Here is a 71,351-nt window from a genome sequence, read left to right as displayed (position 1 = left end):
CCCCCCAGCAAGCTGGGGACTCATTTTACCAACCTCAGAAGGCTGGAAGGCTGAGTCAACCTCGAACTGGCTACCTGAACCCAGCTTCCGCTTGGATCAAGCTCAGGTCGTGAGCAGAGCTTAGGACTGCAGTACTGCAGCTTTAACACTCTGCGCCACGGGGCTCTTATAAATCCTGAGGTAGCAGTCCTCTATGCAACACGTGCGGCTACACCATCCCAGGTTTAATCCGCGTTTCGTTTGCCATTTCCACTGGCCGCGAATTCTTTATGCAGGAACCCGTGCTAAGGCAACCATTCACATTGCCTTGCTTAATGTTGCAAGTTCTCTCAGAGCTGTTCTGCTCAGGTGTAGTGCTGGGAGCACTCTCTCTCAGCCCCACCTGCCTCACAGTGTCTGCTGTGGGGAGGGAAAGGAGATAAGCTGCTCTGAAATTACTTTGCGGAATGAAGGATGCTTATTCTTCTCCTCCTTCTCTTCCTCCTTCTTCTCCTCTTCCTCCTTCTCCTCCTCCTCCTGCTCCTTCTTCTCCTTCTCCTCCTCCTCCTTCTCCTCCTTTTCCTCCTCCTCCTCCTTCTTCTCCTCTTCCTCCTCCTTCTTTTCCTCCTTCTCCTCCTCTTCCTCCTCCTTCTTCTCTTCTCCTCCTTCTTCTCCTCTGCCTCCTTCTCCTCCTCTTTCTTCTCCTTTTCCTCCTCCTGCTTCTCCTTCTCCTCTTCCTCCTTCTCCTCCTCCTCCTGCTCCGTCTTCTCCTTCTCCTCCTCCTCCTCCTTTTCCTCCTTCTTCTCCTCTTCCTCCTCCTTCTTCTCTTTCTCCTCCTCCTTCTTCTCCTCTTCCTCCTTCTCCTCCTCCTCCTCCTTTTCCTCCTTCTCCTCCTCTTCCTCCTTCTCCTCTTCCTCCTCCTTCTTCTCTGCCTTCTTTTCCTCCTCCTCCTTCTTCTCTTCCTTCTCCTCCTTTTTCTCCTTCTCCTCCTCCTCCTTCTTCTACTTCTCCTCCTCCTCCTTCTCCTTCTCCTCCTCCTTTCCCTCCTCCTCCTCCTCTCCTTCCTTCCTTGTTTTGCCCAGTCTTAGAAGCATGATAGTGCAATAAATAAATATTGCAACAAAGGTAAGCACACATTTATTCAAGTAGATCCAGTTCACCCTCAGGTTGCAGCGGAAAGGAGAGAAAGAAGCCTCGCCCTAAAGCATCCTTTCCCTACCACAAGTGGCCAGCTTGCCCTGCATCATGTGTGGGCGTGTGAGGGCATTGTCTCTAGAGGAGGGGCTTGCAGAGGTGTGTTGTCTCCATGGAAGGCCATGTGCAGGCTGAGAGGACAGAGGGAGAGAGGGGAGAGGTCAGAGGGCAGCTCCCAGGTTAAGACGGAAGCATCCTATTCAAGGAGATAACACCTGTATGCCCATAGCGAAGGGGGGGCCAAACTGTGGCTTGGGAGCCACATGTGGCCAGCTTGGAGAAGGCATCAGCCAGTGGCTTGGAGAATGCATTTAAAGTTAAAGTTGCTTTCTTTATACATTCCCCTCCTTCCCCCATCTTCCTTCCTTCCTTCCTTCCTTCCTTCCTTCCTTCCTTCCTTCCTTCCTTCCTTCCTTCCTTCCTTCCTTCCTTCCTTCCTTCCTATGTTCATGTCTTGTGGCTCTCAAACATCTCACATTTAATCTACATGGCTCTTATATTGAGCAAGTTTGACTGCCCCTGCCATAGACCGATGGGGCATAGAGTGTCCAGGCATGCTGAATCGCTCCCTCCGACACTTCCCCTCCCCAAGCCCCACCCTCCCTGGGCTCCAGACCCCCAATCTCCAGATTGTCCAAAACAGAGTTGGCATCACTGCTAGAGTGGCTCCCACACGAAGAAGATGTCACTCCTTTGCAGTGGGCTCGAGGAAAGTTCCACAGTGAGTCTTAAAACTCTGTTCGGGAAACAAGCGGTGCTCTGAGCAAACGGACCCAGCTCAGCCAAACGGCAGGGCGCTTCTAAATCCATCGGGAAATCAGCAGGGGCTCTCTTGCGACAACAATTAGCAGCCGCAGGAACATCTTTTTGGTGCAACTGAGACGCCCATTACCTCCCCGCTAAGAGCAAAGGATCATTAGTCATCGAAGAACGAAGCAGGGAGGGAAACCAACAAGCATAATCAGATGGTAACCATGACTGCTGTTCAGAATTGTGCATATGTCGAATGCAGGAAGGAGGGTACAGGAACATATTAAGCTGCCTTATACTGAATCAGACCCTCAGTCCATCAAAGTCAGTCTTGTCTCCTCAGACTGGCAACGGCTCTCCAGGGTCTCAAGCAGAGGTTCTTCACAACTATTTGCCTGGACCTTTTTTAGTTGGAGATGCTGGGAATTGAACCTGGGACCTTCTGAGCCACTGTCCCTCCTCTATCTATCTATCTATCTATCTATCTATCTATCTATCTATCTATCTATCTGTCTGTCTGTCTGTCTGTCTGTCTGTCTGTCATGAGCATATGAAGCTGCCTTCTACTGAACCAGACCCTTGGTCCATCAGAGTCAGTCTTGTCCTACTCAGACCGGCAGCGGCTCTCCAAGGTCTCAAGCAGAGGTTCTTCACAACTATTTGCCTGGACCTTTTTTAGTTGGAGATGCTGGGAATTGAACCTGGGACCTTCTGAGCCACCGTCCCTCCTCTATCTATCTGTCTGTCTGTCTGTCTGTCAATCATATGAGCATATGAAGCTGCCTTCTACTGAACCAGACCCTTGGTCCATCAGAGTCAGTCTTGTCTACTCAGACCGGCAGCGGCTCTCCAGGGTCTCAAGCTGAGGTTCTTCACAACTATTTGCCTGGACCCTTTTTAGTTGGAAATGCCGGGGAGTGAACCTGGGACCTTCTGGTTACCAAGCAGATGCTCTACCACTGAGCCACAATCCCTCCCCTCAAAACCCCAAGACATATCAGGTTCCCCTGGGAAGGAAGGCTTTTCAGCCTGTACTATAATTCCACACTGTGGCAGAATTCCAAAGTTGCCCACAGGCTGAAAAAGTTTGGGGACCCTGTTGAACAGTGTGCCTGCACACAAAAGGATGAACTTGAGAGGCTAGAGAACTGGGCTGAAACCAATAAAATAAATTTTCACAGGGATAAATGGAAAGTTCTACATTTAGGTAGGAAAAATCAATGCGTGGTTATACGTTGAGGGAGACTTGTCTTGGCAGTAGTCTGTGCAAAAAGAATCTAGGGGTCTTAGTGGACTCTACGCTGAACATGAGTCAACATTGTGATGGGGTGGCTAAAAAGGCAAATGCAGTTTTGGGCTGTATCAACAGAAATATAGTGTCCAGATCGCTTTACTCTGCTCTGGTAAGACCTCACCTGGAGTATTGTGTTCGGTTTTGGGCACCACATTTTAAGAAGGATGTAGGCAAACTGGAACGGGTCTAGAGGAGGGTGACAAAGATGATGAGGGGTTTGGACACCGAGTTCTATGAAGAAAAGTTGAAGGAGCTGGGCATCTTTAGCCTGGAGAGGAGACAGCTGAGAGGTGATAGGATCACCATCTTCAAGTACTTGAAGGGCTGTCATAGAGAGGATGGCGTGGAATTGTTTTCTGTGGCCCCAGAAGGTAGGAACCAGAAATCAGAAGAGTTTCTGGCTCAACATTAGGAAGAACTTCCTGACCGTTAGAGTGGTTCCTCAGTGGAACAGGCTTCCTCGGGAGGTGATGGTCTCTCCTTCCTTGGAGGTTTTTAACAGAGGCTAGATGGTTATCTGACAGCAACGAAGAGCCTGTGAATTTAGGGGGAGGTATTTGTGGGTTTCCTGCATTGTGCAAGGGGTTGGACTAGATGACCCTGCAGGTCCCTTCCAGCTCTATGATTCTATGAAAGCACATACCAAGAATAAAAACTTTGTCAGTCTTAAAAGGGAGAACAAAGCAATAGACAAGTTCACCTTTAAGACCAACTATGTTTTATTCAGAATGTCAGCTTTCGTATGCTCTTAAGCAGACTTTATCAGACAAAATGGGAATGGAAGCAGCAATTTAAGTGGGCAGTGCAGAATCGTGGGAGTGTTTTTAGCAGATTAAGAGAATCACAAATAGGGATCTGTGTTTGTTAGTGTTAGGACGAAGCAGGGCTGAAAAAACACTGAAGGGTTCTCAGCTGCTAGGACATTGTATGCGCAGCTGTGGAAACAGGGAAAAATACCAGAGAAATGGGATTGGATTGTGAAAGTTTTATCGTGGAGTGAGATGGACAAATTAACTAAAACTTTAAGAGACTATGATTTAGATATATTCAAAAAGGAGTGGAAGAAATTTAAAGGATATATGGAGAAAGAGTGGAATGTAAAAAGACATTGGACAATCTTTTAGTATTAATGAGAAAAGAAACGTATTGAACTTTGATTGGTTAGCGGTACCTTTATAATTGAATTTAAATTTATAACTTCGGGGAAGTCAAATATGGGAGGGAGGGGGGGGTTGAAATATCATATGGGTTAGTATAGAAAAGAGACAATTAAATATTGTAACCATATGTTATTAATAAATTGTTAAAACAAAAAAAGAAAAAATACTGAAGGGTGATAAAAAAAAAGCAGACTGCTGTTGTAGGTGCGAAGTGCCATAAATCTAGGTAACATTCTGGTACCAGTGTTGCTTCAGCCCAGCTTCGTCCTAACACTAACAAACACAGATCCCTATTTGTGATTCTTTTAATCTGCTAAAAACATTCCCAGGATTCTACACAGCCCGCTTATATTAAGAACTGCTGCTTCCATTCCCATTTTGTCTGATGAAGTCTGCTGAAGAGCGCATGAAAGCTGACATTCTGAATAAAACTTCGTTGGTCTTAAAGGTGCCCTTGTCTACTGCCTTCTTCCGTTGCTTCAGACTGAGGTCTTAAAAGGTGCCACTGGAGTCAAACTTTGTTCTGCTGCTTCACCAACAGGGGTAACCCATCTGAATCTATACACATTTTGTGTCATTACTGGGTCTCCGATGGTTAGGTCTTTTCCCTACCCAGCTGCTAATAACTGGACTCGACCTGGGACTTTATTCATGTCAAGTAAGTCCACCCACCCACCCCCCGCCCCGAATCACTCCAGAGCTTGGTGCTGGTGCTGAGAGAGCCCGGGCTACAGCCCGGAATCGAATATTGAATAGCACACCATTCTTCTGTACCAAGAAACCCTTTCCCACCACCCCCAGTTCTCTCCAGCATCTGAGTTGGGCGTGGGTGGGAAATTATTTCTTCAAATTCTGTAGCAAAGGTGGGTGAGGAAGCGCTTATGAAGTCATTTGCAGTGTGTGTGTGTGGGGGGGGCGTTTTGCATAGGCTAAGCACTGTGTTTATTTCTGTCTCCTGCTCTCCAAGATCGTCAAGAAAGCCTCAAAAAAGAAACAGGCCATGTTAAGAAAAGCTGGAAATGGAAGGCTGTTTTCTGAGGAATCTGGCTTGGAACCCTCAAAAGTGGCAGGGGTCTTTGCATTAAGAACATAAGAGAAGCCACGTTGGATCAGGCCAATGGCCCATCCAGTCCAACACTCTGTATCACATAAGAACATAAAAGAAGCCATGTTGGATCAGGCCAATGGCCCCTCCAGTCCAACACTCTGTGTCATACAGTGGCCAAAATAAAATAAGGTGCCATCAGGAGGTTCACCAGTGGGGCCAGGATACTAGAAGCCCTCCCACTGTGCCCCCCCCGCAAGCACCAAGAATACACAGCATCTCTGCCCCAGACATAAGAACATCAGAGAAGCCATGTTGGATCAGGCCAATGGCCCATCCAGTCCAACACTGTGTCATACAGTGGCCAAAACCCAGGGGCCATCAGGAGGTCCACCAACAGGGCTAGAACTCCAGCAGTGGGGCAAGAAATCCAACCACCCTCCCACTCTTGCCCCAGAAGCATCCTTTTCCCAGGCAGAAGAACATAAGAGAGAAGCCATGTTGGATCAGGCCAATGGCCCATCCAGTCCAACACTCTGAGTCACACAGTGGCCAACAAAACCCAGGTGCCATCAGGAGGTCCACCACTGGGGCCAGGATACTAGAAGCCCTCCCACTGTGCCCCCCCCACAAGCACCAAGAATACAAAGCATCACTGCCCCAGACTGAGAGTTCCAACAATAAGCTGTGGCTAACAGCCACTGATGGACCTCTGCTCCATATGCTTATCCAATCCCCTCTTGAAGCTGACTATGCTTGTAGCCTCTACCACCTCCTGTGGCAGTGAATTCCATGGGTTAATCACCCTTTGGGTGAAGAAGGACTTCCTTTTATCCGTTCTAACCCAACTGATCAGCAATTTCATTGAATGCCCACGAGTTCTTGTATTGTGAGAAAAGGAGAAAAGGACTTCTTTCTCTTTCTCCATCCCATGCATAATCTTGTAAACCTCTATCATGTCACCCCGCAGGCGACGTTTCTCCAAGCTAAAGAGCCCCAAGCGTTTTAACCTTTCTTCATAGGGAAAGTGTTCCAGCCCTTTAATAATTCTAGTTGTCCTTTTCTTCACTTTTTCTAATCAAGATACTCTTCCACCAGAAGTCCTACAATAGCTGCTTGGTTGAGGGATGGGTAGGAGCTCAAATTAGGGTTGCCAGTCTCCAGGTGGGGCTTGGAGATCTCTGGCTTTTACCACTGATCTCCAGCTGGCAGAGATCAGCTCCCCTGGAGAAAATGGCTCCTTGGATGGGTGGACTTTACGGCAGCGTACCATGCTGAGGTCCATCCCCAAACCCTGCCCTCTCCCGCTACCCACCTGGGGATTGGCAACCCTATTGGTTGTCCTCTTCTGCATTTGGCGAGGAACCATCATTTTGTCCAGCCTTCAGCTACTCAGTGCTATTTTTGTAGCAGGAACTCCATAAGGACACAAGAGAAGCCATGTTGGATCAGGCAAATGGCCCTTCCAGTCCAACACTCTGTGTCACATAAGAGAAGCCCTGTCGGATCAGACCAATGGCTCATCCAGTCCAATACTCTGTGTCACATAAGAGTCATGGAGTAAAAGGACAGGTCCTCTTGTGGATCAAAAACTAGCTGAGTAATAGGAAACATAGAGTGAGTATAAATGGGCAGTCTTCGCAGTGGAGGACGGTAAGCAGTGGGGTGCCGCAGGGCTCGGTACTGGGTCCCATGCTCTTTAACTTGTTCATAAATGATTTGGAGTTGGGAGTGAGCAGTGAAGTGGCCAAGTTTGAGGATGACACTAAATTGTTCAGGGTGGTGAGAACCAGAGAGGATTGTGAGGAACTCCAAAGGGATCTGTTGAGGCTGGGTGAGTGGGTGTCAACGTGGCAGATGCAGTTCAATGTGTCCAAGTGCAAAGTAATGCACATTAGGGCCAAGAATCCCAGCTAGAAATACAAGGGTGATTAAAAATATGGAGCACAGGTCCATCAGTGGCTATTAGCCACAGTGTGTGTGTATATATACATTTTTTTGCCACTGTGTGACACAGAGTGTTGGACTGGATGGGCCATTGGCCTGATCCAACATGGCTTCTCTTATGTTCTTAAGAAGGGCAGATATATACCCCGCCCTTCTCTCTGAATCAGAGTCTCAGAGCGGCTCACAATCTACTTTCTCTTCCTTCCCCACAACAGACACCCTGTGAGGTGGGTGGGGCTGAGAGGGCTCTCACAGCAGCTGCCCTTTCAAGGACAACTCCCACGAGAGCTATGGCCGACCCAAGGCCATTCCAGCAGCTGCAAGTGAAGGAGTGGGGAATCAAACCTGGTTCTCCCAGATAAGAGTCCGCCCACTTATCCGCTACACCAAACTGGAGGGATGTTGCAAAGAAGGAACTCAGGATGCAAAGCTGCAATGCACATATTAATTGGCTTAATTAGATTTATTTATAGTACAGCAGAGTTACACACAGGAAGCATATAATGATAAAAAATATGGGACCATGTTGACGCAACGGGTATGCAGACCGGTTGGGCAATTCCCTTAAATACTAGTGCCTAATTTTTTAATCCACTAAATCACAGCTGGGGGCAATTGTTTAAAGAAATTAAACAGTCAATTTGTAAATGGAAAGCTTTAATGTTAAAAATGGCAGACAGAATAGACCCGATTCGTAGTTTCATTTTACGCCCCCCCCCCCCAAAAAAACCGGACACTAAACTTCGGTTGATACAGCCCCAAATTGCATTTGCCGTTTTAGCCACCGCATCACACTGTTGACTCATGCTCACAACCATTCGTCCCCTAGATCGAAATGTTGCCATTGCAGGATTTGTGCAGAGATTCAATTTAATTAGAGCAGAGAAGAAATGCTTGGGGCAGAAAATTAGCATCTGCAGTGAGATAAGCATCTAATGTCCCTGTTCAGCCTCGGGGAGGGGCGTCCATTATTCTGAACTTGTGAATTATTCTGAACCAGTTTGCGTTCTGTTCATGGGTCCTGAACACATAACAGATTTCTCCCCCCCGCCCCCGCCAGGGACTGGCTTGACAGTTTGTGGGTGTTTGTGGGTGTTCAAGCAGGAGGCTTGATTGTAATCCTTCCTTCCGTGCAATACAGGGCAACCGGCTTTTCATGCCTGCGGATTCTCCCCAAGCCAGACTGAGTTCTACAGGCCTTCCCTAGTCCTTGCTGTATAACTGCTCTGCTCAAGAGGCAAGGAAGTAACTATTAGATCAGGGATGTCAAATTAGGCGTGTACAGCCACCACTCTAGGCGTTTCCGGGAAAACTCTGATTTTCCCGGACGCTCTAGCATTTTGGGAGGGAAAGCTCTATGGTACAATGGGTACCATAGAGTTTTCCCCTCCCAAATGCCTAGAGCGTCTGCATGCGACATCGCCAGTGTGATGACATCGCTTCTGGATGACGTCATTGCGTTGCGTGTGAGAAAGTTCCCCACTCCAGAATGCTGGGGGCTTGGCAACCCTGTGTTGAACCCATTTGTTATGAGAGCCAGATCTGACATAAATGAGACCTTGTCGGGCCGGGCTATCAAGCAGACGGATTCAATGACGAGTCGAAGTTGATACAAAGACTGCATTTATTGATAGACCGTTACTTAGGCTCAAGCCTTGGCTTGAGAAGAATGAAACACGCGACAGACTATAAATTGCAGAAATTCACAGAACAATCAGCACAGTCAACAACCATCTTCCTTTTCTTCACACCCCTTCCAACCCTCCCAGCAATTAACACAAAACAATGGTCACATTCAACAGCCAGTTTCCTTATCACTACCCTTCCAGGAAGCCCCACCAAACAATGGGCACATCCACAAACCTATTGCCCTTTTACCACACCCCCTCCAGCCTAGAAATAGCAGCTCTCCAGCAGCCCTGGCCTCACTCAATGCACAGCAGCCAAGAAGGTCAGAGCGCCTGCTCCGGCTGCAACGCCACTGAGGATGTTCTCTGCAGCTGAGAACAAAACGTCTGGAAGAAAAACTTTCTCCAGTAGAACACGGCACTTGAGCCCGAAAGATTCTACAAACCCTAATGAAACCAATACATTGATACATAAGTTTTAAGGTACACTTCAAAGGGAATCCTACGGGGAGGGGAAGCAGGGGAGCATTCACACATAAGTATCAAAACTTCATACATTCCCAGGGCATTATCAGGCATTCGGCCTTGTATCACCCAGATGGCACTTCCTCCCGCAAGAGGATTCATGGAAAGGTGCAGATTGCTTTGGTCTCAGTAATTAACAGCCATAAAACAAAGAGGGGCCAGGAAAGGATAATAAACAAGCAGCATTTGGTTCAGTGTGATCTTACCCAGGCCTGCTTGTGGCAGACCAGGAACCCATCAGTCATTGATCAGAATTAGTCGTGCTTGACACGGGCCACCTGTGTCATAAAGTGTAATGTCAGGTACCAGAGATATAAACTTTATAAAGGACACAAACACAATTAAATATATTTTTTTTAAAAATAAAACATGTCTGTTGTAGATTTTCCAGGCTGTGTGGCTGTGGTCTTGGCATTGTGAGAGCTGACGTTTCACCAGCAACTGTGACTGGCATCCTCAGAGGTGGAGCCCAGAAAACTGGAGTTCTCCCTGGGCCAAATTGAGAAGAAGATGGTAGGCAGGTAACTTGTATCTACTCAGACAGGTGGGGTAGGGCTGAATCATTGTCTTGTAGAAGCTTCCTGGGCCTACCCCTCCCCTCCCAAATGGCTATAGCCACCGTCTTAGATCCTTCACAAATCATCTCCATCAGACATCGATATAAGCTTTTCTACCATTTGTGGCTTGCAGTCCTCGTTGGGTGCCAGGCCAGCTCCGTGGGCTTCTCTGGCATCTGTCCTGGTACATCCTTCCCATGACAGACAAGAAGATTCTCCGCCGCGGAGACCTCTGCTCCGGAGCGCTGCAATTGGGAAGCTGCAGCGGGTACAGAATGTCACCGCTCGTCTTCTGGCAAAGACGGCGAGGTGAGAACATATTCATGGCACTTCCACTGGCTTCTGGTTGGCTCAAGACGCCGGGTACTTTCTGTTTTTATGAACATTTCTGATGGCATTGAAAAGCCCCCTTCCTTGACAATTTTCCAAGCGATTCGTCCCCCCGCCCCCCCCCCAAAAAAAGCTTTCCTTTTTTAGCTCCTCAGAATATAATTCATTTGTTCTTTATCACTGCAGGCAACTCAACAAGAGGAGCTGCCTTAGGCCATTGTCTAGGGTTGCCAACAGGGGTGGGATTCTAGCAGGAGCTCCTTTGCATATTTGCATAATGCCCCTGTATAAATCGATGGTGCGGTCTCATTTGGAGTACTGTGTGCAGTTCTGGTCGCCGCACCTCAAAAAGGATATTATAGCATTGGAGAAAGTTCAGAAAAGGGCAACTAGAATGATTAAAGGGCTGGAACACCTTCCTTATGAAGAAAGGTTGAAACGCTTAGGGCTCTTTAGCTTGGAGAAACGTCGACTGCGGGGTGACATGATAGAGGTTTACAAGATAATGCATGGGATGGAGAAAGTAGAGAAAGAAGTACTTTTCTCCCTTTCTCACAATACGAGAACTCGTGGGCATTCGATGAAATTGCTGAGCAGACAGGTTAAAACGGATAAAAGGAAGTACTTCTTCACCCAAAGGGTGATTAACATGTGGAATTCACTGCCACAGGAGGTGGTGGCGGCCACAAGCATGGCCACCTTCAAGAGGGGGTTAGATAAAAATATGGAGCAGAGGTCCATCAGTGGCTATTAGCCACAGTGTGTATGTGTGTGTGTATATATATATATATATATATATATATATATATATATATATATATATATATATATATATATATATATATATATATTTGGCCGCTGTGTGACACAGAATGTTGGACTGGATGGGCCATTGGCCTGATCTAACATGGCTTCTCTTATGTTCTTATGTTCTTATTAGGCCACACACCCCTGATTTGGCGAATCCTCCAAGAGTTTACAAAAAAGAGCCTTATAAGCTGCTGGAGGATTGGCTACATGAGGGGGTGTGTGGCCTAATATGCAAAGGAGCTCCTGCTAGAATTCCACCCCTGGTTGCGAACCTCAGCTTGAGACCATGGAGAGCCGCTGCCAGTCTGAGAAGACAATACTGACTTTGATGGACCAAGGGTCTGATTCAGTATAAGGCAGCTTCATATGTTCTTATGAGAAACACCATTTTAGGCCTGTGCTTGTCTGGGAGTTGGTTAGAGGAGTCTTAAACTCTAGGCAAGGCGATGTCATCGCACCGCACATGCATAGCGTGCACAGAAAAAGTCCCGTGGAGGCCGTGGGGGACTTGAGAACCCTATGTTGGCCCTGTTCTAAAAGCCCTGTAAGCTCTTGGAGGATTGGCTGTATCAGGGGGTGTGACCTAATATGCAAAGGAGCTCTTGCTACCAAAAAAGACCTATGAATGGAAACCGGTGAATGGGGAAAGAAGCCCGATGAACGGAAACTTAATTGTGTGTAAATCCTATGGAACCCTGCCGTGTTCTGCTAAGTTCAACAAAAAGCTAGTCAAAGCTTTATCGAAACAGCGGAAGCTAACGTACTACCTCGTTGCTGCGTTTGCTGTGCTTTGGAATATTCCATGGAAGAATCATTTTATGAAGCGAAACCTACATGTTCATTGGAGTTTCTCGGAAGCAAGACAGAGGATCCTTTGGAAGTAGAAGGCCTTTTTTTTTTCTTTACTGATTCAGACTGTTTGTTGTAAGTCCCTACATAGGTCCTTCTGTTACACTCATGATTGGTGTTTTTGTATCCGGGTATGATGGTTAAAAGTTTATTTCTAGAAAAGCCAGTTTGGTGTAGTGGTTAAGTGTGTGGACTCTTATCTGGGAGAACCGGGTTTGATTCTCCACTCCTCCACTTGCACCTGCTGGAATGGCCTTGGGTCAGCCAGAGCTCTCTTATCTGGGAGAACCGGGTTTGATTCCCCACTCCTCCACTTGCACCTGCAGGAATGGCCTTGGGTCAGCCAGAGCTCTCATAGGAGTTGTCGGACTCTTATCTGGGAGAACCAGGTTTGATTCCCCACTCCTCCACTTGCACCTGCTGGAATGGCCTTGGGTCAGCCAGAGCTCTGGCAGAGGTTGTCCTTGAAAGGGCAGCTGCTGGGAGAGCCCTCTCAGCCCCACCCACCTCACAGGGTGTCTGTTGTGAGGGGAGAAGACATAGGAGATTGTAAGCCGCTCTGAGTCTCTGATTCAGGGAGAAGGGCGGGATATAAATCTGCAATTCTTCTTCTTCTTCTTGTCCTTGAAAGGGCAGCTGCTGTAAGAGCCCTCTCAGCCCCACCCATGGAATATTCCAAAGCACAGGGTGTCTGTTGTAGGGGGGAGAAGACATAGGAGATTGTAAGCCACTCTGAGTCTCTGATTCAGAGAGAAGGGCAGGGTATAAATCTGCAATTCTTCTTCTCTTGGAGAACCGGGTTTGATTTCTCACTTCTCCACTTTCAGCTGCTCGAATGGCCTTAGGTTAGCCATAGCTCTGGCAGATGTTGTCCGTGAAAGGGCAGTTGCTGTGAGAGCCCTCTCAGCCACCCACCTCACAGGGTGTCTGTTGTAGGAGGGAGAAGATATAGGAGATTGTAAGCCACTCTGAGTCTCTGATTCAGAGAGAAGAGCAGGGTATAAATCTGCAATTCTTCTTCTATTTATATGAGAGTGTTTATAAGAAAGTATTGAATTTTCTCAGTGCTGTTCCTTGTGTGATCACTGAGGCTGGTTTACGTGTAACCCTTTGGGTTTCCTCCTAAAAAAAGCCCCGGCAAACCACGTGTGGGTCTTTGGGGGGCATCTGAGTGACAAATAAGGAGCTGGACTCAGTATCTTCTTAAAATGATCCAGCAGAACGCTCCTACCAGATTTCGAAGTCATTAAAACTGGGGTGTTTCTTCCCCCCTCACCCTGTCTCTGATCCTCCATTTGGTTTGTTCAAACAAGATGTTTCAGGGCCCACGACCATCTGCCTCCCTACCGTTTAGCGGCTGCGTGCGCGGCTGCTGGAGCTGACTTCTGCCTTGCGAATTAATTGCCTGTTTACCTGCATTTCCAAATGCAGGAAGGAGGAGGAAGGATGAAACAACAACAATCCCCCCCCCCCCCGGCAGCAGAGATGCATCTCTGAGCAAAACTCACCTGAGCCAGTAATAAAAGGGAAAGCTTCATTGCTTTTCTCTGTCCCCTTGCATCCCCAACGGCACCAGATTAGGGTCACCAAGTCCAATTCAAGAAATATTTGGGGACTTTGAGGGTGGAGCCAGGAGACTTTGGGAGTGGAGCTAGGAGCAAGGGTGTGACAAGCACAATTGAACTCTGAAGGGAGTTCTGGCCGTCACATCTAAAGGGACTGCACAGCTTTTAAAGGCCTTCCCTCCATTGGAAATAATGAAGGATAGGTGCGCCTTCATTTGGGACTCATAGAATTGGACCCCGTGGTCCAATCTTTTTGAATCTTGGAGGGTGTTTTGAGGAGAGGCATTAGATGCTATGCTGAAAATTAGTTGCCTCTGTCCCAGAGCCCCAGATACGCGTGGATCATTTCTCTATTATACCCTATGAGAATTGGTTTACAAGATTATGCCTAGGACGGAGAAAGTAGGGATAGAAGTCCTTTTCTCCCTTTTGCACAATACAAGAACTTGTGGGCATTCAATGAAATGGCTGAGCAGTTGGGTTAAAACGGATAAAAGAAAGTCCTTCTTCACCCGAAGGGGGATTAACATGTGGAATTCACTGCCCTAGGAGGTGGTGGCAGCTACAAGCGTAGCCACCTTCAAGAGGGGATTGGATAAGCATATGGAGCAGAGGTCCATCAGTGGGTATTAGCCACAGTATATATATGTGTGTGTGTGTGTGTGTGTCTGTGTTTATACACACGAACACATATATTGGCCACTGTGTGACACAGAGTGTTAAACTGGATGGACCATTGGCCTGATCCAACATGGCTTCTCTTCTGTTCTTATGTGACACAGAGTGTTGAACTGGATGGGCCATTGGCCTGATCCAGCATGGCTTCTCTTATGTTCTTATGTGTGACACAGAGTGTTGAACTGGATGGACATTGGCCTGATCCAACATGGCTTCTCTTCTGTTCTTATATGACACAGAGTGTTGAGCTGGAGGGGCCATTGGCCTGATCCAACATGGCTTCTCTTATGTTCTTATGTGACACAGAGCGTTGGACTGGATGGGCCATTGGCCTGATCCAGCATGGCTTCTCTTAGGTTCTTATGTGACACAGAGTGTTGAACTGGATGGACATTGGCCTGATCCAACATGGCTTCTCTTCTGTTCTTATGTGATACAGAGTGTTGGACTGGAGGGGCCATTGGCCTAATCCAACATGGCTTCTCTTATGTGACACAGACTGTTGACCTGGATGGACATTGGCCTGATCCAACATGGCTTCTGTTCTTATGTGACACAGAGTGTTGGACAGGAGGGGCCATTGTCCTGATCCAACATGGCTTCTCTTATGTTCGTATGTGTGACACAGAGTGTTGACCTGGATGGACATTGGCCTGATCCAACATGGCTTCTCTTCTGTTCTTATATAACACAGAGTGTTGGACTGGAGGGGCCATTGGCCTGATCCAACATGGCTTCTCTTATGTTCTTATGTGACACAGAGTGTTGGACTGGATGGGCCATTGGCCTGATCCAGCATGGCTTCTCTTATGTTCTTATGTGACACAGAGTGTTGAACTGGATGGACATTGGCCTGATCCAACATGGCTTCTCTTCTGTTCTTATATGACACAGATTGTTGGACTGGATGGGCCATTGGCCTGATCCAACAGGGCTTCTCTTATGTTCTTATGTTACACAGATTGTTGGACTAGATGGGCCATTGGCCTAATCCAACATGGCTTCTCTTATGTTCTTATGTGACACAGAGTGTTGAACTGGATGCGCCATTGGCCTGATCCAGCATGGCTTCTCTTATGTTCTTATGTGTGACACAGAGTGTTGAACTGGAGGGGCCATTGGCCTGATCCAACATGGCTTCTCTTATGTTCTTATGTGACACAGAGTGTTGGACTGGATGGGCCATTGGCCTGATCCAGCATGGCTTCTCTTATGTTCTTATGTGACACAGAGTGTTGAACTGGATGGACATTGGCCTGATCCAACATGGCTTCTCTTCTGTTCTTATATGACACAGATTGTTGGACTGGATGGGCCATTGGCCTGATCCAACAGGGCTTCTCTTCTGTTCCTATGGTACACAGATTGTTGGACTGGATGCGCCATTGGCCTAATCCAACATGGCTTCTCTTATGTTCTTATGTGACACAGTGTGTTGAACTGGATAGGCCATTGGCCTGATCCAGCATGGCTTCTCTTATGTTCTTATGTGTGACACAGAGTGTTGAACTGGATGGACATTGGCCTGATCCAACATGGCTTCTCTTCTGTTCTTATATGACACAGAGTGTTGGACTGGAGGGGCCATTGGCCTGATCCAACATGGCTTCTCTTATGTTCTTATGTGACACAGAGTGTTGGACTGGATGGGCCATTGGCCTGATCCAGCATGGCTTCTCTTATGTTCTTATATGACACAGATTGTTGGACTGGATGGGCCATTGGCCTGATCCAACAGGGCTTCTCTTATGTTACACAGATTGTTGGACTGGATGCGCCATTGGCCTAATCCAACATGGCTTCTCTTATGTTCTTATGTGACACAGTGTGTTGAACTGGATGGACATTGGCCTGATCCAACATGGCTTCTCTTCTGTTCTTATGTGACACAGAGTGTTGGACTGGAGGGGCCATTGGCCTGATCCAACATGGCTTCTCTTATGTTCTTATGTGACACAGAGTGTTGAACTGGATGGACCATTGGCCTGATCCAACATGGCTTCTCCTATGTTCTTATGTTTCCATAGAGAATAATGGAGTGCCCAGCAGATGTTCCCCTCCTCCATCCTCACTTTCTGATGACCCTGAAGTGGGGGGAGGGCCTCCAAACCAGGCGATCTCCTTCCCTCAGCTGGGGATTGGCAACCCTACACCAGATGCATGTACTGTATGCAGGGCTTTTTCTTGTAGCAGTAACTCCTTTGCATATTAGGCCGCACCCACCTGATGTGGCCAATCCTCCAAGAGCTTACAAGGGTCTTCTTACAGGGCCTCCTAAAAGCTCCAAGAGAATTGGCTGCATCAGGGGTGTGTGGCCTAATATGCAAAGGAGCCAGGAATTTTGGAATACTGTGTACATTTGGAATATTGTGTACAATTCTGGTCGCCGCACCTCAAAAAGGATATTATAGCATTGGAAAAAGCGCAGAAAAGGGCAACTAGAATGATTAAAGGTTTGGAACACTTTCCCTCTGAAGAAAGGTTGAAACGCTTGGGGCTCTTTAGCTTGGAGAAACGTTGACTGCGGGATGACATGATAGAGGTTTACGAAATTATGCAATGGATGGAGAAAGTAGAGACCCCTAGATCCTTTCCGCACATACACAAGTCTCCCCCATCCTATAACCATGCATTGGATCTTTCCTGCCTAAATGCAGAACTTTACATTTATCCCTGTTAAAAACGTCAACTGCGGGGTGACATGATAGAAGTTTACCAGATTATGCATGGAAAGGAGAAAGTAGAGAAAGAAGTCCTTTTCTCCCTTTCTCACAATACAATAAGTCATGGGCATTCAATGAAATTGCTGAGCAGTTCAGTTAAAACGGATAAAAGGAAGTCCTTCACCCAAAGGATGATTAACATGTGGAATTCACTGCCACAGGAAGTGGTGGCGGCTACAAGCATAGCCAGCTTTAAGAGGGGATTGGATAAAAATAAGGAGCAGAGGTCCATCAATGGCTATTAGCCATGGTGTGTGTGTGTGTGTGTGTGTGTGTATATGTATGTGTGTGTGTACACACACATATATTGTCCACTGTGTGACACGGAGTGTTGGACTGCAGGGGCCATTGGCCTGATCCAACAAGGCTTCTCTTATGTTCTTATGTGGCACAGTGTTGGACTGGATGGGCCATTGGCCTGATACAACATGGCTTCTCTTATGTTCTTATGTGACCCAGAGTGTTGGACTGGATGGGCCATTGGCCTGATCCAACAGAGCTTCTCTTATGTTAGAACATAAGAACATAAGAGAAGCCATGTTGGATCAGGCCAATGGCCCATCCAGTCCAACACTCTGTGTCACACAGTAGCCAAAAAATTATATGGCCATGCTTCTGGCCGCCACCACCTCCTGTGGCAGTGAATTCCACATGTTAATCACTCTTTGGGTGAAGAAGTACTTTCTTTTATCCGTTTTAACCTGTCTGCTTAGCAATTTCATCGAATGCCCACGAGTTCTTGTATTGTGAGAAAGGGAGAAAAGTACCTCTTTCTCTACTTTCTCCATCCCATGCATTATCTTGTCAACCTCTATCATGTCACCCCACAGTCGACGTTTTCAATTCCCTTCCTAATCTCTCATCTCAGAGAGGCCTGAGAGGAGCAGAACAGAGCAGAGCAGCTCTGATAAGCTGAGACAGCTGGAGAAGTTGCTGAGAATTTCTGAGTTTTGAAAGACTTCATTCTGAGGTTGGTGTGACTGCTTAAAAGGCTGAGTTGTGATAGCTGGGGAACTGCTGTATGTTTGGGTGAGTGGGCTAAAGGTGAAGTGATTGAGAGTGATTGTTGATGATTGCTTAGGAGTGGTCTGCTCCACCCTCTTTGCATTTTAAGCTGCGCCTTGCCAAAGCTGAAGGGCTCTTGGCATGTGGCTCTTTGGCTAGGGGCTCCCTAAGGACCAGGAACCCAGATCCCTGATTTCCTTGTTCTCCCAATAAGGTAAGTTGACCTTTTATTATTATTATTATTATTATTATTATTATTAACATTAATTTCATTTATATCCCGCCCTCCCCCACCTTGGCAGGCTCAGGGCGGCTCACAACATTCCATAAAACATACAGTAATAAATAAAACCTTAAATTTACAATATAGAACAATAAGACATTAAAATATTAAATTAAAACCAATCCAGTAAATACAGTTATGGTGCGGTATAGATCTTTAAACCACATTGGCGGACCTTTGATTACCGTTTTTCTTAGCAGTCCGAATATGATAATTTAAAAAGGGTGGTCTTGCAGGCCCTGCGGAACTGTTCAAGGTTCCGCAGGGCCCGCACCTCCTCGGGGAGTCGGTTCCATAGGGTAGGGGCCGCGATCGAAAAGGCCCATGCTCTGGTACTCTGATATTTAATTTCCTTTGGCCCAGGGATAGTCATTAGGTTTTTCCCCGTTGACCTCAGTGCTCTCTGGGGTTCATATGGGGAAAGACGGTCCCTCAGGTAGGCAGGTCCTCGGCCATATAAGGCTTTAAAGGTAACGACCAACACTTTGTACTGGACCCGGTATATAATCGGCAGCCAGTGCAGTTCACGTAGCCCCGGCCGTATATGTTCCCGTTTCGGGAGTCCCAACAACAGCCTGGCCGCCGCGTTCTGCACTAGCTGCAATCTCCGGGTCCGGCACAGAGGTAGCCCCAAGTAGAGGGCATTACAGTAGTCTAGTCTTGAGGTGACCGTTGCGTGGATCACTGTTGCGAGGTCCCGGTGCTCAAGGAAAGGGGCCAACTGCCTTGCCCGCTTCAGATGGAAGAACGCTGACTTGGCAGTGGCTGCTATCTGGGCCTCCATCGATAGTGAAGGCTCCAGTAAAACACCCAGGCTCTTCCAGAAGGGGTGCCACTTAAACAAACAACATTTAAAGAGGACTGTATATATAATGAAGGTAGAATGCCAGCAGGGGGGTGGGGGCTTTCCAATGTTTTGCACTGAGTGTCACATGTATGACTATCTGCCCATAGGACAGAAGCCTTGGGTGTGTGCTCGATGTAAGGAGCTCCTGGTCCTCAGGGAACGAGTTCGTACCCTTGAGGCCGAGGTGACTGCCCTGGAGAAGCAGAGACGGTCAGTTAGGCAATTGGGGAAGACTCTCGGGGGCGTATTAGATGACCCCCGCTCTGAACGTGGTAGCCCTGTTGCCAGAGAGCGCGAGGGTCAGGGAACAGAGCACCTTACTGAGGATAAGGGGAATGCGCCCTCAGAAGGGACCTCTTCTTCGGTTGGTGAGCGGGAATCCTTTTGTGCCAAGGAACCATCCCTGTGCAGGGGGAGAGGGGGGGTCTTGGTAGTTGGTGATTCGATCCTTAGGCAAGTAGACAGCTGAGTGGCGAAACCGCATACTGACCGTATGGTGACTTGCCTGCCTGGTGCGAAGGTAGTGGACATTACGCGTGTAGTAGATAGGCTGATAGACAGTGCTCGGGAGGAGCCGGTGGTCATGGTACATGGTACATGTTGGCACCAATGATGTGGGGAAATGCAGTCGTGAGGTCCTGGAGAAAAAATTTAGGCTGCTAGGTGGGAGCTTGTGGCCGCCACCACCTCCTGTGGCAGTGAATTCCACATGTTAATCACTCTTTGGGTGAAGAAGTACTTCCTTTTATCCGTTTTAACCTGTCTGCTTAGCAATTTCATCGAATGCCTACAAGTTCTTGTATTGTGAGAAAGGGAGAAAAGTACCTCTTTCTCTACTTTCTCCATCCCATGCATTATCTTGTAAACCTCTATCATGTCACCCCACAGTCGACATTTCTCCAAGCTAAAAAGTCCCAAGCGTTTCAACCTTTCTTCATAGGGAAAGTGCTCCAGCCCTTTAATCATTCTAGCTGCCCTTTTCTGGACTTTCTCCAATGCTATAATATCCTTTTTGAGGTGCGGCGACCAGAACTGCACAAAGTACTCCAAATGAGACCGCACCATCGATTTATACAGGGGCATTATGATACTGGCTGATTTGTTTTCAATTCCCTTCCTAATAATTCCCAGCATGGCGTTGCCTTTTTTATTGCAAATGCACACTGTCTTGACTTTTTCAGTGAGTTCTCTACCACGACCCCAAGATCTCTCTCTTGGTCAGTCTCTGCCAGTTCACACCCCATCAACTTGTATTTGTAGCTGGGATTCTTAGCCCCAATGTGCATTACTTTGCACTTGGCCACATTGAACCGCATCTGCCACGTTGACGCCCACTCACCCAGCCTCAACAGATCCCTTTGGAGTTCCTCACAATCCTCTCTGGTTCTCACCACCCTGAACAATTTAGTGTCTTCTTCTTCTTCCTCCTTCAGACAGGGATAAAGGGAACAGAGATTTCTGTTTCTACTCATATCTGACTAGGACTGCTGAGCTCCCACCAGGGCCTGGGGGATCCCCCGGCCCAGAGGGCCCCAACCCACCGGCAGGGAGCAGACCACCAGGGGGATCTCTGCCTCCGAAGAGCCCCATCACCACACACTATCCCCAGCATGATGACGTCACCCAGAAGTGACATCATCACACCGGGGACATCATGCCAGGGATGCTCTAGGATTCACAGTAAAAACTCTATGGTACCATAGAGTTTTACTGCAAATCCTAGTGTGTTTCCGGTGCGACGCTCTAGGAATCGCAGTAAAACTCTACGATGCCGTAAAGTTTTCTCACGAGTCCTAGAGCGTCCACGCTATGACGTCAACAGCGTGACGGTGTCACTTCACAAGCACAAGAAACAAATCCCCCGCCACAGCTGGAGAGGAGCTTGGCAACCCAATATCTGACAAAGACAGCTCTCAAAAGCTTATATCCAAAAAAAAATCTTGTATGTCTCTAAGATGCTACTGAACTCCAAAAATGTTCTTAACAGTTATGTGATTCCCACTGAGATCTGTGGATGAAGCCAGTTAAGGTTCCCAAATGAAAGACTGCGGGGGTGGGGGGGGAGAAGCCCATCTTTCCCCCTTCCATATGCGCTCCTGCAACAATCCCGGAATACGCACTGGAAACATACAAGGGATAAGATCATCTGCTCTATCTAAATCGCAGAGATATAAATACCCACCTTGCGTTGTAAGATGCTGCTAAAAGTGAAGCGATCGCGCACGTTCCTCTCCAAGTGACTTCCTCTTCCTCTCCCCTTTATGATCACATGCAAAACTCTTTGCCAACCTCCAGGTGGTGGCAGGAGATCTCCTCTAGCCCCTACCTGCAAAGGATCCCTTCTGGGGATCCTCTTCCATTTTCTGTTTCTGAGCTCCCATGTCAAATTGGCTTTGAGCTGGGGAAGCCAAAGGAAACAGCACCCTTCTCCGCATTCAGGACTGGAGCTTTGTGGGGTCAGGGCTCAGAAGTCGAATGGAAGGCACAATGCTGGAATATTGGGATAGGGTTGCCAGCTTCCAGGTGGGGCCTGGAGATCTCCAGCTCTTACAACTGATCTCCAGCTGGCAGAGATCAGCTCCCCTGGAGAAAATGGCTGCTCAGAAGGGCGGGCTCTAGGGCATTGTGCCATGCTGAGGCCCCTCCCCTCCCCAAACCCCGCCTTCTCCCGGCTCCACCCCCAAAGTCTCCAGCATTTTCCGATATAGACATGGCAACCCTAGGCATAGTGGACCCCTGGGTCTAGAAAGCAAAGGATCTGAAGCTAATCACCTTGTTCTCCTGGCTCCACCTGCCTGGCAAGATCAACTCAAACATCAAACATTTGTGCATGCCGTACACAAGAGAAGTCATGTGGGACCAGGCCAGTGGGCCATCCAGCCCAACGCTTTATGCCACATAAGAACAGAAGAGAAGCCATGTTGGATCAGGCCAGTGGCCCCTCCAGTCCAACACTCTGTGTCACATAAGAACAGAAGAGAAGCCATGTTGGATCAGGCCAATGGCCCCTCCAGTCCAACTCTCTGTGTCTCATAAGAACAGAAGAGAAGCCATGTTGGATCAGGCCAGTGGCCCCTCCAGTCCAACACTCTGTGTCTCATAAGAACAGAAGAGAAGCCATGTTGCATCAGGCCAGTGGCCCCTCCAGTCCAACACTCTGTGTCACATAAGAACAGAAAAGAAGCCATGTTGGATCAGGCCAATGGCCCCTCCAGTCCAACACTCTGTGTTACACAGGGGCCAAAAAAACCCAAGTGCCACCAGGAGGTTCACCAGTGGGGTCAGGACACTAGAAGCCCTCCCACTGTTGCCTCCCCAAACCCCAAGAAGACAAAGCATCATTGCCCCAGACAGAAGAACACAAGAGAAGCCATGTTGGATCAGGCCAATGGAGCATCCAGTCCAACACTCTGTGTCACACATAAGAAAAGCCATGTTGGATCAGGTCCATGGCCCATCCAGTCCAACACACTGTATCACACAGGGGCCAAAACACCCCGGCGCCATCAGGTCCACCAGTGGGGACAGGACACTAGAAGCCTTCCCACTGTTGCCCTCCCAAGTGCCAAGAAGACAGAGCATCATTGCTCCAGACAGAAGAACATAAGAGAAGCCATGTTGGATCAGGCCAGTGGCCCATCCAGTCCAACACTCTGTGTCACACAGTGGCCAAAAACCCCCAGGGGCCATCAGGAGGTCCATCAGTGGGGCCAGGACACTAGAAGCCCTCCCACTGTGTCCCCCCAGGCACCAAGAAGACAAAACATCATTGCCCCAGACAGAAGAACACAAGAGAAGCCATGTTGGATCAGGCCAATGGACCATCCAGTCTAACACTCTGTGTCATAAAATGGCCAGAACCCAGGGGCCATCAAGAGGTCCCCCAGCAATGCCAGAACTCCAGAAGCCCTCCCACTACTGACCCCAAGCACCAAGAAGACACAGCATCATTGCTCCAGACAGAAGAACACAAGAGAAGCCATGTTGGATCAGGCCAATGGCCTCTCCAGTCCAACACTCTGTGTCATACAATGGCCAAAATCCAGGTGCCATCAGGAGGTCCCTCAAGCAGGGCCAGAACTCCAGAATCCCTCCCACTACTGCCCCCAAGCACCAAGAAGATAGAGCATCACTGCCCCTGACAGATTGTTCCATCTCTAACTCATGGCTCATAGCCACTCATGGAGTAGCTCATAGCTACTCACTCAGACAACCAAACTCCCCAGAGACCTGCCCCTGATGTCTCACCTCCTCACCAAAGTTGATGATGTCCACGTTCTTCAGGAGCTTGGCCAGTTTCACCAGCTGGAACCAAAGGAGTGTCGGACAGTGAGAACAGGGGTGGCGGCGGGGTGGGGCTGGCCTGAACGAACCACATGAGTTCACCACGCAAGGAGATTGTCCAGCGCAAACCTTGGCGTGATTGTGGCAGAGCCAAAGTCCCCGGCTGCAAAACAACCCTGCCGGTCGTTCTGATCATGCTGAGTAGTGCTAATGCGAAGGGCACATCTGGACCTCTGCCCTGGCATCATTTCCCCTCCTTTTTCGCAGCTGCATCCGCTGTGCCCCAAATCCCCCCCCCCCCAGCCAACTCAGCCCACCTGTAAGCAGCAAGGCTGCCTCTGCACACCTCAAAGGGCACCCACCCACACCCCCTAGCAGCCCCGGCCTCTGAGATGGGCACCACACAGGACCTGAAATGCGACACACTGGACCTGAAATGCGGGGGCAGAAGCCAGTTTTGCTGCTTCTAGATCTGAAGTGGAACTGGGGAGACCAGCGTTCTCTTTAAGCTGAGTGAGCGTGAGTTGGCTCGCAGATTTTTTTAGCCTCCAGCTCACACATTTTTGCCTTAGCTCAGGAAAAATGGCCCCAGAGCACAACAATTCATGCAGGAGCTCACCACTTTAATGCCAGGAGCTCACCACTTCAATATCAGGAGCTCACAAAGTAGAATTTTCGCTCCCAAGACTTTGCAACTTAAGAGCGAAAATCGGGGGAGACCCAAGTTCAAACCCCCCACTGGCTCTCTGGCCTAGCCTACCTCGCAGGGCCGTCGTGAGGAAAAACAGGCGGGACCTCACAGCTGGATACTCATGTCTTTCTCGTTGTCCTCCACGGGACTCCCCACAAAGGCGATGATGCGCATCTTGTGGTTCTTGCCTTGGCGGTGTTTCAGAGCCAGCTGGGACAGAAGGCTCGCGTTACACAGAGGGGATATGAACATATGAAGCTGCCTTCTACTGAATCAGACCTGTGGTCCATCAAAGTCAGTATTGTCTTCTCAGACTGGCAGCGGCTCTCCAGGGTCTCAAGCTGAGGTTTTTCACACCTATTTGCCTGGACCCTTTTTAGTTGGAGATGCCGGGGATTGAACCTGGGACCTTCTGCTTACCAAGCAGATGCTCTAGATGCGCAGTCAAACTTCCCCCCCCCCCTTCTAATTATTTCATAATTGCTTTTTTCCCTGGGCGGCTTTGGCAAAATCCACACAGGCACAATTTAGCTGCCCAAATCAGTCAGTGCTGGGGATCCCTTCTGCAAATGGTTCCTTGTGCCGGAGAGAGCTCCTTTTGCCCAAGGGAACTGGGCGGGGGCTGTGGGTCCAGCCAGTTGCGTGACACATTCAAGACCTACTGCCTAGGCAACGACTGAGCCCAAAGGACTCTGCATAAAGCCAAGAGGTGGAGGACCAAGGCAGGGGGACAGCATGTTTCTGGGCGTATCCAGCTGCCCAAAGCTGCTCTTGGATACCCAAAGCAGCACGCTGGTTGGGCAAAAATGACAGATGAGTCCTTTGCTGTGATACCATCTTACTGTTATTAGTTACTGTACTCTTTGACCAACAGTATGCTGTAGAATGTGCCCAACTGAAACCACCATCTATAACTTGCTTTTAGTTTTATACTGCTCTGATTTTCATTGTTGTTTTATTACGTTATCTGCCCTGAGCCCATTTCTGGGAAAGGGCAGGATATTCAACAAACGAACGAACGAACGAATGAATGTGGAAGCATGGGACATAACATCCCAGCAAAACTTTCACCAAGCAAAATAGGTTGGAGAAAGGCCAACCATCCACACCCTTTAAATACCACCTTAAGAGAGCCAGTGGGGGGCGTGGCGTCGCACGCATAGGGAATGGACGCCTGAAAACAGAGCTCCTTACTTACCCCTGCCAAATCCACTTAAGCAAGCGCCCAGCGTTGTTGTTTGTTTTCTTTTTTTTCTTTAATTAGTATGGGAACAGTAGATGGTCAAAAATCCAGATCAAAAAGAAACTCAAGGAACTCTGTTAAAGACTATTTTCCCAAAAAGCCTAAGGCTAAGGCCTCAGGAAAAGCAAGCAGCCCTGCAAGCAAGATGGCGTCGGGAGAAGGGGAAAACACAGCAGCAGACCTAGCTTCATTTCGTTCTGAGGTAATGGAGGCTTTTCAAAAACTGGAAAAAAATATGACTGACAAAATATCTGCCATGATCCAGCCCCTTTCTGCTCAGTTGGAGGGTTTCAAAACGTCCTTAGAGAAGGTGGCAGAGACTGCAGATTCTGCTTTTAACATGGCATGTGCTGTGCAGGAGGACACTCAGTATTTTTATAAAAGAGATGAATGGGCCACTGATAAAATTATTGCACTTGAGAACCAACTGAAAATGGGGAATGTTAAAATTCGCGGGCTCCCCGAGAACTCTGCCTCTCCCTCTGACCTAAAATCTCTTATAGCCTCCTGGCTATCAAAGGCATTGGGTTTTTCTGAATCTGATCTTTGTGCCCTGGAGGCTGCATATAGAATTGGCCCTTTGCGCACACAGAAAACTTCGTTGCCTAGGGACATTTTAGTCCGTTTCTCTTCTGCCTCAGTTAAATCCAAGCTGCTGCAAAAAGCCCGGGCTATAAATCCACTTCTGCTAGGAGATTACAACATCCAAATTCTACAGGATTTGTCTTCTGAAACCTTGCAAAGGCGGAAAATTTTGAAGCCAATTATTGAAATCCTGAACAGGGAAAACATCAGATATCGATGGGTTGCTTCGTACAAGCTGCAAGTTACTGTACAGGATCGGTCGTTTGTCGCTGGAGGCCTTGACTCAGGCCTAAGCATGCTGAGAGATTTGAATCTTCCTGTTCCCATCGGCCTTATAGAAGCAGTCTCACATGTTCACTCAATAACTTCAGACACTAGATGGCGTCGTGTGCCTATGAACCGTCCTGATCGGCCTGTTTCTCCTAGAAGCTAAACGCTGGAACTGTTGCTATGCAGAAATCTTCCCTTTTTTGTGTAAATTCTTGACGTCCCCCCCTTTTTTTTTTTCCCCTGACATATAAGCTTTGCCTACTGAACTGCTGACTTATAAGCTTTGCCTACGTGTAACTCTGTCACGGCTTAGAAATATGCTGATGATTGTTTCGTGCCTATGAAGCAATGTTTATATACGAAATTGGGGGGTCCCCCCCCTTTTTTTTTGGTTATTTATATCTTTTGAACACAATGTTATGAATGTGAGGGAGTTATTAATTCAAATCAACTCATTAAAGGAAATCTTCTTGGTTGATTGGGTATGCATGATTGGAAGAATGGGGTGACTTGGAATATATGGTTTGAGTAGGAGCTGGAATGGGGAGGCTGGGTGTTGAGTGAGGGAGTGGGAGAGAGGGAGGGAGAGTGAGTGAGGGGGGGTTGATCAGAGTGAGAAACTTGAATAGTATGATTAGGGTTTTATATCAATATATTTCTTTCTACTATGAGTTAATGAATTGTCAGGACCTTTTCCCTTCCTGTGTGAATTGTTGAATGGAAATGAATCTGTGAGACAGAGGGTGGGTAGGGAATGTATGTGTGTGTCAGTTTGTGCCTTATGCTACTATGAAGGTTTGGAAACTTGTTTCCCTCACCATCATATCTCCCTACATAGGCTTATAAGTGGCTGAAGGATAGTTGGTGGGGAGTGTTTGGGGAGACCAGTATTTAATAGCGTTCATAGTTCTGTTTAAAGTTTCATTGTATTTTTATCATAGTGTCTTAAGTCTTACAATAACTTTGTGATCGAGATCTGATGCTGTTACACATGGTATATTAGTTTGCCTGTAATTATCTTTAATTCACTAACCTGAGTTGGTAAAAGGCACAGGTTTTATTATATGTGGCTTTCTAGGCATTTTAGCCTTGACTCGATCAGCTTTGTTTGGCCTTTCATTATAAACTTTCTATACATTCGGCTCTGTTATTCTGTTTATAAATTTTATTTTTGCTGGGTTGGTAGTGTTAAATATAAGCATTTTTGGCAGAGAGGGAGAATGGAGAACTTCAGTTTTTTTTAATTAGCTCCATTTGGTAGTTGTTGCTAGTTGTGTGGTGTCTTCAGTAACAAAGACTTCCGCTTCAAATTTATCCTTTTAAGTAAATAGTTGTTGTTTTCCCAAGTTTGGGTTAACAGAGTTGGAGGGTGAGTTAGTGGCTAGTGTCTGTTAATGCTAGACCACTGGTGTTGGTTATGGTTTTTTGTTTGTGTTACAGGCAGCATAACTGTATTGAATTATTATGGATTTAGTTGGAAGTTTTTTAAAGCCTTTGATCTGAAATCTGTCCTCATACCTTTGAAATTTGATCTACAGGATTCGCCTCTAGCTATCCTGGTGGCACCTGGGTTCAAAGCTATGAATTGCAATAATTTTGATAACCTTGGTTATTTCCTCTTTCAATTATGGCAGAGTGCCACTTGAAATTTCTATCTCTAAACTGTAATGGGCTAAATAATTTAATTAAGAAAAAACGGGTTGCCTCTGCCATCTCTCATCAGAAACCAGATATAGTTTTTTTGCAAGAAACTCACCTTAAGGGTAACCAGCCCAAGGTCTTCCAGTCAAAATTTTTTGCTCATCAATTTCAAGCTTACGGGTCCTCCAAAGCAAGAGGTGTGGCCATCTTAATAGGTAAATCAGTCCAATTCACTTTTGAAAATTCCTCAATTGACCCTAGGGGTCGGTATATTTTTATCAATGGGGTCTTTAATGGTAGCCCTTATACTCTGGCATCGGTGTATGCTCCAAATGATGGACAAATTGCATTTATTAAAGATACGTTGTCACAACTTCAAACTTTTCATAAAGGGCCCATTATTTTGGGAGGAGATCTCAACTATGTTGTCAATCCTTCTTTAGATAGATCTCAAAAAAGCCTGCTACCTCTATCTGCCAATAAATGGTCTCAATCAAAAGATTCGAATGGCCAAAATGATTTAGCTCAAATCTTTCAATCCTATAATCTGTCAGACATTTGGAGAAGCAGGCATCCAAAAGAAAGAGACTATACCTTCTTTTCTTCTCGTCATCAAACTTATTCCAGAATAGATTTTCTTTTAGTTTCGGATTCTATTTCTAACCTTTTTTTTAAAGTAGACATTGGCCCAATGATTTGGTCTGATCATGCATGGTTGGAAGGTTATATGTCAGGAATCACTGAAAGATCTTTTTCTTTTAATTGGAGATTGGATAGTAAACTTCTGTCTATGAAATCGGTTACAGATTCCATTGAAAAAGACATTAAAGAATTTTTTCAATTCAATACTGAGTGTGGAGTACCTCAGCATATAGTTTGGGACTCGTTTAAAGCTGTAATTCGTGGCAGATTTTTGGCTATTGCCTCTTCGTATAAAAAAGAAAAAGACAAAATTAGATCAGATTTGGTTGCCAACATTACCAAATTGGAAGAGAAATTTAAAAAATTTGGTAGCAAAAAAACTTATTCAAAACTTCTTATAGAAAGGATAAAATTAGAATCTTTTGACGTCTCCAAGATTCAAAAACAAATGGCTTATATAAAACAAAAATATTGGTTTCGAACTCCTCAATCCCTTAAACTCCTATCATGGAAGGTTAAAAAGAGAATATCCTCAATGGTTATTTCTTCCATTCGTTCTAAATCCGGTACCTTGAAACATTCCACTAAGGATATTGTAGGAGTTTTTAAAAAATACTATTCATCTCTATATTCCTCCCAGCATCCAGCATCAGACCTTATTTCATCTTTTTTAGACACTCACTCAGTTATTAAGCCTGTTTCTCCTGAGGTTAAATCCCTTTTGGACAAACCTTTTACTGCACTTGAAATACAGGAGACTATCAAGTCTATGAAATCCAATAAATCTCCAGGCCGAGATGGCTTTATACCAGAATTTTATAAATTTTTTAATACTTTGTTGGCTCCCATCTTGGCGGACGCCTGTAATCAGTTTGTACAGTCTGGTTCTTTTCCAGTTACTTGGTCACAGGCAAAAATCATTCTTCTTCCAAAGAAAGACAAAGACTTGCTAGACCCTAGTTCATACAGGCCGATATCGCTCCTTAATTGCGATTACAAGATTTTTACAGCAGCCCTGGTGGCTAGGCTTAATACTTTTATAGGGAACTACATTCATCCTGACCAATCGGGCTTTATCCCACACCGTGAGTTAACGGACAATACTAGAATGGTCCTTGATGTTATTCAATACTGCCGGAAATTTAATATTGAGTCTTCCTTTATCTTGTCTATTGATTTTGAAAAAGCCTTTGATTCCGTTGAAGTTCCTTATCTTACAACCTTACTGCAGAAAATGAATTTTGGCCCGAATTTTCTGAAGATAATCCATTCTTTATATAAGTCGCCTTCTGCTATTCTTTCTATTAATAATTTGGATTCTGAAGAATTTAATCTTTTCAGAGGGACGAGGCAAGGTTGCCCCTTGTCTCCTCTGCTTTTTGCAATCGCAATTGAACCTCTTGCTAATGCTATCCGTAATACCAATATTATTGCTGGTATCCCTATTAGAAAGAAACAAATTAAGGTGTCTTTGTTTGCAGATGACCTAGTGCTTTTTGTTACAAAACCTAAGACTTCTTTACCAGCTGTCTTTGATTTATTATCTGTATTTTCTTCTATATCGGGTCTTCGAGTAAACCCATCTAAAACCATTCTTTATCCCATCACAATTTCAGATGCTCTCCAAGATTCCATCTACTCAAATTATCACTTCAAAAAAATGGATAGATATTGGACATATTTGGGGATCAATATACCTTTAAAATTGGGAGATATTTTTAAAGTCAATCATCATTTATTGATTAAGGACATTCTTACTATGCAAAAGAATAAAAATTCTTCACTCATTCCCTGGAATGAAAAAATTCAGATTATTAAATCTTTTATTTTTCCCAAATTTCTGTTTTTATTTCGAGCCATTCCTATTCTTATTCCTGAGGACTTATTTGTGGGTTGGCGTCGTTCGTTCTTAAGATACATTTGGAACAAGGGCTTATCTAGAATAGGGTATGCAACTCTTATTCGTTCTAAATCCTCAGGTGGTCTGGCTCTTCCGGATCTGCATAAATTTTATGAAGCTGCCATTTTAGGAGGCCTTGTCAGATACCATGATGCTGATTTAAATTCAGGCTGGAAGGTCCTAGAAGATACCTATCTAAATAACAAATCGTTTCAATCTACATTATGGGAATTTCCAAAGAAGAGACCTCCTAATATCTCCTCCAACCTTTTCCTTAAAGCCATTTTTCAGATTTGGGACAAACGCCGCCTCTTTTTAGCCCCTCCTATGTCTCCACTATCTCATTTTATGGATGTTTCTTGGTTTCAACCGGGGTTTTTTTACAAGTCTTTTCCAATTTGGAAAAAATATAATCTTTATAGGTTTGTGGATATTTTGTCCAATGGAAAAGTGCTCGACAAAAAATCTTTAGAAGAGAAAACTGGTGGGACAAAAATCCCATGGTTTGAATACTTGCAAATTAACAACTTGGTGACATCACTCTCAAAGAAATACAATTTCAATCGACCTCTTACTTTCTTTGAATCCTTGCTACAATCTCCTTTTTTAAAGCGGAAGGGACTGATTTCATTTATCTATAAGGGTTTGCTAGACATTGATGCTGTTGATTTGTTATCCTATCAAGAAATTTGGCAAAGGAATAGTTCAATTAATTTTCAGGAGGATGTTTGGCAACAAATCTGGTCATCTCCTTCGTTTGTTTCAAAATCATTGAATATACAATTACAAACTCAAAAAATTTTGTTCCGGTGGTATTTAACACCTCAGAGATTAAGCCATATGGCGATAAATCAATCCTCCAAATGTTGGAAAAATTGTGGAGAGGTGGGCACATTTATACACTGCTGGTGGTCTTGCCCGAGGGTGCAGTCGTTTTGGGCAGTAATTGTGGCAAAAATCAAGGATATCACGGGCTATAGTTTACCCTTAAGATTGGAACTCATTTTGCTTGACTGTTGGAAAGGTATTTCTATTACTTCTCTCAATAAATCCCTGATATCCCTTTTACTAGCTGCTGCTAAAATGGTGTTAGCCCAATTTTGGAAATCTCCCAATATTCCTCCAGTTAAAGCCTGGTATGCTAAAATCTGGGAGGTCTATGCTATGGACAAGATAGCAGATAGTTTATGCAATATAAATAATTCAGAAGGTAACGATTCTCTGATGTACAAGTGGCTTCCATTTCTTAAATTTTCTTTTAGTCCTGTAGATCAGATGCGTACATGTATTCCTGGTAGATATTATGACATTATTAATTTCAGGTAATTAACATATGGACAGAGTACTTATTTTTTAATTCAGCTGCCAAGTATGTATGTATGTGTGAATGTATGTATGTGTTGTTTTGTTTGTATTTTGTGTATATATATATATTCTGTTTTCTGCTGGTATGCTATGCTTATACACAAAGAATGATTGCAGATACAGTCATTGATTGCTTTATTTGTATGTTTACTAAATTCAATAAAAAAGTTTTTGGACATTAAAAAAAAAAAAAAGAGAGAGCCAGTTTGGCGTAGTGGTGAAGTGCGCGGACTCTTCTCTGGGAGAGCCGGGTTCGATTCCCCACTCCTCCCCTTGCACCTGCTGGAATGGTCTTGGGTCAGCCAGAGCTAGCGCAGGAGATGTCCTTGAAAGGGCAGCTGCCGTGAGAGCCCTCTCAGCCCCACCTACCTCACAGGGTGTCTGTTATGGGGGGGAAGGTAAAGGAGATTGTGAGCCGCTCTGAAACTCTGAGATTCGGAGTGGAGGGCAGGATATAAATCTTCTTCATCTTCTTAAAGACTTACAAAAGCCACAAGCAGGGGAGGCACTTCTGTGAGAGAAAAAAGGTGAAAAAGTGACTCTCGAAAGCTCCTCCCTTGCCACCAAGTCTGTTAGTGTTTAAGAAGACAAAAAGAAGGCATTGGATTTATATCCCACCCTCCACTCCAAAGAGTCTCAGAGCGGCTCACAATCTCCTTTATCTTCCTCCCCCACAACAGACACCCTGTGAGGTGGGTGGGGCTGAGAGAGTTCTCCCAGAAGCTGCCCTTTCAAGGAAAACTCTGAAAGAGCTATGGCTGACCCAAGGCCATCCCAGCAGATGTAAGCAGAAGAGTGGGGAATCCAACCCAGTTCTCCCAGATAAGAGAGCTCTGGCTGACCCAAGGCCATGCTAGCAGGTGCAAGTGGAGGAGTGGGGAATCCAACCGGGTTCTCCTAGATAAGAGAGCTCTGGCTGACCCAAGGCCATGCTAGCAGGTGCAAGTGGAGGAGTGGGGAATCCAACCCAGTTCTCCTAGATAAGAGAGCTCTGGCTGACCCAAGGCCATGCTAGCAGGTGCAAGTGGAGGAGTGATGAATCCAACCCGGTTCTCCTAGATAAGAGAGCTCTGGCTGACCCAAGGCCATTCCAGCAGCTGCAAGAGGAGCAGTGGGGAATCCAACCCGGTTCTCCCAGATAAGAGAGCTCTGGCTGACCCAAGGCCATGCTAGCAGGTGCAAGTGGAGGAGTGGGGAATCCAACCCGGTTCTCCTAGATAAGAAAGCTCTGGCTGACCCAAGGCCATTCCAGCAGCTGCAAGAGGAGGAGTGGGGAATCCAACCTGGTTCTCCCAGATAAGAGAGCTCTGGCTGACCCAAGGCCATCCCAGCAGGTGCAAGTGGAGGAGTGGGGAATCCAACCCGGTTCTCCTAGATAAGAGAGCTCTGGCTGACCCAAGGCCATGCTAGCAGGTGTAAGTGGAGGAGTGGGGAATCCAACCCAGTTTATTTATTTATTTATTTATCTGGGATTTATATCCCGCCCTTCCCATCGAGTGGCTCAGGGCGGCTTACAACATATATAAAACTAACATAAAAATAAATTACACTATAAAATTAACATTTCATTAAATAATTAAAATCCAACATTTGTTATAAATGTACATGTCGTTAAAATCAGACAGCGGTCGTAAAGCTACACTCTATTCAAATTCAAATACTGATTCGGTATACCGTCTTCAACATTTCGATGTTCCATATTCGATATTCAGTAGTCGGTATACAGGTATACAGGGATACAAGGCCGGTTAGTTGTGGGCCAGCCGGAAGAGGGTTGTCTTAAAGGCCATGCGGAATTGAGTAAGATCCCGCAGGGCCCTTACCTCCTCCGGCAGCTGGTTCCACCAAAATGGAGCCATTACAGAGAAGGCCCGGTCCCTTGTGATCTTCAAGCGGGCCTCCTTTGGCCCGGGGACGACCAAAAGATGTTGAGATCCCGATCGCAGTGCTCTCTGGGGAACATGCGGGGAGAGACGGTCCCTTAGGTAGGCAGGTCCTAGACCATATAGGGCTTTAAAGGTAATAACCAGCACAATGTACCAAACTCGGTAGGATATTGGCAGCCAGTGCAGAGCCCGAAGTCCCGGCTGGATGTGCTCCCATCTTGGGAGCCCCAATAACAGCCGGGCGGCGGCGTTCTGCACCAGCTGCAATTTCCGGGTTCGACACAGGGGCAGCCCCATGTAGAGGGCATTGCAGTAGTCCAATCTCGAGGTGACCGTAGCATGGATCACTGTTGCTAGATCGTCGCGTTCCAGGAAGGGAGCCAGCTGCCTTGCCCGCCTAAGGTGGAAGAATGCGGACTTGGCAGTGGCTGCTATCTGGGCCTCCATAGTTAAAGAAGGCTCCAGAAGTACCCCCAGGCTCTTGACCCTGTGCGCCGCCATCAGTGGAGCACCGTCAAAAACCGGAAGGGGTATTTCCCCTCCCGGGCCGCGACGGCCCAACCAAAGGACCTCTGTCTTCGCTGGATTTAGCCTCCTAGATAAGAGAGCTCTGGCTGACCCCAGGCCATGCTAGCAGGTGCAAGTGGAGGAGTGGGGAATCCAACCCGGTTCTACTAGATAAGAGAGCTATGGTTGACCCAAGGCCATTCCAGCAGCTGCAAGAGGAGGAGTGGGGAATCAAACCCGGTTCTCCCAGATAAGAGAGCTATGGCTGACCGAAGGCCATGCTAGCAGGTGCAAGTGGAGGAGTGGGGAATCAAACCCGGTTCTCCCAGATAAGAGAGCTCTGGCTGACCCACGACCATGCTAGCAGTTGCAAGTGGAGGAGTGGGGAATCCAACCCAGTTCTCCTAGATAAGAGAGCTATGGCTGACCCAAGGCCATTCCAGCAGCTGCAAGAGGAGGAGTAGGGAATCAAACCCGGTTCTTCCAGATAAGAGAGCTCTGGCTGACCCACGACCATGCTAGCAGTTGCAAGTGGAGGAGTGGGGAATCCAACCCAGTTCTCCTAGATAAGAGAGCTCTGGCTGACCCAAGGCCATTCCGGCAGCTGCAAGTGGAGGAGTGGGGAATCAAACCCAGTTCTCCTAGATAAGAGAGCTATGGCTGACCCAAGGCCCTTCCAGCAGCTGCAAGTGGAGGAGTGGGGAATCAAACCCGGTTCTCCCAGGTAAGAGAGCTCAGGCTGACCCAAGGCCATTCCAGCAGCTGCAAGTGGAGGAGTGGGGAATCAAACCCGGTTCTTCCAGATAAGAGAGCTCTGGCTGACCCAAGGCCATTCCGGCAGCTGCAAGTGGAGGAGTGGGGAATCAAACCCGGTTCTCCCAGATAAGAGAGCTATGGCTGACCCAAGGCCCTTCCAGCAGCTGCAAGTGGAGGAGTGGGGAATCAAACCTGGTTCTCCCAGGTAAGAGAGCTCTGGCTGACCCAAGGCCATTCCAGCAGCTGCAAGTGGAGGAGTGGGGAATCAAACCCGGTTCTTCCAGATAAGAACATAAGAACATAAGAGAAGCCATGTTAGATCAGGCCAATGGCCCATCCAGTCCAACATTCTGTGTCACACAGCGGCCAAATATATATATATATATATACATACACACACACACACACTGTGGCTAATAGCCACTGATGGACCTCTGCTCCATATTTTTATCTAACCCCTTCTTGAAGGTGGCTATGCTTGTGGACGCCACCACCTCCTGTGGCAGTGAATTCCACATGTTAATCACCCTTTGGGTGAAGAAGTACTTCCTTTTATCCGTTTTAACCTGTCTGCTCAGCAATTTCATCGAATGCCCATGAGTTCTTGTATTGTGAGAAAGGGAGAAAAGTACTTCTTTCTCTACTTTCTCTGACCCAAGGCCATTCCGGCAGCTGCAAGTGGAGGAGTTCTTATGTTCTTATGTGACACAGAGTGTTGGACTGGAGGGGCCACTGGCCTGATCTAACAGGGCTTCTCTTATGTTCTTACGTGACACAGAGTGTTGGACTGGAGGGGCCACTGGCCTGATCCAACATGGCTTCTCTTCTGTTCTTATGTGACACAGAGTGTTGGACTGGAGGGGTCACTGGCCTGATCTAACAGGGCTTCTCTTATGTTCTTATGTGACACAGAGTGTTGGACTGGAGGGGCCACTGGCCTGATCCAACATGGCTTCTCTTATGTGACACAGAGTGTTGGACTGGAGGGGCCACTGGCCTGATCCAACATGGCTTCTGTTATGTTCTAATGGCTTCTGGAGTTCTTAATCACTACACCAAACTGGCTCTCACATGGAATTCCCTGCAGCAAGAAGTGGTGGTGGCTACAAGGATAGCTTCAAGAGGGGACTGGATCAGCATATGGAGCAGAGGTCCATGACTGGCTATTAGCCACAAGGTATCAATGGAATACTTTGTCTGGGGCAGTGATGCTCTGTATTCTTGGTGCTGGGGGGTAGGGGGAAAGAGTGGGAGGGCTTCTGGAGTTCTGGGCCTGCCGGTGGACCTCCTGATGGCCCCTGAGTTTTGGCCACTGTGTGACAGACTGCACGGGCCACTGGTCTGATCCAACCTGGCTTCTCTTAGTCTTAAGAGCAGAGGTCCATGATTGGCTATTAGCCACAAGATATCTATGGAATACTCTGGGGCAGTGATGCTCTGTACTCTTGGTGCTGGGAGGGCTTCTAGAGTTCTGGCTCTACTGGTGGACCTCCTGATAGCCCCTAGGTTTTGGCCACTTTGTGACATAGAGTGTTGGACTGGATGGGCCAGTGGCCTGATCCAACCTGACCTCTTATGTTCTTAAGTCTGAGGCAGTGATGCTCTGTATTCTTGGTGGCTGGGGGGAGGGCAACAGTGGGAGGGCTTCTAGTGTCCTGGCCCCACTGATGGTGCCTGGGTTTTTGGACACTGTGTGACAGTGTTGGAATGGATGGGTCATTGGCCTGATCCAACATGGCTTCTCTTATGTTCTACTGGCTTCTGGAGTTCCTAATCACTACACCACACTGGCTCTCACATGGAATTCCCTGCAGCAAGAAGTGGTGGTGGCTACAAGGATAGCTTCAAGAGGGGACTGGATCAGCATATGGAGCAGAGGTCCATGACTGGCTATTAGCCACAAGGTATCAATGGAATACTTTGTCTGGGGCAGTGATGCTCTGTATTCTTGGTGCTGGGGGGAAGGGGGAAAGAGTGGGAGGGCTTCAGGAGTTCTGGGCCGGCTGGTGGACCTCCTGATGGCCCCTGGGTTTTGGCCCTTGTGTGACACACAGTGTTGGACTGGATGGGCCACTGGTCTGATCCAACATATTTTTTTTCTGCAATGCACACATGAACACCTAAAGCTTCCTCATACTGAACTGGAGTCCTGGTGCATCCATCAAAATTAGTACTGTCCACTTAGACTGACAGTGGCTCTCCAGGGTCTCAGGCTGGGGTCTCTCAAAGCACCTGAGGGAGCCAGTTTGGTGTAGTGGTTAAGTGTGCGGACTCTCATCTGGGAGAACCAGGTTTGATTTCCCCACTCCTCCACTTGCAGCTGCTGGAATGGCCTTGGGTTAGCCTTAGCTCTTTCATTTCATTTATATCCCACCCTACCCCACCGAGGCAAGCTCAGGGCAGCTCACAACACAGAAATTCTAACAATAGCTCTGGCAGAGGTTGTCCTGGAAAGGGCAGCTGCTGTGAGAGCCCTCTCAGCCCCACCTACTTCACAGGGTGTCTGTTGTGGGGGAGGAAGGGAAAGGAGATTGTGAGCCGCTCTGAGACTCTGATTCAGAGAGAAGGCCGGGGTATAAATCTACAGTCTTCTTCTCTTAGCTGATCTTTTTAACTAGAGATGTTGGGGATTGAACCTGGGACCTTCTATATGTAAGAGGCTCTTCCAGTGAGCCACAGCCCCTCCTTAATATTTGAAACTGGCTTGCAAAGCAGACCAATTTTATTGTTCATATTACTGAAAACAATTTTTTGTTTGTCATCCAGCAAGTTTGTTAGTGAGAATTCGAAGCTTTGGACCTCCAGAGGACTGTATGAGACAGGAGGCTGGACTAGATGGACCCTCCCTGGTCTGACCCAGCAGGGCTCTTCTGATGCTCTTCTCAGAGGAAGGCCTCAGCCTCTCTGCCCTGTTGCTGGCCCTCCAGAGGAACTGGTTGGCCACTGTGTGAGGCAGGAGGCTGGACTAGGTGGACTCTCCCTGGTCTGACCCAGCAGGGCTCTTCTAAGGTTCTTCTCAAAGAAAGGCCTCGGCCTCTCTGCCCTGTTGTTGGCCCTCCAGAGGAACTGGGTGGTCACTGTGTGAGACAGGAGAACATAAGAGAAGCCATGTTGGATCAGGCCAACGGCCCATCAAGTCCAACACTCTGGGTCACAGAGTGGCAAAAAAATTTATATACACACATACACTGTAGCTAATAGCCACTGATGGACCTGTGCTCCATATTTTTATCTAAACCCCTCTTGAAGGTGGCTATACTTGTGGCCGCCACCACCTCCTGTGGCAGTGAATTCCACATGTTAATCACCCTTTGGGTGAAGAAGTACTTCCTTTTATCCGTTTTAACCTTTCTGCTCAGCAATTTCATCGAATGCCCACGAGTTCTTGTATTGTGAGAAAGGGAGAAAAGTACTTCTTTCTCTACTTTCTCCATCCCATGCATTATCTTGTAAACCTCTATCATGTCACCCCGCAGTCGACGTTTCTCCAAGCTAAAGAGTCCCAAGTGTTTCAACCTTTCTTCATAGGGAAAGTGCTCCAGCCCTTTAATCATTCTAGTTGCCCTTCTCTGGACTTTCTCCAATGCTATAATATCCTTTTTGAGGTGCGGCGACCAGAACTGCACACAGTACTCCAAATGAGACTGCACCATCGATTTATACAGGGGCATTATGATACTGGCTGATTTGTTTTCAATTCCCTTCCTAATAATTCCCAGCATGGCGTTGGCCTTTTTTATTGCAAACGCACACTGTCTTGACATTTTCAGTGAGTTATCTACCACGACCCCAAGATCTCTCTCTTGGTCAGTCTCTGCCAGTTCACACCCCATCAACTTGTATTGGTAGCTGGGATTCTTGGCCCCAATGTGCATTACTTTGCACTTGGCCACATTGAACCGCATCTGCCACGTTGACGCCCACTCACCCAGCCTCAACAGATCCCTTTGGAGTTCCTCACAATCCTCTCTGGTTCTCACCACCCTGAACAATTTAGTGTCATCCGCAAACTTGGCCACTTCACTGCTCACTCCCAACTCTAAATCATTTATGAACAAGTTAAAGAGCATGGGACCCAGTACCGAGCCCTGCGGCACCCCACTGCTTACCGTCCTCCACTGCGAAGACTGCCCATTTATAATCACTCTCTGGTTCCTATTACTCAGCCAGTTTTTGATCCACAAGAGGACCTGTCCTTTTACTCCATGACTCTCAAGCTTTCTAAGGAGCCTTTGATGAGGAACTTTATCAAAAGCTTTCTGGAAGTCCAGGTAAACAACATCTATCGGGTCTCCTTTGTCCACATGTTTGTTCACCCCCTCAAAGAAATGTAACAGGTTAGTGAGGCAAGATCTTCCCTTGCAGAACCCATGCTGAGTCTTCCTCAATAACCCATGTTCATCAATGTGCCTACTCATTCTGTCCTTGATAATGCTTTCTACCAACTTTCCCGGTATTGAAGTCAGACTGACTGGCCTGTAATTTCCCGGATCTCCTCTGGAACCTTTTTTAAAGATGGGGGTGACATTTGCTACCTTCCAGTCCTCAGGAACGGAAGCAGATTTCAATGAAAGATTACAGATTTTTGTTAGAAGATCCACAAGTTCAACTTTGAGTTCTTTCAGAACTCTCGGATGTATGTCATCCGGACCCGGTGACTTATTAGTTTTTAATTTGTCTATCAGTTGTAGGACCTCCTCTTTTGTCACCTCAATCTGACTCAGGTCTTTCAACACCCCTTCCAAAATTAGTGGTTCTGGGCGGGCAAAAAGTTCTCGTCTTCCACAGTGAAGACGGAGGCAAAAAATTCATTTAGCTTTTCAGCCATTTCCCTATCCTCCTTCAGTAATCCTTTTACCCCATGGTAAAGGAGGCTGGACTAGAAGGACCCTCACTGGTCTGACCCAACAGGGCTTCTCTAATGTTCTTCTTAGGGGAAGGCCTCGGCCTCTCTGCCTTGTTGTTGGCCCTCCAGAGGAACTGGCTGGCCACAGTGTGAGACAGGAGGCTGGACTAGATGGACCCTCCCTGGTCTGACCCAGCAGGGCTCTTCTGATGTTCTTCTCAGGGGAAGGCCTCGGCCTCTCTGCCCTGTTGTTGGCCCTCCAGAGGAACTGGTTGGCCCCTGTGTGAGACAGGAGGCTGGACTAGAAGGACCCTCCCTGGTCTGACCCAGCAGAGCATTTCTGATGTTCTTCTCAGGGGAAGGCCTCGGCCTCTCTGCCCTGTTGTTGGCCCTCCAGAGGAACTGGTGGGCCACTTGGTGAGGCAGGAGGCTGGACTAGATGTTGCACTGGTCTGATCCAGAAGGGCTCTGCTGAGAACCACAGAGATTCCAGGAACAGCTACTGAATCAAATTTTCTCTACACCCCACCTCCCCAACCCTCATCCTCCTAGCAAAGTGTCACAACAGGAGAAGGGAGCAAACAGTCTATTTGCCTCCTCCCTGGTCACTGAACACCAGCCCCCCCCGCCCTTCAAGCCTAGCCCCCCTCCCGCCTACTAGGGTAACCGACTCCAGGCGGGGCCTAGAAATCTCATGAAAATACAATTAGGGTTGCCAGGTCCCCGCTGGCCACCAGCAGAAGATGCAGCTCCAGATTGGGAAACTCCTGGAGATTTGGGGATGGAGTTTGCAGAGGGCACCAGCCTCAATGGGGCACAAGGCCACAGAGTCTGCCCTCTGAAGCAACCACGTTCTCTAAAGGAACTGATCTCTGTAGCACGGAGATGAGTTGGAATTCCAAGGGATCTTGAGCGGTAATTCCAGTTCTCTTGAAAAACATGGCTGCTTTGGAGGGGGGGAGAGTGCACCCCCCAAATCTCCCTGAATTTCTCAACCTGGAGGTGGCAACCCCGGCTCCCAGCTCTCTTTCTCTTCCCCCCCCCCCCCCCCCCGCATCCCTTCCAGAGAATCCTGCAGAGTCACCTATCCCCACCAGGGCTTAGAGTTGCCAAATCCAATCCAAGAAATATCTGGGGACGTTGGGAGTGGAGCCAGGAACGAGGTTGTGACAAGCAGAATTGCACTCCAAAGGGAGTTCTGGCCATCGCATTGAAAGGGGCCGCTCACACGGTGTGTGCAAGGTGGGGAAATTCCTGGAGATTTCGGGGCGGAGCTTGGGGTGAGCAGGGTTTGGGGAAAGGCAAGACTTCAGCAGGGCATAATTAATGCCTAATAATTCATTAGAGTCCACCCTCCAAAGCAGCTGTTTTCCTATGGGGGAACTGATCTCTGAAGCCTGGAGACCGAACTGTAATGTTGGGGGATCTCCAGGTCCCACCAGAAGATTGGCAACACTGCAGGATCTATATTCCGTTTGGAGGGCTGAGGGCATGCATACACTCTAGGGTTGCCAGGTTCAAGTCAAGAAATTCCTGGGGACTTTGGGGGTGAGGCCAGAAGACTTGGGGGTGGGGCCAGGAGACATTGGGGGTGGAGCCAGGAGCAAGGTTGTGACAAGCATAACTGAACTCCAAAGGGAGTTCTGGCCGTCTCATTTAAAGGGGCCGCACACCTTTTTAAATGCCTTCCCTCCATTGGAAATGAGAAGGATAGGGGCACCTTTTGGGGGGACTCATAGAATTGGACCCCCTGGTCCAATTCTTTTGAAACTTGGAGGGTGTTTTGAGGAGCGGCACCGGATTCTATGCTGCAAATATGGTGCCTCTACCGCAAAAACAGCCGCCCCCCCCCTCCGATACCAATAGATCAATTCTCCATTATTCTCCATGGGAAATGGTCTCCATAGGGAATAACAGAGTGCCCAGCAGACATTTCCCTCCCCTCCCCCAGCTTTCTGATGACCCTGAAGCGGGGAGGAGGACCTCCAAACCAGGGGGTCCCCTGCCCCCACCTGGGGATTGGCAATCCTATTGCCAAGTCCAATTCAAGAAATATCTGGGGACTCCGGGGGTGGAGCCAGGAGCAAGGGTGTGACAATCATAATTGAACTCCAAAGGGAGTTCTGGCCATCCAGTTTAAAGGGACTGCACACCTTTTAAAATGCCTTCCTTCCATAGGAAATAATGAAGGATAGGGGCACCTTCTTTGGGGGCTCACAGAATTGGACCCCCTGGTCCAATCCTTTTGAAACTTAGGAGGTATTTTGGGGAGAGGCTCTGGATGCTATGCTGAAAATCCGGTGCCTCTTCCTCAACATACAGCCGCCCCCCCCTGAGCCCCAGATACCCGTGGATCCATCTCCATCATTCCCTATGGGAATCATTCTCCATAGGGATTAACGGAGTGCCCAGCAGACCCTGAGGGGGAGGGGCCTCCAAGCCAGGGGATCCCCCGCCCCCGCCTGGGGATTGGCACCTCAGCAGGCCTGCCCTGCCCCTGCCTGGGAAGCCCCGTCTCCTCCGCTGGGCCCAGCCGTGACTCAGCAGCCACCCGCCGCCTCCGCTCCCCTCGGGCCTCCCCGCCCCGCTCCTCCTCCGGCCTCACCAGACCATCGTGCTCTCGAGCACCATCGCGCCCCTTCTCGGCCGAGCCCGGCGGCGGCGGCGGCAACCACGACTCGACCCTCAGCTGCCTCCCTCAGGCTTCGCCGCCTCAGCTCCCCAACACTTCCGCCTCGCGCCGGAAGTGGACGGACGCAGCTCCCGAGGGTCGCCGGGAAATGGTAGTTCTAGGACTCACCCTCGCGACGGCTTTCCCGACTACACTTCCGGTTTGCGACGGAAGTGGCCTGACGCATCCCCCGAAGGACGCCGGGAAGTGTAGTTCGTGATCTCGCCTTCGCGGCGGCATCGGCTTCTCCTAGAGGAGGCGGGCAAGGAGGGAAGGAGGAGTCGCCGAAGGGGCGGAGCTTGAATGGGGGAGGGAGGCGGGAGGCTGCCTGGACAGGGTGGGGTGCCAAGCCTCCAGGTGGGGCCTGGAGATCTCCCGCTTGGATGACTGATCTCCAGCTGATTTCCCCTGGAGGAAATCAATAAGCAAAGGAGACCTGGGGTAATTATATATGACTACAGAATGAAAGAAGAGCCCCAGGATGACAAAAGACTTAGGGACCTAACAAATCTCTAAGGCAGGGGTGGCCAAACTTGGTTAGCGTAAGAGCCATATATAATAAACGTCAGATGTTTGAGAGCCGCAAGACAAGGAAGGAAGGAAATATAGAAATATATGGGGAGGAAAGAGGGAGAGAGGTGAAAAGACAGCAGCTTTAACTTCAAATGCATTCTCCCAATTGCCAACTGGATAGGCTTGGAGAAGTGATCTAAAGAGAGAAATGCTTTCTCCAAAACAAGGCGATGGGGCCTTCAAGACTGCAACCGTGACTGAATCCCTTTCCGCAGAACTCTGGAAGAAGTTCCATTTCCTGCATTATGCAGGAGGTTCGACTGGGGGTCCCTTCCAAGGCCGCTCACCTAACCACTGCACCAAACTGGCTCCAATATCCAGCCCTGTACCTTCCCATCCTTAATTAAAACCCATGATTTCGAGTCCTCTCCTCCGCTGCCAACAAAAACAGCTCCCTGCCCTCCTCGGTCAGATTGAGGTGACAAGAGAGGAGGTCCTACAACTGATTGACGAATTAAAAACTAATAAGTCACCTGGTCTGGATGCCATGCATCCAAGAGTTCTGAAAGAACTTAAAGTTGAACTTGTGGATCTCCTGACAAAAATATGTAATCTTTCATTGAAATCTGCCTCCGTTCTTGAGGACTGGAAGGTAACAAATGTCACCCCCATCTTTAAAAAGGGTTCCAGAGGAGATCTGGGAAACTACAGGCCAGTCAGTCTGACTTCAATACCGGGAAAGTTGGTAGAAAGCATTATCAAGGACAGAATGAGTAGGCACATTGAGGAACACGGGTTATTGAGGAAGACTCAGCATGGCTTCTGTAAGGGAAGATCTTGCCTCACTAACCTGTTACATTTCTTTGAGGGGGTGAACAAACATGTGGACAAAGGAGACCCGATAGATGTTGTTTACCTGGACTTCCAGAAAGCTTTTGATAAAGTTCCTCATCAAAGGCTCCTTAGAAAGCTTGAGAGTCATGGAGTAAAAGGACAGGTCCTCTTTTGGATCATAACTGGCTGAGTAATAGGAAGCAGAGAGTGAGTATAAATGGGCAGTCTTCTCAGTGGAGGACGGTAAGCAGTGGGGTGCCGCATGGCTCGGTACTGGGTCCCATGCTCTTTAACTTGTTCATAAATGATTTAGAGTTGAGAGTGAGCAGTGAAGTGGCCAAGTTTGCGGATGACACTAAATTGTTCAGGGTGGTGAGAACCAGAGAGGATTGTGAGGAACTCCAAAGGGATCTGTTGAGGCTGGGTGAGTGGGCGTCAACGTGGCAGATGCGGTTCAATGTGGCCAAGTGCAAAGTAATGCACATTGGGGCCAAGAATCCCAGCTACAAATACAAGTTGATGGGGTGTGAACTGGCAGAGACTGACCAAGAGAGAGATCTTGGGGTCGTGGTAGATAACTCACTGAAAATGTCAAGACAGTGTGCGTTTGCAATAAAAAAGGCCAACGCCATGCTGAGAATTATTAGGAAGGGAATTGAAAACAAATCAGCCAGTATCATAATGCCCCTGTATAAATCGATGGTGCGGTCTCATTTGGAGTACTGTGTGCAGTTCTGGTCGCCGCACCTCAAAAAGGATATTATAGCATTGGAGAAAGTTCAGAAAAGGGCAACTAGAATGATTAAAGGGCTGGAACACCTTCCCTATGAAGAAAGGTTGAAACGCTTAGGGCTCTTTAGCTTGGAGAAACGTCAACTGAGGGGTGACATGATAGAGGTTTACAAGATAATGCATGGGATGGAGAAAGTAGAGAAAGAGGTACTTTTCTCCCTTTCTCACAATACAAGAACTCATGGGCATTCAATGGAATTGCTGAGCAGTCGGGTTAGAACGGATAAAAGGAGGTACTTCTTCACCCAAAGGGTGATTAACATGTGGAATTCACTGCCACAGGAGGTGGCGGCGGCCACAAACATAGCCAGCTTTAAGAGGGGATTGGATAAGCATATGGAGCAGAGGTCCATCAGGGGCTATTAGCCACAATGGAATTCTCTGTCTACAGCAGTGATGCTCTGTATTCTTGGTGCTTGGGAGGGGGGGGGGGCAGAGTGGGATGGCTTCTACTGTCCTGGCCCCACTAATGGACCTCCTGATGGAGCCTGGGTTTTTATTTTTGGCACAGTGTTCCACTGAATGGGCCATTGGCCTGATCCAACATGGCTTCTCTTATGCTCTTACTTTTTTATGTTCTTACCATGGATTTGAACCCAGACCCACCAAGTCTAAACCCAACACTCTTCCAACTGACCAACCTCATGAATAGGGGAGAACTGATTTGTTTTCATTCATTCACGAATATCAGTCATGCCCATAGTGTGGGTTTCAAGCATCTGCAAGAGAATTTTCCTTCTTCTATTTATTTATTATGCATGTGGTTGTGTGCGTGTCTGCACCTGGAGATTAGGGCGACCTACAGTGACTGACCCCTACTAGGGGCCTAGAGGATATTCAGAGAAGTGGCTGAATAAAGCCTGTCCCTATACTCTCGACTGCAGATATTTCCTGGAGGTCTCCCATCCACGTACTTGCCAGAGTTGACTGCTGCTTAGCTTCCGACATCTGAAGATCAGGCTTGCCTCCTGGGCTATCCAGGTCAGGACAGGTTTACTTTCAACAACCTGCAAAAGGACTGGAAAAAGACATGCCACACCAACCTTTCACACATTTATTGTGGGATGTACTTGAGGGCTTCAAATATGGCTCAAGCTCCTTCAATAGCCTATTTTTAACATGTCGCTGAGGGCCAAAATTCTGTGTACATTCATGTTTTTGAGAAGTCTTTTAATGAACTAAGACGATCCGTGATTTCTAATTCTCTGGATTCTTAGATGCTGTCAAAGACCGCCATGCTGAATCTCTTTCCACAATCTGAGCGTTCAAAAGGCTTCTCCCCTGTGTGGGTTCTCTGATGGCTTTGAAGATGGCCACTGTGACTGAATCTCTGAGCATTCAAAAGGTTTCTCACCTGTGTCGGTTCTCTGATGCTTTTGAAGATCGCCACTGTGACTGAAGCTCTTTGCACATTCTGAGCATTCAAAAGGTTTCTCCCGTGTGGGTTCTCCGATGCCTTTGAAGACTGGCACTGTGACTGAATCTCTTTGCACACTCTGAGCATTCAAAAGGCTTCTCCCCTGTGTGGGTTCTCCGATGGTTTTGAAGAGTGCTACTGTTACTGAATCTCTTTGCACACTCTGAGCATTCAAAAGGCTTCTCCCCTGTGTGGGTTCTCTGATGCCTTTGAAGACTGCCATTCTTACTGAATCTCTTTCTGCACTCTAAGCATTCAAAAGGCTTCTCCCCTGTGTGGGTTCTCTGATGGCTTTGAAGAGTGCTACTGTTACTGAATCTCTTTGCACACTCTGAGCATTCAAAAGGCTTCTCCCCTGAGTGCGTTCTCAGATGCTTTTGAAGATTGCCATGCTCGCTGAATCTCTTTGCACACTCTGAGCATTCAAAAGGTTTCTCCCCTGTGTGGGTTCTCTGATGGCTTTGAAGAGCGCTACTGTTACTGAATCTCTTTCTGCACTCTGAGCATTCAAAAGGCTTCTCCCCTGTGTGGGTTCTCTGATGCTTTTTAAGATTACCACTGTGATTGAATCTCTTTGCACACTCTGAGCATTCAAAAGGTTTCTCCCCTGTGTGGGTTATCTGATGGCTTTTAAGACTGGCACTGCAACGGAATCTCTTTGCACACTCTGAGCATTCAAAAGGTTTCTCCCCTGTGTGGGTTCTGTGATGCCTTTGAAGACTGGTACAGTGACTGAATGTCTTTCTGCACTCTAAGCATTCAAAAGGCTTCTCCCCTGTGTGGGTTCTCTGATGGCTTTGAAGAGTGCTACTGTTACTGAATCTCTTTGCACACTCTGAGCATTCAAAAGGCTTCTCCCCTGTGTGGGTTCTCTGATGGCTTTGAAGATGCCCACTGTGACTGAATCTTTTTCTGCACTCTAAGCATTCAAAAGGCTTCTCCCCTGTGTGGGTTATCTGATGCCTTTTAAGACTGGCACTGCGACTGAATCTCTTTGCACACTCTGAGCATTCAAAAGGTTTCTCCCCTGTGTGGGTTCTCTGATGCCTTTGAAGACTGGCACTGCGACTGAATCTTTTTCTGCACTCTAAGCATTCAAAAGGTTTCTCCCCTGTGTGGGTTCTCTGATGCTTTTGAAGACTGCTAGGGTGAGTGAATCTCTTTTTACACTCTGAGCATTCAAAAGGTTTCTTGCCTGCGTGCCTTTTTCTATGTTCTTGAAGATGGCCATAGCGTTTCTCACCTCTGTGGGTTGTTTGGTGCACAAGGAGCTCTGATCTACTTTTGAAATACTTTCGACATTGAATGGATGTACTTGCCTTCATTATTCTCTGATTTGGAAGATGTACAATACGCCATCTTACATTTCTTTTCTCAACCCTGTGCCTGACTTTCATTCTCTTAGGTCTGCCTCGACTCCTGATGTTTTCTCTCAAGTCTTCATTCTTAACTCCTTCTGGCAACTGCTGATCAAGTTCATCACCATCTTCCTTCTTCCGATCACCCTCTGCTGGAATAAAGAGATCCCATTAATGCCTGAGGGGGCAGGTAAGATCCCAAAACACCCATGTGACTTCAGGAAGAAAGGATTGATGGCCCTTTCACCTCCTCCAGCTTTCCTAGACATAACCCCCCCCCCCCACAACGTACCTATGATATATTATATTTAAGGATCCCTCATCCCCTCAAGAGCCACAGCTCTTGCTCAGAAGGAACTCCTGACCCTCCAAATCCCAGTTCCCAAAAGGCCTCTTTACCCAGCAGGCTGTAGGACTGTACCAAGCCAAACGTTTCTCAGAAGTGAATCAGAAATTTCCATGGCTATTCCTTGCCTGTTCTCTTGACATAACCGTGAAGGGTACTCACCGTCAGTCACCTCCTTTGGGAAGGAAACATGTTCGTCGGATCCTCCTGAGAAACTCTCCAGCCTTTCTTCATATGCGAGACTCTTGTCTTTCTCCACCAATGTCTCTCTTACACTTCGGTCTTCTTTTGCACACACACACAGATAAAGAGAGAGAGAGAGATCATTCTTATATGGGGAAGGAAAGAAACTCAAGAGTAACAATTCTTCTGGGAGGATGGAACCGTGGTCGAGATCATAGCCCATAATCCCAACTGGTACAAGTGGGACGGATCTGTGAGGCAAAGCACCCCACTTCCCCGCAAGGCGTAACGGGATTCTTAAGCGGCCTGGTCTGCCTTGCAGGTGTTCATGATTTGACTCTCCCTGCAGGTGACATCCTTATCTCTTTCAAGGCCAGACTCAAGACTCTGATAATTGGTTAACTGTGAGATTAATCCTGCTGTGTAATCAGGATGTAGGGGAGAGGGGAATGGTGCTACCAGCCTCTGGAAGATTCCGTCTTGGAGGACCCTTGATTGGCTCATTTGAGACACCTGATCCGAAAGGGGTGGAAAGTATAATACCGGTATAGACCAGAGAGAGGCCATGCAGACTTTATGCTCATGCCATGCTGGTGCACTTGGATGTTTCTCGCTTTCTTCTGATGAACTGCACTATGTAGAGTAACTTAAGCTACAGCTGGAATACTTATGGTGTAAGGAGAGGTACCACCTAATGCCAGACATTTCATGAACATAAAATAGTTTTTCTGTTGCTGAACTGGTTAAGTGTTTGGTGTAATGGCTAACATAGGTGTACTGGTTAAGTGTGTGGACTCTTATCTGTGAGAACCGAGTTTGATTCCCCACTCCTCCACTTGAAGCTACTGGAACGGCCTTGGGTGAGCCATAGTTCTTGCAGAGTTGTCTTTGAAAGGGCAGCTTCTGTGAGAGCTCTCTCATCCCTTGCTACCTCACAGAGTGTGTGTTGTGGAGGAAGAATATAAAGTATATTGTGAGCCGTTCTGAGACTCTGATTCAGAGAGAAGGGCAGGGTATAAATCCAATATCTTCTTGTTCTTCTGAGCTGTAGACATCTTGTTTTTACATCCTTCATAAATCTTTAGAACTGTAGATGACTTGTTTTTACATTCTGTATAAATCTTTATATAGTCCCTGCTTGACTTGTGTCCACTCTGCTTGTGAACCGACTGAACTGGGTGCTGTTCCGGTACAAAGACTAGTAACCCAGGGGGACCCAGGCTTGGGTTCTTAACAGGATCATTTCCAGATCTCAGTTCAAGGGGATGTTTATAATCCCATCGCTGAGAGTAGAGGGGGTTTTGTAAATTTTAGCAAGAGAGAAATGAGGATCTGGCCCCTCCCAGAGTCTTTCCCAGCTTCTCTGTCATGGGAGCTCTCCACAAAGTCCCCTGGGGGAGAGGACTTCTCAGGAGAAAGGGAGCCACATATGGCTGGCTCTGAGTCTGCAGAAGCCAGCAAACAGGCTGGTGAGCTGCAGGCTGCCCAACACTCACCACCAACAGCTGACCCAGAACCACCCCCCAGCTCTGGGATTTGTGTGAGCACCTGGATATGTCTGGCTTGCCGACCTGCAGCTGCTACATACCAGTCTCTCATCCCCACCTTTGTCTCTGGCCTCTGACCAGGACAATTTCTCTCGCTTGGGCGAAGGCCACAACACTGGGCAAGGAGCTGGAAAGTCCTCAAAATGATTTATTGCTGTTCAAGTTCTAACTTCGGCACTCGTGGAAGATCTTCCTTACTCAGAGAGATGATGCTCCAATAGTTCTCCCACATGACTTCCTTGTAGAGAGTTCTCTGGCCCGGATCCAGCAGGGTCCGTTCTGCTGGAGTGAAACGGACAGACACCTCCTCAACGGAAAAGGGACGCTGAAAGAACAAGCAGATTTAGTCCTCAGAGACTGCACACTGGAAGGGACTGGTCTAAAGGGTGCAGGATGTATGGCTTGTCTTGGGGATAGCCTCTCTCTCCTGGACCATTGTAGAAACTGCAGGAGCAAAAGCCACCCCAAGGTTGTTCCCTGTTTATTTCCCCTACCTGGACTGTTTCCACACCCCCAAACACATGAGGATTCAACAGCATCTCTCCGCTACCTGTGGAGGAAGGAGAAAGAAAAAAGAAGAATGGAGGAAGGGTGTTTGTCGTGACTTCCTACTCCATTGGCTGGTTTCTTCCCCTCTTCACACACTCCCTTCCCAGGAGGCTGAAACCTTGTCCTGCGTACACACAACACATTCTTTTACTCAATTCTGGGAGAGGCAGAAGAGAAGTACGCATGAGCCTCAGGGGTGACAAAGGCCACCAACATATTTCAGGCTTCTGTGAGACTTAAAATGTGCCCTATGAACCCTGGAGTTCAAAGGTCACAGCATCCCCGCTGGATCAGACCAAAAGCCCAGGAATCCCGTTCTCCTGCTGGCTGGGCCTTCAGGTCAGGTCTAGTGGTGGGAAAAGGGAATGGAAATGACAGCACATGACATGTCACCATCACATTCAGCCAAAAACCAGACATCACTTGAGCGTTCTGGAGAAGCCAGGGTAATATCAGTGTCAAGCTAAGTCCTCCCCACAATCTCCTGGGGTGCCAGACCACAGCCTCTCATTCCTACCTCAGCATCCTATTCCCCGCAGGGCCTGCCCAGTGCCCCGAGAAGCCTGGCACAGAAGCCACGTGATTACTGGCCCCTAGGAACTGGCTTTCAGCGCTCAGTGCTGCCCCAAGAGGCAGAGGCTCCCTGTTTCCACCAGTTGGAATAGCTCTGCCCAAGTCTGTCTGCCTTTCCTTTTCTTTCTTGAGCCACCCTGACTTCCTTTTATGGAAGGAAGGTGAGATATGAGAATTTCAATGAATGGGAGGAATGTACCATCTCTATAATTGTGTCCAATCCCCTTCAAGAAGAATCACAGGTCGTAGACTTTGAGTGCTGTTTGTTATGTGAAAAAGTATTTAATTCTTTTCCTGTCCTGAACTCTTTACCCATCCCATTCATAGGGTGCCCCAATCACATGCAGGCAAAATGGGTCCTTACCACAAGAGAGGGCATCCTGGGCACCCTCCTTGGTGTGCGCCCTCTGCTCTCGCTCCAGGGAAGCTTCTTCCGCCTCGGGGAATGCTGCGTCTCTCTCCACGGATGGTCCCCACACCTGGAACAGCAGCCAGGGAGAACGGAAAGAGATGGAATGGAAGAGAGTGAGCAATGCTTCCCGCCCCACTCCCATACTCAGCTATATTGAATGCAGGAAAATGCACTCCTCATGCAATTCAACACCTTATATCGCAGGGGACTTTATATGTTTTATACAACAGTAAATATGAAACTTGCAGACTTCGGAGGATGGTAGAAGACAGGAGGGCCTGGCAAGACTTTGTCCATGGGGTCGCAAAGAGTTGGACTCGACTGCGACCGAACAACAACAACAAATATGAAACTATATGCAATGACTCCATCAATACAAAACGTTCAAGTCTTTTGTCTCCAGAAGTAGGTTACTCAGTCCATATCTCATTAAAGGAGTCCACTCTAAAATACAAAAGTCCTTCAAACAGAGTGCTCAAGGAATTATTTAACGAGACGAAAAACTCTGGGAGACAATGAAACTCTTAGAAAGACGCTGAAGTCTCTTGCTCCTGGGGCCCCTTGCCCAACGATCGTTTCCACCAGAAGTGAGGTCGTTTTCAAGATTTCCTCCTCACCGAGAATTCATACGGAACAGTAAAATCTTCCACAGTTCCAAAAGTGGCCGCTCTGACCTACAATTTATGCATCTGACAAGCCCAAGCTGCTCTTGAACGTTTTGTATTAACACAGTAATTGCATATAACTATATATTTAATGTTGCAGAAAACATACGAAGTTCACTGTGATGTATGATACTGAATTGCATGAGGGGTGCATTTCCCTGTCTTTTCTATAGCTGTGACTGTTTTAACACAGGAGCCCATTTTTGCTGTTGTTTGCCGTCCCTGGACTCTGCACCCTTCCAGCCGCACCTGGTGAGATATCCGGGGGGATAAGAAATCCCCTAGCAGAAGAGGCTGCCGAAGGAGGCTGTTCACTTCCCATATGGAGGATTAACACTTGGGGAAATAGAACAATTTATACATTGCTGGAGTCCAGTAAGTATTATATCTTTGCAAAAGAAGAAACCACGCGGACAAATATCTCTCAGGGGAACTTCAGGATCAGATCAGGGAATGTGATTTGAATGGGACATACCTGGAGGGAACCCCCTCACCTGCTCTGCGGGCCTCTCCTCCTCGGCCTGACTCAGCAGGAAGCCTTCAGCCAGGGCCACCGCCTGGCAGCTGCTCTCTGGCCCACATTCTCTGACCCAGCGTTGCACTTCCAGGGGCAGGATGGCGAGGAACTGCTCCAGGACCACCACGTCCAGGATCTCCTTTTTGGAGCGCCTCTCTGGCTTCAGCCAGCGGTTGCTGAGTCGATGGAGCTGGCTGCAAACCTCTCGGGGCCCATCCGCCTCTCGGTAGAGGAACTGCCGGAAGCGTTGGCAATGCACGTCTGAGATAGGCCTGACCTGGAAAGACATAACTGGCACAGTGTTTTCCTGTAATTCAGCAGCACCACTCCCAGCTTGGGAGCGACGGGGGCCTCTGCTCGATATCGTGCCACCTCCATGTTCTCACCTCTTCCATCTCCTTCGCCTGCTCTTGGGTCACCTCCAGCTGGGTAAAGGTACCTTGAGTGACTCGGCTATGAAGACACACTTCTTTCTAGAGGGAAGGAGAGACAGAGACTGTAAGGTTATCACAAGGAGAGCATCTGAGAATTGCCTTGGCAGGTCAGCTCAAGAGGGTTTGCTGTGGCTTGTAGACCATATAATTTCATATCATTTTGCTATATTACATACCAAGCAATTTTAGATATACTTCCATGGTTCTTTGGAAAAGTTGGCCATCTCTGTTTGGTTCTAAGAAAGTTAAAAGCTTAGCCCACCTTACATGGGTTCAGTCTGGCAAGGGGCTAATTCTTAAGGGGAGCTGGACCCCAAAACGACCACAGGGACTGGTGACCTCTTAACCACTGTATGTATCACTTCAATAGACATAAAGTGTTAGGTAAGAAGAACAACACCTCCAAAAACAATGGAGGTCCCTTTCTGAACTGTGGGATTCACTTGATTAGATCCTGGATTTTGGGGAGCCTGAAAACCACTCCACATGGCTTTCGTCACTACTAGAAGAACATAAGAGAAGCCATGTTGGATCTGGCCGATGGCCCATCCAGTCCAACACTCTGTGTCACATAAGAGTATAAGAGAAGCCATGTTGGATCAGGCCATGTTGGATCAGGCCAGGTTTACAAGATAATGCATGGAATGGAGAAAGTAGAGAAAGAAGTACTTTTCTCCCTTTCTCACAATACAAGAACTCGTGGGCATTCGATGAAATTGCTGAGCAGAAAGGTTAAAACGGATAAAAGGAAGTACTTCTTCACCCAAAGGGTGATTAACATGTGGAATTCACTGCCACAGGAGGTGGTGGCGGCCACAAGTATAGCCACCTTCAAGAGGGGTTTAGATAAAAATATGGAGCAGAGGTCCATCAGTGGCTATTAGCCACAGTGTATGTGTGTATATGACATTTTTTGCCACTGTGTGACACGGAGTGTTGGACTTGATGGGCCGTTGGCCTGATCCAACATGGCTTCTCTTATGTTCTTATGTTCAGTGGCCCATCCAGTGCAACACTCTGTGTCACACAGTGGCCAAAAAAACCAGGTGCCATCAGGAGGTCCATAAGAACATAAGAGAAGCCATGCAGGATCAGCCTAATGGCCCCTCCAGTCCAACACACTGTGTCACATAAGAACATAAGAGGAGCCATGTTGGATCAGGCCAATGGCCCATCCAGTCCAACACTATGTGTCATACAGTGGCAAAAAAAACAGGTGCCATCAGGAGGTCCATAAGAACATAAGAGAAGCCATGTTGGATTAGGCTGATGGCCCATCCAGTCCAACACTCTGTGTCTCATAAGAACATAAGAGAAGCCATGCTGGATCAGGCCAATGGCCATCCAGTCCAACGCTCTGTGTCTCATAAGAACATAAGAGAAGCCATGTTGGATCAGGCCAGTGGCCCATCCAGTCCAACACTCGGTGTCGCACCGTGGCCAAAAAAAACAGGTGCCATCAGGAGGTCCATAAGAACATAACAGAAGCCATGTTGGATCAGGCCAGTGGCCCATCTAGTCCAACATAAGAACATAAGAGAAGCCATGTTGGATCAGGCCAATGGCTCCTCCAATGCAACACTCTGTGTCACATAAGAGAAGACATGTTGGATCAGGCCAATGGCCCATCCTGTCACACATTAGCCAAAAAAAGCAGGCGCCATCAGTGGGACCAGGACACTAGAAGCCCTCCCACTGTGCCCCCTCCACCACAATCACCAAGGATACAGAGCATCACTGCCCCAGACACAGAGCCTAGATCAGGCCCTACAGGCTGTTGCAACGTGACTTAGGCTGAGTGGGCTGAAGCTGAACCCAGCAAAGACAGGTTCTCTGTGTGGGTCGTGGCGCTCTGGGGAAGGAAATATCTCTCCCGACCTTTGACGGGGCGCCGCTGAAGGCAGCGCAGCGGGTAAAGAGCTTGGGTGTTTTACTGGAGCCTTCATTATCAATGGAGGCCCAGATAACAGCCACTGCCAAGTCAGCATTTTTTCATCTGAGGCGGGCGAGGCAGTTGGCCCCTTTCCTAGAGCGCCGGGACCTAGCAACGGTGATCCATGCGACGGTCACCTCAAGATTGGACTACTGTAACGCCCTCTACATGGGGCTGCCTCTGTGCCGGACCCGGAGATTGCAGCTAGTGCAGAACGCGGCGGCCAGGCTGCTGCTTGGCCTCCCAAGATGGGAGCATATACGGCCGGGGCTACGCGAACTGCACTGGCTGCCGATTGTATACCGGGTCCAGTACAAAGTGCTGGTGATTACCTTTAAAGCCCTATATGGCCGAGGACCGACCTACCTGAGGGACCGTCTCTCCCCGTATGAGCCCCAGAGAGCACTGAGGTCAGTAGGTAAAAACAGATTGGCCACCCCTGGGCCAAAAGAAGTTAAACTTCGGACTACCTATGCACGGGCCTTCTCTACCGCGGCCCCATGTTTGTGGAATCAACTCCCAGAGGAGGTGCGGGCCCTGCGGAACCTTGATCAGTTCCGCAGGGCCTGCAAGACCACCCTTTTCAAACAGGCATTCATGAACGGCTGACCAAGTCCACAAAGAAACATCAAAATGGTCCAGTCTGGAGATCCGCCATCATTACACAAATTGACAGGCATAGCGTCGATTAATAACGGTACTGTCAGATTTAACTTAATGTTTTTAGACTTAGTAACTGTTTTAACTAATGTATTAATCGGTTTGGGGTTAATTTAATGTTTTGTTGAATGTATTGTTATTTTGCTGTTAGCCGCCCTGAGCCTGCTTGGCGGGGGAGGGCGGGATATAAATAAAATTTTACTTTACTTTACTCTCTGGCTAATAGCCACTGATGGACCTCTGCTCCATGTTTATCCAATCTCGAAGCTGGCTATGCTTGTAGCCGCCACCACCTCCTGTGGCAATGAATTCCATGTGTTAGACACGCTTTGGTGAAAAAGTACTTCCTTTTATCAGTTCTAAACCTACTGCTCAGCAATTTCATTGAATGCCCACATTGTGAGAAAGGGAGAAAGGTACTTCTTTCTCTACCTTCTCTATCCCATGTGTAATTTTGTAAACATCTATCATATCACCCCTCAATCGATGTTTCTCCAAGCTAAAGAACCCCAAGCGTTTTAACCTTTCTTCATAGGGAAAGTATTCCAACCTTGTAATAATCCTAGTTGCCCTTTTCTGCACTTTTTCCAATGCCATAATATCTCTTTGAGGTGCGGTGACCAGAATTGCACATAGTATTGCGAATGAGACCGCACTATCAATTTATACAGAGGCATTATGATACTGGCTGATTTGTTTTCAATTCCCTTCCTAATAATTCCCAGCATGGCGTTGGCCTTTTTTATTGCAATCGCACAATGTCTTGACATTTTCAGTGAGTTATCTACCACGACCCCAAGATCTCTCTCTTGGTCAGTCTCTGCCAGTTCACACCCCATCAACTTGTATTTGTAGCTGGGATTCTTGGCCCCAATGTGCATTACTTTGCACTTGGCCACAATGAACCTCATCTGCCACGTTGACACCCACTCACCCAGCCTCAAGAGATCCCTTTGGAGTGCCTCAGAATCCTCTCTGGTTCTCACCACCCTGAACAATTTAGTGTCATCTGTAAACTTGGCCACTTCACTACTTACTCCCAACTCCAAATCATTAATGATTTGGCAATGAGGATCCTGTGAATATAGGGGGAGGTCTTTCTGAGTCTCCTGCCTTGTGCAGGGGGTTGGACTAGATGACTCTGGAGGTCCCTTCCAACTCTAGGATTCTATATTCTAAGTTTCCACAGGCTTCCTCCTCGGGAGGTGGGGGGCTCTCCTTCCTTGGAGGGTTTTCAACAGAGGCTAGATGGCCGACAGCACAGAGGATCCTGTGCATTTAGGGGGAGGTCTTTGTGAGTTTCCTGCCTTGTGCAGGGGGTTGGACTAGATCATCACATACAAACTGATTTAACAAAACCACAACTTTTTGTTTTGAAAACGAGAAAACCAGTTCTAGGGCACTGCAGTTTTGAGCAGAGGTGCAGTGTAAGGTGTGTGTGGGGTGTGTGTGAGTGATTAACCCTTTCTCCTCTGGCTATTTTCTGTTCAGAATTGTGCCACCACTTCCAAGATTCATTCGTGGCTTGCCTGTCTGAGCTGCAGCTAGCAGTGATCTAGACTGGCTGTAGGCACAGAGCTGCTCAATTTCCAAAGGAACTGATGGCACCATTACAGAGGTGGCCAGGGTTTGTAACTCATTGTCTGGACATGCAAATCAAGACTGTGAAGTTGCTCAAATTAAATCTTGAACTGAAGTACCCTGGGAGAATCCAATCTGATCTAAAGGTGTTTTTTTTTTTAAAGAAAAACCCTACTGAGGTCCAGTGTTCCCTCTAAGCTGAGTTAGCATGAGCTAGCTCACATATTTTTAGCCTCCAGCTCACAGATTTTTATCTCAGCTCAGGAAGAATGACCCCAGAGCACGCTGATTTATGCAGTAGCTCACAACTTTAATGCCAGTAGCTCACAAAATAGAATTTTTGCTCACAAGACTCTGCAGCTTAGAGGGAACATAGCTGAGGTCTACTCAGAATCCTACTCCCAGGAAAATGGGCTAGATAGCCACCTGACAGCAATGAGGATCCTGTGAATTTAGGGGGAGGTCTTTGTGAGTTTTCTGCCTTGTGCAGGGGGTTGGACTAGATGACCCTGGAGGTCCCTTCCAGTTCTAGGATTCTAAGTTTCCACAGGCCTCCTCGGGTGGTGGGGGGCTCTCCTTCCTTGGAGGGTTTTAAGCAGAGGCTAGATGGCCACCTGACAGCAATGAGGATCCTGTGAATTTAGGGGGAGGTCTTTGTGAGTTTTCTGCCTTGTGCAGGGGGTTGGACTAGGTGACCCTGGAGGTCCCTTCCAACTCTAGGATTCTATGAATCGGTCTCAATAGGGAATAACGGAGCACCCAGCAGACATTTCCCTCCCCCCCCCCCCACTTTCTGATGAGCCTGAATGGGGGGTTGGGCCCCCGCCTGGAGTTTGGCAACCGTAACCTGGGGGTGCTCCTAAGTTCAGCCCACCACCGTCCTTGGATGGATTGGATGGGATGGATCAGGGTCTTCCTCTTCGGCTGGCAACAGCCCTCCACCCACTCACTCAGCTCCCCAGAGGAGACTGAATTCCTGCCCCCGGCAACAGGGCCTTATATGCTCTCTCCCATGGCCCCGCCCCCAGGATGGTGATTGGGCTTTCCTTTCCCTCCACTCTCACTCCAGTCCAATCACAGGGCATAGAGGTGTTCTGGGAAACACAGGCCTCTTGCAAACTTTATACCAGGCCTCAGAGGCCTTCTGGAGGGTTGTAGGCCTCACTGAATCTTTCACCTTTCGTTGTTGTCTAAATCTCCAGTTGGGGGCAGGAGATTCCCTGGTTTGGAGGCCCTCCCCCCCTTCAGGGTTAGCAGAAAGCAAGGGGGGGGACTCCATTATTCTCTATGGAGACTGATTCCCACAGGGTATAAAGGAGAATCAATCTGTGGGTATCTGGGGTTTGGGGAGGGGTCCTGTTTTTTGAGGTAGAGGCACCAGATTTTCAGCATAGGTGCATTTCCTCAAAAGCCCCCCTCCCCCCAAGTTTCAAAAAGATTGGACCAGGGGGTCCAGTTCTATGAGCTCCCAAAGAAGGTGCCCCTCTCCTTCATAATTCTAAACGGAGGGGAGGCATTTAAAAGGAACACGGTCCCTTGAAACGTGAGGGCCAGAACTTCCTTTGGAGTTCAATTGCTCCTGGCTCCTCTCCCAAAGTCTCCTGGCTCCACCTCCAAAGTCCCCAGATATTTCCTGAGTTCTGATATTCATGTCCTGCAGTTCTCAACTCTGTGGCTCTTACATTAAGCAAGTTTGGCCACCCATGCTATGCATGGTAGGACAGACCACAGTCCCTAATAATTTTCCCAAGTTTTCCCTCTTCTGTTCTTAACTTGCAGGGCTCTCCAAAGGGAACAAGAGAGGATTTGTGAAGCGCTTTTGTATACCAAAGAAAGAATCATGTTTTGAAGGTGGGTGCACCGCCTTCCTTGAAAAGGCCACCTTCATAATAAGATAATAACAAGAAGAATCTATTAGAATACTTTACTCCTGGTTGCTAAGTAACAGACGGGCTTACTCATTTAATTAGAAAAGAAGGCAAAAGATTTCACCCACGGCAGAGCCGAGAACGGTCTTGAGCTGGGCTTGGCCTCATCAACGGTGTCTTGCTGCACTTGCAAAGGTTGCCAACTCTGGGGTGGGAGATTCCTGGCGATTTGGGCCAGGATTCGTATAAGGACCTTAGTGGGGTACAATGCCACAGAGTCCACCCTTCCAAAAAACCACCTTCTCCGGAGGAACTGATCTCTGTGTCTGGAGATCTGTTGTAATCGTGGGAGATCAACTAAGAACCAGAGCTAAAGAATATAGAAAGGCATAGAAATAACCATTTTAAAATATTAGATTAGGAAGGAGTCATTGAGGGCAGGCCAAATAAAACAGCCTTCCCCTGATGGTAGAATACAGCAGCTGAAGGGGACAGATGAATTTTCCGGGAGGGCAGTTCCAGAGTCTGGGGGCCACTACTGAGAAGGCCTTCTCGGGTTCTATTGAGTCAATTGCACTTTAATATTTCTCCTGATGAATATTTGTATGATTATACAGCCATCATATGTATGTTCATAAAGAAGTATTGTAATCTGATTAATTTAGGATTACCAAGTCTCCGGTCCAGGTTCCCAACCCACCAGCCCACATCGGGCTGGCAGGGGTAACCTCCCCCGATGTCATCGGCGCGATGACATCATCGCAGCTGCCACTCTAGGCGTTTCCAGGAAAACTCTACCAGACGCTTTAGGCTCTTGGAAGGGAAAACTCTATGATACGATAGGTACCATAGAGTTTTTACCTCCCAAATGGGTAGAGCGTCCAGGAAAACCATAGAGTTTTCCCAGAAACGCCTAGAGAGGCCGCAACCGCCGGAGTCGGCGTGATGATGTCACTTCCAGGTTTTGTGCGCATGTGCGAATGTCCCCCACCAGGAGGCAGACGGGACTTGGCAACCCTAGAAGATGATGATATTGGATTTATATCCCGCCCTCCACTCCGAATTTCAGAGTGGCTCACAATTTCCTTTCCCTTCCTCCCCCACAACAGACATCCTGTGAGGTGGGTGGGGCTGAGAGGGCTCTCACAGCAGCTGCCCTTTCAAGGACAGAGTCTCAGAGCGGTCTACAATCTTCTTTCCCTTCCTCCCCCACAACAGGCACCCTGTGAGGTGGGTGGAGCTGAGAGAGATCTCCCAGAAGCTGCCCTTTCAAGGACAGTCTGAGAGCGACCTGCAATCTCCTTTCCCTTCCTCCCCCACAACAGACATCCTGTGAGGTGGGTGGGGCTGAGAGGGCTCTCACAGCAGCTGCGCTTTTAAGGACAGAGTCTCAGAGCGGCCTGCAATCTCCTTTCCCTTCCTCCCCCACAACAGACACCCTGTGAGGTGGGTGGGGCTGGGGAGGGCTCTCACAGAAGCTGCCCTTTCAAGGACAACCTCTGCCAGAGCTATGGCTGACCCAAGGCCATTCCAGCAGGTGCAAGTGGAGAAGTGGGGAATCAAACCCGGTTCTCCCAGATAAGAGTCCGCACACTTAACCACAACACCAAACCGGCTTCACAATCTCCTTTCCCTTCCTCCCTCACAACAGACACCCTGTGAGGTGGGTGGGGCTGAGAGAGCTCTGACAGAAGCTTCCCTTTCAAGGACAACTCTGCCAGAGCTACGGCTGACCGAAGGCCATTCCAGCAGGTGCAAGTGGAGGAGTGGGGGAATCAAACCCGGTTCTCCCAGATAAGAGTCCCCACACTTAACCACTACACCAAACTGGCTCTCCTTAGATTAATTACTATGATATATATCATATGGTGATACTCGTGAGTAACAGTATTCAGCATTCCTTGCTTAAACGTTTCAAACACGGGTTATTTCACAGCCTTCAACCTTTCCGTGTTCTTTTCCCTTATTTAGCAGCCTCCAGGTGGGGCCTGAAGATGTCCCACTTATACAACTGATCTCCAGCTGACAAGAGATCAGCTCCCTTGGAGAAAACAGCTGCTTCGGAGGATGGGCTCTAGAGCATTGTGCCGTGCGGAGGCTCCTCCCCTCTCCAAACCACACTCTCTCCGGGCTCCACCCCTGAAGTCTCCGGGTATTTTCCAACACCGACCTGGCAATAAAACAGGCCTGTAGCCACAGGGGGCCCTACAACTTCTGTGTAGGGCCCCCTGACGTCTAGGGGACCCTCTGAGGTGCAGCATGCTTTTCTTCTCTTTTTTTTGACAGAAGAAACCTTATGAGAAGCTGCAAACCACACAGTGGATGGGAAAGGCTGCCCCCCGCCCAACTTTTTAGAAAGCCCTGACTTTTACAAACCTGGCTACGGCACTGCAACGGAATGCAATGGCCAAGAACTGTCCTTGAAGTTCAATTGTGCTCGTCACGACCTTGCTCCTGGCTCCACCCCCAATGCATCCTGGCTCCACTCCCAGTCTCCTGGCTCCACCCCCAAATATTCCCAGTGGGTTGGGTACGGGCACGGGGCACCAGAAGTTAACCTCGCCTAGCGCAGGGGTGCCCAAACTGTGGCTCTATCACATATATTGTGAGGCTCTCAGAGTTCCTGCCGCCCGGCTTGGAGAAGGCATGAAAAGTTAAAAGTTGCTTTCTTTCCACCTCTCCCTCCCTCTCGCCCTCTGTTTGCTTCCTCTCCGCCTTCAACCTTTCCGTGTTCTTTGCCCTTATTTATCAGCCTCAAGGTGGGTCCTGAAGATCTCCCACTTATACAACTGATCTCCAAACTGAGAGCCAGTTTTTGGTGTAGTGGTTAAGTGTGCGGACTCTTATCTGGGAGAACCGGGTTTGATTCCCCACTCCTCCACTTGCATCTGCTGGAATGGCCTCGGGTCAGCCATAGCTCTGGCAGAGGTTGTCCTTGAAAGGGCAGTTGCTGGGAGAGCCCTTTCCAGCCCCACCCACCTCATAGGGTGTCTGTTGTCGGGGGAAAAGATATAGGAGATTGTAAGCCACTCTTGAGACTCTGTCCTTGAAAGGGCAGCTGCTGAGAGAGCCCCCTCAGCCCCACCCATCTCACAGGGTGTCTGTTGTGGGGGGAGAAGATATAGGAGATTGTAAGCCACTCTTGAGACTCTGCGCTTGACAGGGCAGCTGCTGGGAGAGCCCCCTCAGCCCCACCCACCTCACAGGGTGTCCGTTGTGGGGGAGGAAGGGAAAGGAGATTGTGAGCCGCTCTGAGACTCTGTCCTTGAAAGGGCAGCTGCTGAGAGAGCCCTTTCCAGCCCCACCCATCTCACAGGGTGTCTGTTGTGGGGGGAGAAGATATAGGAGATTGTAAGCCACTCTTGAGACTCTGCGCTTGACAGGGCAGCTGCTGGGAGAGCCCCCTCAGCCCACCCACCTCACAGGGTGTCCGTTGTGGGGGAGGAAGGGAAAGGAGATTGTGAGCCGCTCTGAGACTCTGTCCTTGAAAGGGCAGCTGCTGAGAGAGCCCTTTCCAGCCCCACCCATCTCACAGGGTGTCTGTTGTGGGGGGAGAAGATATAGGAGATTGTAAGCCACTCTTGAGACTCTGCGCTTGAAAGGGCAGCTGCTGTGAGAGCCCTCTCCAGCTCCACCCACCTCACAGGTGTCTGTTGTGGGGGAGGAAGGGAAAGGAGATTGTAGGCCGCTCTGAGCCTCTGTCCTTGGAAGGGCAGCTGCTGGGAGAGCCCTCTCAGCCCCTCCCACCTCACAAGGAGTCTGTTGTGGGGGAGGAGGGGAAAGGAGATTGTGAGCCGCTCTGAGACTCTTCGGAGTGGAGGGCGGGATATGAATCCAATATCTTCATCTACCTCACGGGGTGTCTGTTGTGGGGGAGGAAGGGAAAGGAGATTGTGAGCCGCTCTGAGACTCTCCGAAGTGGAGGGTGGGATATATATCCAAGATTTTCATCTACCTCACAGGGTGGCTGTTGTGGAGGAGGAAGGGAAAGGAGATTGTGAGCCGCTCTGAGACTCTTCGGAGTGGAGGGCGGGATATAAATCCAAGATCTTCATCTACCTCACAGAGTGGCTCTTGTGGAGGAGGAAGGGAAAGGAGATTGTGAGCCACTCTGAGACTCTTCGGAGTGGAGGGTGGGATATAAATCCAATATCTTCATCTACCTCACAGGGTGTCTGTTGTGGGGGAGGAAGGGAAAGGAGATTGTGAGCCGCTCTGAGACTCTTCGGAGTGGAGGGCGGGATATAAATCCAATATCTTCATCTACCTCACAGGGTGTCTGTTGTGGGGGAGGAAGGGAAAGGAGATTGTGAGCCGCTCTGAGACTCTCCGGAGTGGAGGGCGGGGTATAAATCCAATATCTTCTTCTTCTTCCTGTCTTGCAGCTCTCAAACGTCTCACGTTTATTCTCCGTGGCTCTTATGTTAAGCAAATTCAGCCACTCCCCTTCTAGGGCCAGCCCCGGTTTGGTGATGAGTGCCACGGGGTCTGCCAACTTGTACCGGTCGTGCTGGGCATCGGCTTGTCCTTTCTTCCTCTTCTCCTGACACGAGACACGACCGCAACTGCGTCAGGCTCTGTTTTGGGAACATCGTTCACATCAGGCCTCAGATTCAGCAGGAGCTCCCAGGAGCACAGCTCCTGCACCTTTCTGAAGGTTCCTCCTCCTCCTCCTCCCCACTTTGTCCGTTGAATAGGAGGTGCAGCTGCATAACAATCCCTGGGTTGGGAGAGCGGTCAGGCAGCCAGCCACCAGGGGCTTTGCCACACCCTCAGCAGCCCTCAATAGTCCCTGGAGAAGCCCAAGCCACCCTTTCTCCACTTCTTGTATGATTTTGGGCAGTAGGTGGCTTGCTGATATTTTGAAAGAGGGGAGCAGCCCAGGAGAGCCCCAGGCGAGTGAGGCCTGCTTGGGCTGGCGGGATCTCTATCCAGCTCAAGCAGGCTTCACTTGTCCATGGCTCTGCTTTCTTGCATCGGGTTGCTTTTAGCTCGAGAGGGCAGCCCCGGAGAGCCCCAAGTGAGTGAGGCCTGCTTGGGCAGGCTGGATCTCTAGCCAGCTCAAGCAGACTTCACTTGTCCATGGCTCTGCTTTCTTGCATTGGGTTGCTTTTGGCTCGGGAGGGCAGCCCAGGAGAGCCCCAAGCGAGTGAGGCCTGCTTGGGCTGGCTGGATCTCTAGCCAGCTCAAGCAGGCCTCACTTGCCCGGAGCTCTGTTTTCTTGCATTGGGTTGCTTTTGGCTCGGGAGGGCAGCCCAGGAGAGCCCCAAGTGAGTGAGGCCTGCTTGAGCTGGCTGGATCTCTAGCCAGCTCAAGCAGGCTTCACTTGTCCATGGCTCTGCTTTCTTGCATCGGGTTACTTTTGGCTCGGGAGGGCAGCCCAGGAGAGCCCCAAGCGAGTGAGGCCTGCTTGGGCTGGCTGGATCTCTAGCCAGCTCAAGCAGGCCTCACTTGCCCGGGGCTCTGCTTTCTTGCATTGGGTTGCTTTTGGCTCGGGAGGGCAGCCCAGGAGAGCCCCAAGTGAGTGAGGCCTGCTTGAGCTGGCTGGATCTCTAGCCAGCTCAAGCAGGCTTCACTTGTCCATGGCTCTGCTTTCTTGCATTGGGTTGCTTTTGGCTCGGGAGGGCAGCCCAGGAAATTCCCAAGCGAGTGAGGCCTGCTTGGGCTGGCTGGATCTCTAGCCAGCTCAAGCAGGCCTCACTTGCCCGGGGCTCTGCTTTCTTGCATTGGGTTGCTTTTGGCTGGGGGGGGGGGAAGCATGTGCTAATGAGTTGTGCTAATGAACTCCACCATCTATTTTTTCACAAAACAACCCCTGTCTCACACTGAAGTGTAAGTACCACAGGCGGACTCAAGACCATTGCCCCAGGGATCCAAGTCGCATGACGGGGAAAAGGCCGTGACGACTGAGCAGCCCAAGCCTCTCTGAAGGGAAGAACGGCACTGTGGGCTTTTCTTAGCAGCACGCAAGTGGGTGGCCTGGAACGGGCTGAGTGACATCATCTCAGTGCCGCCCCCCCCCCCACCTTTGGCACCATGCGGTTGATTCATGCTTTCTGTGCCGGAGACGTCTGTGGGCATGATTGTGATTTGGGAGGGGCACGCCAGAGACTGGAGGCGGGGGAGCACGAGTGACTTTATTGCTATGTTGGTTCTCGTGCCAGCTTCTGGTTTTGGACTTTGGACTTGGGTGTTTGGAGGCAGTAAAGGTTCCCACAGCGCCATACCATCAGTAGAGCTGGTGGCAGCCCCGTAGCTAAGAGACAAAGGGGAAGGGGGCCACGGGGGGGGGGGCGTAGGAGGGTGAGAGTAAGAAGCTGGAGAGGCTGAGTGTCGCGTTCTCCGGGTGCAGGCAGGCAGGAGTCCAAAGCCAGCCCAAGGTCAAAGCCCAGGAATTCAAGTAGGAGCCAAGTCACCAATGCAGAATCACAAACCGGAATCAGAAGTTAATGTCCAAAAGCCAAAAGGTCAGGGTGCCAAGGAAATTAAGCAGGTCAGGATCAAGAATCAGGAAGGAGCATGGATGCAAGCCAGAGAATAGACTTGTTGCTTCCACAAGGTTACCAGTTCCTGGGTGGGAGCTATATGGGAGTCTCAATCAGCCTGCTCCCTGGGTGGCAGTGACTCTGCGTGAACTCAGGGCTGAGAGATCTGAAGCCTCGGCGTGCCTCATGTCTTCGCTCTGAAAGTTCTTTCCGGAGCCTGCTTCGAACTCTTGAGATGGGAGGAGGAGAGCTTGGAGGAGATTGATCGTCAACAGCTGACAATGGTGCCTGGAGAGTGATTAATGGGCCAGCTGCTGTTTGTTCAGCTGAGGAACTGGCCAGCAACTCTTCAGGTCTGTTAACCCTTCCAGCTCCTCCTCGTCAGGACTCATGACACAGGGGATCCCCCAGTTTGGAAGCCCTACCTCCGCTTCAGGGTCATCAGAAAGCGGGGCGGCGGGGGGGAATGTCTGCTGCATTCCATGATTCCCTAAGGAGACTGATTCTCATAGGATGTAGCCAATCCACCAAGAACTTACAAAAAAGAGTCTTGTAAGCAAGAATTGATCCGCGGATATCTGGGGCTCTTGGCGGGGGGGGGGGCTGTTTTTTGAGGTAGAGGCACCAAATTTCCAGCATAGCATTTGTTGCCTCTCCTCAAAGCACCCTCCAAGTTTCAAAAGGATTGGACCAGGGGGTCCAATTCTACGAGCCCCGAAAGAAGGTGCCCCTTTCCTTCGTTATTTCTAATGAAGGGAAGGCATTTTAAATGTCTGCAGTGGTCCCTTTACATGTATGAACATATGAAGCTGCCTTCTACTGAATCAGACCCTCGGTCCATCAAGTCAGTATTGTCTTCTCAGACTGGCAGCGGCTTTCCAGGGTCTCAAGCTGAGGTTTTTCACACCTATTTGCCTGGATCCTTTTTTTGGAGATGCCAGGGATTGAACCTGGGACCTCCTGCTTACCAAGCAGATGCTCTACCACTGAGCCACTGTCTCTCCCCTGCTCTCCAGGGTCTCCAGCAGTGGTTTTTCACGCCTACTTGCCTGGACCCTTTTTAGTTGGAGATGTCGGGGATTGAACCTGGGACCTTCTGCTTCCCAAGCAGATGCTCTACCACTGAGCCACCGTCCCTCCCCTGCTCTCCAGGGTCTCCAGCAGAGGTTTTTCACGCCTACTTGCCTGGACCCTTTTTAGTTGGAGATGCGGGGGATTGAACCTGGGACCTTCTGCTTCCCAAGCAGATGCTCTACCACTGAGCCACCGTCCCTCCGGTGATGGCCAGAACTCCCTTTGGAGTTCAATTCTGCTTGTCACACCCTTGCTCCCGGCTCCACCCCCAACGTCTCCTGGCTCCACCCCCAAAGTCCCCAGATATTTCTTAAATTGGACTTGGCAACCCTACCACCCACCCAAGAACTTACCGTTCAGGCTCATGGCGGTGGGAAAAAAGGCAGCACATGGACCTCTCAGGTCTTCATGGCCAGACTAAGAGCTGCTGGGAGCAAAGGGTGGGGCTGGCCGCCCACCTCCCCACCCAACTTTCGGAATCTGCCCACCCTCTGCTCAGAGGGCTTCAGGGGAGAGCTTGCCTGCCATGGCCTCTACCTGCTTCATGTGGGGTCCCCAGCGAGAGGAGGCCTGTAAAATCCACAAGAGGGCCTGCCCGGTGGACCTGCGGCCGACATCGCTCGATCAGACGACCGGCCGCTTGACTCACAAAAAGGGAGAAGGCCCCGCAACGCTAAAGAGCTGCAGTCGCTCTCGGTATTTCTGCACCGTCCCGCCTACTCTGCGCCCAGCACCCTCCGCTCTGTGACTCACATTCCGTGGGCAGTGATGAGTAACTGTGCTGCCTGCTTTGGAGGGCCTCCGGCAGAGAGGTGGGCAGCAGGCGTGCGCTTTCCCTGGCGCAGATGTGCCCAGGTGGCAAAGCCAAGTGGCAGAAGCCCAGCAGCCCAGATGTGTGCCAGCAGCCCAGAGCCAACACCCCCCTCCCCCTCGCGTGGCTGGGGAGGCAAGACACACAGGCGCGAATCCCTCGAAAGAGCCAGTCTGAGGTCGTGGTTCAGAGCGGCAGACTCTGCTCTGGAGAATCGGGTTCGCTCCGCCTCTAAATGCAGCCAGCTGGGTGACTTTGGGTCAGCCCCAGTTCTCTCGGAGCTGTTCTCTCAAGAGCCGTTCTCTCGGAGCTCTCTCAGTCCCACCTACCTCACAGGGGTGTCTGTTGTGGGGAAACGAAGGGAAGGAGACTATAAACCAGGGAGCTCCTTTGCATATTAAGCCACACACCCCTGATGTAGCCAATCCTCCAAGAGGTTACAAAAAAGAACCTTGTAAGCCAGGGGTCCCCAAACTTTTTAAATAGGGGGCCAGTTCACTGTCCCTCAGACTGTTGGAGGGCTGGACTGCCGTTACTGTACAAGCCCGCGGGCCGTCAGTTCTCCGTCTTCTGCATCTCTCTCCCTTCCCCACACCACACACCCCGGCCTGGGAACTCACCTCACCTCGGTATCACCTCATACTCTGTCTCCGCCGCCTCAGCCCAGTGCCGGAAGTGTGCGTTGCTAACGCGAGTTTAGGTCGAACGTCACTTCCGGTCTGATTTTGCCATAACCCGGCGGGCCGCATAAACGTCCTCAGCGGGCCGCATCTGGCCCGCGGGCCGTAGTTTGAGGACCCCTGTTGTAAGCTCTCGGAGGATTGGCTACATCAGGGGGTGTGGCCTGATATGCAGAGGAGCTCCTGCTAGAATTCCACCCCTGCTATAAGCCACTCTCTCTGAGTGAAGGGCAGGATGGAAAGCCAATCTCTTCTTCTTGCTGTTGTAAGAGTACCTCAATCAGGGTTGCCAACCTCCAGGTGGGACCTGGAGAGCTCCCAGAATTGCATTCATTTCCAGACAACAGATATCAGTTCCCTTGGAGACAGGGTTACCATGTTTGGAAAGGACGTTTCCCCCCGACTACTTCAGAGAAGTGATCCCTATGACAAATCTCATTTTAAATGCCCCTGCTATTTAAGCTGGGATAATTGCTAATAATTAGGAATATTCCTAACTTTGCAACCCAATTGTGGTACAATGCTTAACGATGCTTTAATAACTGTTTTTGTATACACCCTTGTAAGCTTCTCTGAGACTGCTGTGGGGGGGGGAGGGGGGGACTAGAAATAAAACAAATAAATAAAGGACATTTTATCGTTTTTTTTTTTAAAGAGCCGCAAAGAGACACACAAAAAAGACACGCCCTCTAAAAAGAGGCCATCTGGTAACCCTACCTGGAGGAAATGGCTGCTTCAGGGTCATCAGAAAGTAGGGAAATCTCTCCTGAGCACTTCATTAGAGGAGGGACGGTGGCTCAGTGGTAGAGCATCTGCTTGGTAAGCGGAAGGTCCCAGGTTCAATCCCTGGCATCTCCAAAAAAGGGTCCAGGCAAAATGGTGTGAAAAACCTCAGCTTGAGACCCTGGAGAGCCGCTGCCAGTCTGAGAAGACAATACTGACTTTGATGGACCGAGGGTCTGATTCAGTATAAGGCAGCTTCATATGTTCATTATTCCCTAGAGACTGATTCCCATAGGGAATAATGGACAATTGATCCACAGGTATCTGGGCCTCGGCTGTTGTTTTAGGTAGAGGCATCAAATCTGCAGCAAAGCATCCAGTGTCTCTCCCCAAAACACCTTCCAGGTTTCAAAAGGATTGGCCCAGGGGGTCCAATTCTATGAGCCCCGAAAGAAGGTGCCCGTGTCCATTTTTTGGAGGGAAGGCATTTAAAAGGTGTGCGGTCCCTTGAAATGTGATGGACAGAACTCCCTTTGGAATTCAATTGTGCTTGTCACAACCTTGGCCCTGGCTCCACCCCCAAAAGTCTCCTGGCTCCACCCCCAAAAGTCTCCTGGCTCCACCCTCAAAGTCCCCAGATATTTCTTGAATTGGACTTGGCAACTCTGCTAGAGGAGGAGCCAGCCCCAAAATGGCTGCCGGAGGAGGAGCCAGTCCCAAAATGGCTGCAGAAGGAGCCAGCCCCAAAATGGCTGCAGAAGGAGCCAGCCCCAAAATGGCTGCCGGAAAGAGGAGCCAGTCCCAAAATGGCTGCAGGAGGAGCCAGCCCCAAAATGGCTGCCACGGTTCCCTTCGGTCACACAGTGAAGATTCTTGTGCTCTGTTGTCAGCTGCTGCGCACGCTTTCTTTGAGGGGGAAAAGATCTGCACATACAATCAAAGATGTTTCCTTCGTGAACAACCACAGCCCACGCTGTATTTTTAAAAATACCTGCAAAAGAGCTTTTCTCTCTCGCAGGGATACGATCGAAGGCTCACACCATAGCATAAAAGAACTGCAGGGGAGGAAGAAGTTTTTCCTGACCCCTTAGCTAAGGCGGTTTCCTTTGGGGCAGGAAACAAGCATAAGAACATAAGAGAAGCCATGTTGGATCAGGCCAATGGCTAGGGTTGCCAAGTCCAATTAAAGAAAAATCTGGGGACTTTGGGGGCGGAGCCAGGAGACTTTGGGGGTGGGGCCAGGAGACATTGGGGGTGGAGCCAGGAACAAGGATGTGACAAGCATAATTGAACTCCAAGGGAGTTCTGGCCATCACATTTAAAGGGACAGCTCACCTTTTTAAATGCCTTTCTTCCATAGGAAATAATTAAGGATAGGGGCACTGTCTTTTGGGGCTCATATAATTGGACCCTCTGGTCCAATCGTTTTGAAACTTGGGGGGTATTTTGGGGAGAGGCACTAGATGCTATACTAAAAATCTGGTGCCTCTACCTCAAAAAACTGCCCCCCCAGAGCCCCCAATACCCACGGATCAATTCCCTATTTTTCCCTATGGGAATTGTTCTCCATAGGGAATAATAGAGTGCCTAGTAGACATTTCCCTCCCCACCCCACGCTTTCTAAAGGGGGGGAAGGGCCTCCATACCAGGGAATCCACCCTCCCTGCCCCCTCCCTCTCTCACACACACAAATACTTACCGGGTCTTCTTCCCTCTGCCTGCTGTGAAAACTAAAGCAAAGAAAGGGAGGGGCCGTTCTCCGAAGCGAAGCCCTTCCTGTTTCCTCCTTCCTGCCCAGCGTTAAAGGAGCAGGCATTTTACAAACTGCTCAGGAGCTAGCAGCATGAAGCCTACAAGTATGTTCTCCACCCCCCCCACTCCCCGCTTCCCAATTTTTGGAGAGCGGGAGATGAAGCTGGGAACCCAGAAGTCTCCCGCCAGAGCGGGAGGTTTGGGAAGCCTAGGTCCTACAGCTGATAGACGAATTAAAAACTAATAAGTCACCGGGTCCGGATGGCATACATCCGAGAGTTCTGAAAGAACTCAAAGTTGAACTTGTGGATCTCCTGACAAAAATATGTAATCTTTCATTGACATCTGCCTCCATTCCTGAGGACTGGAAGGTAGCAAATGTCACCCCATCATTAAAAAGGGTTCCAGAGGAGACCCGGGAAACTACAGGCCAGTCAGTCTGACTTCAATACCGGGAAAGTTGGTAGAAACCATTATCAAAGACAGAATGAGTAGGCACATTGATGAGCACGGGTTATTGAGGAAGACTCAGCATGGGTTCTGTAAGGGAAGATCTTGCCTCACTAACCTGTTACATTTCTTTGAGGGGGTGAACAAACATGTGGACAAAGGAGACCCGATAGATGTTGTTTACCTTGACTTCCAGAAAGCTTTTGATAAAGTTCCTCATCAAAGGCTCCTTAGAAAGCTTGAGAGTCATGGAGTAAAAGGACAGGTCCACTTGTGGATCAAAAACTGGCTAATTAATAGGAAGCGAGAGTATAAATGGGCAGTCTTCGCAGTGGAGGACGGTAAGCAGTGGAGTGCCGCAGGGCTCAGTAATGGGTCCCATGCTCTTTAACTTGTTCATAAATGATTTATAGTTGTGAGTGAGCAGTGACGTGGCCAAGTTTGCAGATGACACTAAATTGTTCAGGGTGGTGAGAACCAGAGAGGATTGTGAGGAACTCCAAAGGGATCTGTTGAGGCTGGGTGAGTGGGCGTCAACGTGGCAGATGAGGTTCAATGTGGACAAGTGCAAAGTAATGTACATTGGGGCCAAGAATCCCAACTACAAATACAAGTTGATGGGGTGTGAACTGGCAGAGACTGACCAAGAGAGAGATGTTGGGGTCGTGGTAGATAACTCACTGAAAATGTCAAGACAGTGTGCGATTGCAATAAAAAAGGCCAACGCCATGCTGGGTA

The 71,351-nt window shown here is 48.7% G+C and overlaps 1 protein-coding gene across 1 annotated transcript; it reads right to left on the bottom strand.

Moving 5' to 3' along the window:
- Window positions 1-45,957: 45,957 nt before the first annotated feature.
- Window positions 45,958-63,230, bottom strand: LOC132588937 (zinc finger protein 436-like). Its single transcript, XM_060261414.1, has 8 exons — window positions 63,141-63,230; window positions 52,549-52,635; window positions 52,140-52,439; window positions 50,933-51,047; window positions 49,941-49,996; window positions 49,645-49,771; window positions 47,879-47,998; window positions 45,958-47,519 (listed from the first exon to the last, which is right to left on the bottom strand). Exons 1-8 carry the CDS (start codon window positions 63,228-63,230, stop codon window positions 46,018-46,020), a joined length of 2,397 nt encoding a protein of 798 aa, XP_060117397.1. The 3' UTR covers window positions 45,958-46,017.
- Between the last annotated feature and the right edge of the window lie 8,121 nt (window positions 63,231-71,351).

This window comes from Heteronotia binoei, chromosome 21, assembly GCF_032191835.1.
Source record: "Heteronotia binoei isolate CCM8104 ecotype False Entrance Well chromosome 21, APGP_CSIRO_Hbin_v1, whole genome shotgun sequence".
NCBI classification, from domain to species: Eukaryota; Metazoa; Chordata; class Lepidosauria; order Squamata; family Gekkonidae; genus Heteronotia; species Heteronotia binoei.
This window is presented reverse-complemented; position numbering and strand designations above follow the sequence as displayed.

Excerpts from the sequence above, each read along its gene's own strand:
- LOC132588937 (XM_060261414.1), bottom strand. The coding sequence starts at position 63,230 with ATGTTCCCAAAACAGAGCCTGACGCAGTTGCGGTCGTGTCTCGTGTCA. Across the intron at positions 52,440-52,548 it reads AGGCGAAGGAGATGGAAGAG|GTCAGGCCTATCTCAGACGT; the intron begins GTGAGAACATGG and ends ATGTCTTTCCAG. Across the intron at positions 49,772-49,940 it reads GGGGTGTGGAAACAGTCCAG|CGTCCCTTTTCCGTTGAGGA; the intron begins GTAGGGGAAATA and ends TTGTTCTTTCAG.